The sequence below is a fragment of the Tiliqua scincoides genome, chromosome 4 (assembly GCF_035046505.1).
Source record: "Tiliqua scincoides isolate rTilSci1 chromosome 4, rTilSci1.hap2, whole genome shotgun sequence".
Classification (NCBI taxonomy): domain Eukaryota; kingdom Metazoa; phylum Chordata; class Lepidosauria; order Squamata; family Scincidae; genus Tiliqua; species Tiliqua scincoides.
Window position 1 is genome coordinate 183,173,634 of NC_089824.1, and position 72,089 is coordinate 183,245,722.

The 72,089-nt window shown below is 42.8% G+C and overlaps 1 protein-coding gene across 3 annotated transcripts; it reads left to right on the top strand.

Moving 5' to 3' along the window:
• The first annotated feature begins 22,547 nt into the window (after positions 1–22,547).
• On the top strand, positions 22,548–55,493 carry CTTNBP2NL (CTTNBP2 N-terminal like). 3 transcript variants are annotated; one of them, XM_066624797.1, is made up of 5 exons: positions 22,548–22,629; positions 34,519–34,626; positions 51,109–51,339; positions 53,024–53,131; positions 53,798–55,493. In XM_066624797.1, the coding sequence occupies exons 2-5, from the start codon at positions 34,528–34,530 to the stop codon at positions 55,262–55,264; spliced, it is 1,905 nt and encodes a 634-aa protein (XP_066480894.1). In that variant the 5' UTR covers positions 22,548–22,629; positions 34,519–34,527; the 3' UTR covers positions 55,265–55,493. The 3 variants fall into 3 exon arrangements, with proteins under 3 accessions (XP_066480894.1, XP_066480895.1, XP_066480893.1); XM_066624798.1 differs by lacking the exon at positions 22,548–22,629 and adding an exon at positions 22,806–22,845; XM_066624796.1 differs by lacking the exon at positions 22,548–22,629 and adding an exon at positions 24,095–24,125.
• The last annotated feature ends 16,596 nt before the right edge of the window (positions 55,494–72,089 follow it).

A 72,089-nucleotide genomic window follows, 5' to 3' on the forward strand; every position in this document is an offset into this window, starting at 1 on the left:
TCCATTAGTGCCTCAGCACCAAACTAAGCCGCCCCCTCTCCCTTCTTCCTTTATAGGCGGATAGAAGATGGGGGCCCTAGAGAGGCAGCGCATTGGGAGATGCAACTCCCATCACGCTGATGCTCTAGGGAACCCGTCTCCTATCAAAGAGGAGGGAAGGGGGCAGCCTAGTCCGGCACTGAGGTGCTGATGGAGAGACAGCTTCTTGCTGCCTCCCAGGAGTGCTCCTGGGCATTCCTCCAGGAGTGCTCCTGAGGGTGTCCTGCAGAAGCGGAGGGGAAGTGGCACATGTCCCCTCCTATTTCAGAGGAGATGCATGCTGCTTCCCGGGCCGCAATGGAGCCTTCCGCGCCGCTTGTAAGCGGTGCAAAGATCTCCATTGCAGTAGTCTGGGGCTGCTTCCAGTGGCCCCAAACCACTCCAGTGGAGCGCGGATGGCTCCATCGGGGCCTCGGCTGTCTCCTCCATTCCCCCTTTGAAAAAAGGGGGAATGGAGGAGGTAGCTGCACAGAAATAATTGTAGTGACGATGATGTCACTGCAATTACTTCTGGACCAGGGGCGGGGGGAAGCGGAGAAGAGGGTGTGGGGGGCAGAGAAGAGGGGGGCCAATAATGGGGGATTGCCTCGGGTGCAGGGAGCCCCAGGAACGCCACTGACGCTGATCTACTTTCTGCCTGCTAAAAGTGAGCAGAACATGAATAGCCCACCTTCTTACCTTGCATTAATTGCAGTTTCTTCAAACACAGCAATGCACAATTTCTGGTTTCATTTACAAGAACAACATGAACAAAGGAGCTCCTGCATTTGTACAGTCCCTTTAAATCAAACCAGAAGTCTTGCATTTCCACAATTGAAGAAACCACACAAGAAGTGCAATTAAGTGGCTTTTTCTTTTGTAATTGTATGGAGGAGGCCAGAGCCACTGAGTTGAATTTTATCAGCGGATACAAAGTTTCTTTTGGGTCCCTTCCTTCAAATGTGAATTCGGCGCCTGGGCCCCCCTTTTGACCTCAGGCCCAGATACAAAGTACCTGTACACCCCTCTCAGAGACCCTGGAAGAGGCAGGCGTGAGGTTAACATTGAGAGGTATTCTGGGTCACGCCACCATGAAAAACCTCCAAATTCACCTGAACATTTTCTTTTAGCAAAAGACAGTAGCAATTCTAGTCAAGATTGACTAAAAAAACTGTTATTGTTCATTCTCCACCTCACATTGACATACTCACAGTCTATTTCCCTGCATTTGTTTTTTTCTTTGAAAGGAACCCTTAACTTTCTTCTGAAGCAATGATGACTCTAAATGCTCACTGATTCTTCAAAACAATTTCATACTAACTCAAATGGAACCCAGGGAGGAAGTGTTCAGCATTGTGCCATAATAGAAACTGTTGAATGTGAATTTAAAAAGGGTTCTTTCCAGAAAATCAAAGACAGTTTGCCTACTAATTCCAAAGTAAGCACTTTAATTAGCATCAAAATCAGCTCTTTTGGATATTAGAATAGTCAGACACATCATTTTCTACCCATTGAAATCGGCTGTGAACATTAATTTTAAAAGTTGGAAGCTTCTGTTCTCTCTCCATGTCTTCCCTTGGGATGAACATAAGTCTTTTCTATTTAGAATGCTTTTATCTTTGCACAGTACCTTAGCTAGGACATGTGAAAGAAAACAGGCTATTCCTTCAACACTTCTACAATGGTTCTTCTTTTATCTAAAGTGAAGATGGACAGAAACTCTTGGTACTGTTCCAAAAAATATTTGGATCCCGATCTCATGCTGTGTTCTAGAATGGCTTTTTCCTGGTTCAGAATGGTCGCTATATATATGAATTCATAAAGTGTAGCAAGACTTGGCACTATCTGGGATTGTTCTCATCCTTTCTTTCTTTCTTTCTTTCTTTCTTTCTTTCTTTCTTTCTTTCTTTCTTTCTTTCTTTCTTTCTATTCCACAGCAACCAGTTTTTTAAGGGATTCACTGTTGTCTGTGCAAGTGTAGCAAAGAAGTGGATTTTGCTTAAGTTTCTAAATAGCCCAAATTTACAATATTGGTAGGAGGTCAGCAGAGGTAGCCTCTATGTCTTGCATACATGAAAGGCACTACAGAGCACACAAAAAGACAAATAAAATCCTACCACAAGGATCCACAACAGAGGGGCACTAATCTGGGACACAGTCTTAATGAAAGCCTCCAGTTTGATCACAGAATCAAGATCCAACAGGAAGGGTGGTTTCTGTTCTAGAGATTCCTAGTTGTTTTTTGTTTGTATATTTGCTGTGGCAACCTTGACAGATGGGTTTTTTTCTAATAATTGTGTCTCCATCTTTTATTCCTACCTTGGTTGTGGGGGTGTGTGGAGGTGAGGAGTATACATTCTTTGAAACCAATTTTCTCATTTCTTTTTGTCTCCTTGGTTTCTGACACTTGATGTATAGCACTTGTTCCTTCAAGATAACTCCATGAGCCCTGTGCAGACTTTCATCTATGTATATAACAAAGGTGTATGGGGGGGAATGTGTTGACAAGCTCTGTGCCCATGTCAGTGTGCTCCCAAAGACCCGCTCTTGTATGTACAGTGCTTGTCCATAGAGACAGATGCTGTACTAGGAAGAGATCCTTCCTGTGATCTGGGAAACTGAGCATCTAGCAGACAAATGCAACACGCATGGCAGGAGTGTGGGGCTATAGGAGTGTGTCAGCAATTTCCTCATGCACCCTTGCTGCTCCCCCCCCCATGCATTTGTTATATGCATTGATGTAGGTCTGCACAGGACTCTAAATTCTCACCCTGTTTTCCCTATTTCTCTCTCTCTCATGTCTACCAGTGAGCAGAATGTTACACACAGAACGTTACACGCTTGGAAAAGAAACTAAGGGGGCGCAATCCTAAGTATCAGTTAGGCTGGTGAAAGTCTCTTGTGCTGGCCCAGGAGGGTCACAAATGTGCCATAAAGTACATTTGCACCTCCTTGTGTGTCGACTGGGCTGGCCCAGGGACACGCACTGGCCCATGGAAGCTGCATCCAGCCTCCACCCCGATGTAGAGAGGGAAGGTTGCATCAGCCAAGCTCAGCAGATGCAGGGCTCTGGCGAGGGCGGGGAGGAGGTGGGAGGGAGGCATTCAAGGGTGGTGGGAGGGTGGGCAGAGGGTATTCCAAGGGACGGGCGGGTGGGGAGTGGGAGGTGGGACTGGGACCCTGCCATTAAGCTGGATCCCAACCCCGTTCCCTGAGCAGCACAGAGCTGCTCCAAGCCGCTCCGTTCTCCTTGGACTTGCATCACCTGAGGTGGCACAGGTTCCAGGAGATGCATTGGGGCTGTGGTGGCTTACACAGAGGTAAGGGAAAGAGTTTCCCTTTGCCTCCGGCTGAGCCAATTCTGGCCCCAAGTCTTGCACTGGATACAGTGCAGGCCTCCTGGTCTGCCTGTTCCAGTGCAAGTTAGGATTGCGCTGTAAATAGATCTATAATAAAATACCAAAAAGAATCTCAGAGTATGTGCAAGCATGTAGTAAATGCATCCCTGGACTATTTCACACACACTTCCTAAGAACTAAACATTGGAGGAGAAAAACACCCTGCTTTTTAGAAAGATGTTTTTCACATACTGAAAAATACATGCTAATTTGTTGAACTGAGGGCATATTTAGCAGTTTCATACAGTGGCCAAAGGCTTTACAAAACCAGCAGCAACTGCAGTGTGGAAATTGAGGTAAGAAGGAAATGTCTATCCTTACCTGTAGATGCTACAAAGGGGTGGAAGAGGCAGGGTGTGCTGTAGCTAGCACTATGCAACCACACATGCAATTGATTAGGATGGTCAATTTCTTCAGCAGTGGCTGTGGCACCCTTTGCCTCCTCTGCTGCTTCCCCAAGTCTAAAGGTAAGAACCTTCCCTCTCAACCACTGCACAGCAGCCACTGGCAGTTTTGCCAAGCAAATCCCCACGTTCACTTCATTACCCCAGCCACTGACAGAAAATTGGTACAAGAGATATCAGGGGGACAGTGTATTGTAGAGGACTAACAGCCCAATCCTAAGTTGCCTGGCACCCAAAGAAGCAGCCGTGCCAAAATGGCTACCGCTGCATCCTTAGTGTGCCAGGCAGCCACCAGTATCTCCTTGGGGGAAGGGAACATTTGTCCCCTTCTCCTGGGTAAGGGTGCAGATCCCGCAATGGGGCTACTCAAATCTGCACCAACTATTTTGCCGGCACAGACTTGAGAGTTCCCATGTCAGGCCAGAAGCCCTGACACGGGGTTCAGGATATGGTGCAGCAGAGCTTCTCTGATCCTGCCCCCTCTCGCCCCAGTTCCTCCCCCTCCCTGCCCTCCCCTTCCCTCCCCTGCCCTGGATCGCCTCTCCCCCTCACTCTGACTGACCTCTCTGCCACTTGGAGCTCTTCCCTTTCTCCAGGTGGCGTGCGGCAGGCTTCCACCTGGAGCTAGACTCGGTGCAGACTGTTGCTGAGCCAGCGCCAGTGCTGACCCAGTGCTGAGTGTTGTGGCACATTTGTCACTTAGTGCCAGCATAGGGCAAGCACTAACAGCTCAGGATTGGGCTCTAAGTGGTTACAAGTCCCAGACCTTTACTCTGTCCTTTTTTGACCTGTGGGACATTGCCCCATCTGACTTACTTCCTTCTCCTTCTCTTCCCCTCCCCCAGCCATGAGAGGGACATGTCCTTTGTGCTGTACTGAACGTGCTATGGACAAAGATCCTCACACACATGCAAAGGGCTGGTTTAGGATTCATATGTTTGGAACCTGTGCAGACTGCAAAAAAGATGTACATGTTTTTCCTTTAAATGGTGAATAAAAATTTTCTCTGAAACCTTTTTCTATCTGCTCCTATTTTATTCTCAGCAATAATCATTCTAAGGGGGTTGAAGGGCAGTTATGGAAACTGCCCCTTGTTGTGCCCTGGAGTGCAGGTCCGCAATGTGCCTCCCCATATCATGCCACCCCCTGCCCGTATACCTACCCGTATACCTATCCAGCTCAACAGAGCCTCACACAGTGTGAGGGACAACTCGGAAAGCCTTCTGTGGCTCCCAAGTGATTTTAACCAGTACTTCCAGGAAACCGAAAGTACTGCTTAAGACCATGTCAGAAGCCTCAGAAGGCTTAGCAGGCGGCAGTGCTGCATGGCCACATGCTCGGGGCTTTTGCCCCCTCTCCAGGCCTGCCAATGTTGAAGGGTTGCTCCAGTTGGCCTCATAGATGGGCCAACCCAGGTTGTGGGTCTCAAACTCTGGAAAGGCCTCTCAGAGTGTGTTTGGCTCCATCATGTTCCATTTTTAGATGGGCAGAAAGACCATTGTATTTCAAAGCTTTGCAGACTGAGCTTACGTATCAGGCATTTACTGACACTATAGCTGATTTTAGTTTGGTGGTTTCAGTCTGATTTTACTATGTTCTCTTTTAAGTTTTGGGTTGCAATTCCTTCTCTTTAGTTTATTGATAGTGTTATTCTGATGTTATTTTATTACAGTACTCTTGCTGTTGTAAGCTGCCTTGAATATTCCTATAGAAAGGTAGAATAAAATCTATGTAGTATTATTAATAACAACTATCACCACACACAAAAAGTTTGTTTTGCTATTTCATCACCAATCTAATACGTTTGCGTGCTGTAAGTTAAAACCCAAACACAGCAATTCATATCTCTGTTATCTCTTTTTTGAAACCCTTGAGGCCCCACTTCAGACCATAATTGTCCGGCTTCAAACTCTCAGTCCAGATTGCAAGATAGAGCACAACGTGGTGCACTGTGGTGCACAATGTTTTGTGGTGGAATTCATTCATTTACGAAACGCTTTCAAGAACCTTGTAAATTGCTACAGATCCATTCTGTGCACTGTTTTTCTTCCATCTGTAATAAAATTGACAAGAGAGGAGTACTTCTAGCATAAAGTCAAAAAGCAGCCAGTTGGAACTTCAGCACAGGAAACATCTGCTGATTGATTCTGAGAAATGGTGATTTGATGTCTCGTGGAGATAAAGATGCTTCAGTACTGACCATTGCAAAGCAGCTGGAAGTTTGAGAACATCGCTAATGGTAGTAATAGGATCAGCTCACAAGAAAATGTGGGCTCTCTCGGTCACACACACTTGTCGTCATAACTACATTTTCCTTGAAATTAGCAAGGCTCTTCGCACATTCTTAAGTTATCAAAAAAAATGTTGGTTCCATATGAGAGCATTGCTGTACAGATGGGGAATGATGACTGGTGATCACATAGGTATGGACTACATACTTCTGGAAACATTTCCATAAAAGTCAGCCTGTTGCTCATCCATAAAATAAATCATTACCAACTTGTAGAGCTGTCACACTCTTCCTAGAGCTGGTAACTGGATAAATCTGCATATGCTTTCTCATTTCAGTTTCCTTTTCATTAGCTCCTGTGTTCTTGAAGAGGTCATGCTGACAGCATTAGAGAATGCAGTCCATTTATCTTGCATGCATTGGCTTATCCATGGCAGTTATATACATAGTGTTATTATTTCCAGCGGCACAGATGACATGGGTACAGGATGCAGTACAAGGTTTTGGACACAGGGTGGAGGTAAGCATTCATGTAAAATTTTCTGAAAAAATCTGTACAAGGTCTGCAGTCCACAGCTGTTCAAACAAATGGCGAGATTTAACTCTACACTCAGTGAGGTTTGTACAAATCTCTGCTGCCATTTCCTTCTAAGGAAATTAATTATTTTTAAAAGTCTTTGGAGTTAAAACATCTCCATTCTACTTTGATAGCATCTAAGATCTCAAGTGACACACAATTGTTGCTGGAAATGCACAATAACAAAGCTAGTGTTGACATGAAAATTCACAGGCTTTTCAATGGTTCTGACTTAGCTGGCTCATAAAACAATATATTCTCTCAGGTTGTTGTTCATATGTGCTGGACAGGTAAAGCACACTTCAGAGCAAAGGCTCCATTGACACACTTCTGTGAACACTGATTCTGGTGGCACTAGCTAATCAGGATCCCTTCAAAGTAGCATACTAGTTCATTAGAAAAGAAAAGAAAAAACAATGTTTTTACAAATTATGAAAGGATCTAAGCCAAAAAGTGTTCATCACTTCACCATTTAAGAAGGTCCATAAAAAGATTTCCATTCTAACAGATACAAACAAAGCTATCTTGCTAAATCAGGTCAAAATCCATCTAATCTCTCAGTCTTTTTTCAACAGTGGCCAAACACAGGCTTCTGGGAAGATTACCAGCAGGTCATAAAAATGATGTGCTTCCCTCTTTTATTAGTCCCTGATATTCAGCATTCAGAAGTCTATAGCTTCTATAAAAGAAGATCCTATTTAATGATTATGGTTAATAGCTGCTGATAGATCTACCTTCCATGAATTTGCCTATTACAACATAATACCTGAGCTAGATGTATTTTGAAGTCGATTTTCTGCTGCTGCTAATTAGCTAACGGCCCAATCCTATCCAACTTTCCAGCACCAATGCAGCCACAATGCAGCCCTGAGATAAGCATTCCCTTACACGCCTCTTTTGACAGCCTCTCCATTGCAGGATGCAGTATACGTCCTTTTGGAACGGCTGCATCAGTGCTGGGAAGTTGGACAGGAGTAGGCCCTTAATATTTTATGGGTATTGATAAGGTGAAGTTTGAATGATGTCTCTTGACTGTTTCAATGACTATTGCTGCAACATCCAGGCAACTTAGCAGACCTGTGGCCAGAAATTATATGGTGAGGAAGCCGGGTATAGAATAATTACAGAACAGCCAGAACATAAATATAGGTAACCAGATATGTCTAAAGCTATTTTGCTATATTGCTTCTCAGTGAGCAACTGGGTAGTAACTTGCTTCCATGCTTTCTTTTGACACTTGAGGCTAGAGACGTGTTTTATTTATGTTAATGAAAATTCATGGAGGAGTTCTGGAGGCTCCCAGAGCCCTTGCCCACAGCTACTCATAGGAGTCTCTCATTTTCCTACCAGGAACTATGGCCAACAATGCAAGCATGGGTGCTTATCATGAAAATTCATGAGTCATAGATCATTATCAAAGCTCAGCCTTAGCAACACCTGAGAAACATACCTAGCTGCCAGACAAATATTGAATGGCTACAGTGACTTCTGCAAACTTTACCAACCATTTCTCAGTTTATGGTTTGGCTCGTAACACTTGAAAAACACACGCTGGCTAGAATCAACAAATACCACATGGAAAAGGAGGCAAGGCCCCACAATTCACCATACATGAGAATGCTAGACAGGGCAAAAAAAAATACAGAAGCCAGAAAGCTCTACCACGTTAGCCTTGTTCGGGTGTTACTGTAATAATGGACAGTGTCCTCTGTTATAATCGGAAAGGGACTGTGCTGACAGGCCCCAAGCCATACACCAATGAGCTCTGTAGCTTGACTTTTCCTCAGAACGATGTTTGTTTGAAGAGGCAAACAAGCCAATGAAGAATGCAGATTTTGCTCCAGAATACACAGAAGCTGTCATTTTTTACCTTGTTATCTAAAGAGTGCTAGAGACTAGAAGTATTTAATACCTTTCTGTTTTTTCCTCCTCTTGCACCGCACACTGTGTGAGCCTGCACTTATATTTGAAAAATACCATCAATCTAAGTCACTGTTTCTCAGTCAGTGGTATGGGTACTACCAGTGGTACTTGAGGTGATGACTGGTGATACATGGAGGAATTCTGGACACCCAGCAGCAAGATCAGGAACACAACATAACAAACAGTGGTAGAAGTTTGACTCAGTGGGCAAAACTCCAAAGCATGCTTTACAGCAGTCGAAAAAGCCCTCCTGTCCACTCTGAGCCTCTTAGTGGTGTTTGCATCTGGCCTTCCAACCCAGAAGTAACTGGCAATGATGTCCATTGCCATCTGGATCACCTGTTCCAGGCCTGACTCACCCCCTGTAGGGGTTCAGATCTATGCCACCAAAATAGCTGATGTAGATCGGAGTAGGTGATCCAGATGGCAGTGACATCATTGCCAGTTACTTCCAGTGGTACTTCGAATAGGTGGACCATGTGAAGAGGTACAATGGAGGACAAATGTTGAGAGACACTTATCTAAGCACCACTAGGATAATATTTGTGAAAAAAGCAATGTACCCTTTATGTTACTTTCCCTGTAATTTACAGAGGAATTTCTTAAAACTGTGTTTTGTTAAATCACATCTGGCTTTTTATTTCAAGAGTGCTTCGCAAGTAAGTGTTGAATGATCAGGTTGAGTAAACAGAGTCTCTACTATGCATATATTTAAATGTTCCTTTAAACCCAGTATTGTTTTGGAAAGAAAAATACTGCATTCAGAAGTTCTGCTTTTTTCTTTCAAACAAAGTGCTAGCACTTTCAAAGCTGCATCCCACTTGAAAAGCTTGTAAATAATTATTGTATTCATTGCTGATGTAGCTTAACAAGCTTGCATTCTACAGTAAACCAAAAGGTTATTGTAGTTAAGGGAGCTTTGAAGGATAACAGCTGTTGGGAGAGTCTTTCCATCAGCCAAACTTTGCTTTATCCAACATAACAGACATTTCCCAACTCAGTTTAAAAGAAAGAAACAAGCAACATCAAACAGAATAATAGGTCCAGCGGGATACTTCAAAAGTAACACAACCCAAAAGATTAATCCATTTCATCTGGATTACAAGATGCTACAAAGAGAGAACAGGAGATAGGTGGGTTACAGCACAATAAATAAGATTAGAGACCCAATCCTATCCAGGGTCAACCTGTGTGATGCCTCTGCAGCATCCCATGGGCCAAATGGGGATTAGATTGGCCAGGAGAGGTAAATAAATAAAATTTTACTCATCACCTCTACTACCTGGGCCCCTTTGGGCGTACTCTGATCTACATCAGCTATTTTGGTGGTAAAGATGCCCCACAGAGGGTGAGTCAGACCTGTAACAGGGGATCCAGATCTGGTGGACACTGCTGCCACTGTGATCCATCCCCATCTTGCCCCAGTTCCACCTCTGGGCTGGCCTGATTCCCACCCCAATCCACCCTCACTGTCACCTTACCTGTGGTAATGGCTGGTCTGCAGCCAGCACAGGGTTTACTGGCTGCCATACCATTGGGAGTTAGCTAGACATAATCAGAGCCCCTGCAGCAGTGGTGGGCCATGAGATTACTACCATATAATGTGGATAGGATTAAGCTGTAGTTCAATGAGTCTATGTCATACCTCTTTGTGTAATAGTCAATCTCTGACAGTCTTTAAAAGTCTTCAACTTTCTTTCAAGTTTCACAAACTCTTTCAACTTTCCATCAAACTCCAAGTGAAAAACGGGCCCCAGGTCAAGACTATGCAGATGAAGAGTGAGGCTATTCAAATAAACATTGGCTTATTTAATGGGTTGCAGTCTGGAACACAGTGAGGAGGAGCAGCAAAACCTGAAAGAGGATATGTTCCTATGAAAAGTAAACTTGTAAGAATGACACCAGTGTCTTTAAAATCTATGTAAATTCACCCACTGATGTGACAGAAGCCTTTCAATAGTAGCAAAGAACCATCATAAGGGTTACTATAGAACAAAAGCTGGTGAATCATTATCAGAGTGAGACCTTCATTCCAGCAATGGTTCAGTCGTTCAGGCTATAAACAGATTATAGGCAAACCCTGCATCTGCAGGGGTTCTGTTCAAACCCTGTATCTGCAGTTAAGTAAAACTGCAGATACAGATGTCCATAGCTTCTGCTGGGCTCAGAGGCTCTGGAAGTGAGTGGAGCAGAGCTTGTCTCCAGAGGGGGCACATGGCTGCTAACCCGATCTGCAGATAAGTGAATCTGCGGATATGGGATCCATAGATACGGGGGGGGGGGGGCTGCATGTGGAAATATATCCACATGAAATTATTGAGAATACATCTAACAGCCAAATTCTAACGAAATCCCCTGTGCGATGACGCAGCAGTGCTGGTATGGCTTCCAATGTATCCCATGGGAGAGTTTGACCATGAGAGGCCTCCTTGAGGTAAGCCCCAGTGGCTGCCAGCTTGGACCTGTGCAAGCTCTATGGCTGGCATAAGTCTAGTGCAGGGGTGCCCAAACCCCGGCCCGGGGGCCACTTGTGGCCCTCGGGGGTTCTCAATCTGGCCCACGGGGAGCCCCCAGCCTCCAATGAGCCTCTGGGCCTCCAGAGACTTGCTGGAATCTCTGCTGGCCTGACGAAACTGCTCTCAGCATGAGGACGACTGTTCAACCTCTCACCTGAGCCGTGGGATGAGGGCTCCTTCCACTTCTTGCTGTTTCAGATGCAGCAGTGGCAGCAAAGGAAAGGCTAGCCTTGCTTTGTGCAAGGCCTTTTATAGGCCTTGAGCTACTGCAAGACCTTCATTCATTCATATAAATTCCATCTCTAACAAATTCATTTATGTAAATTTATTTAAATTTTAAATGTAAATTAATTCTTTTTTCCCCCGGCCCCCAACACAGTGTCAGAGAGATGATGTGGCCCTCCTGCCAAAATGTTTGGACAGCCCAGGTCTAGTGGATCAGGTCTGGGAAGGGGGGTTAGAATTTGGCGTGTGCTGCTGCCACTGAAACTGTCCCCCTCACAGGCCTGATCCACCCTCCTCCTTGCCCTGTCACCACCCTGTTGCATCCACCCCCTCTCCATTTCACCCTCCACTCTCCCCATTATATCCCCTGCATGGCCTTACCTCCTCTAACGGGTATTCCGGTCCATTGCAGTGTGGACCTGGTTGCTCACTGTATCTCAGTTGCCAGTCCTCACAAACTGGCCTAGTCACGTTTGCAAAGACCAAAAAGGAGTTTACACCATTAGGATTGGGCCATATGTAACTACTTTAGGATCTGGGCGTCAGTTAGTACAAGCATAGTCTATTTCTTCTCCAACTGTCTTAACTCTTCTCCAAATCTTGTCTGTGTAAAAGCTGACAATGATAACATCAGTGATGAACCTTAACAGTTCTCACTTGGCCCTTGAAAACATCTTGCTACATTTTTTTGGAAATGTTTGGAAGCTAATATTGACTTGCTATATATGTTTACTATTTTGCCCTTACAGTTCCCACAGAGAAACCTACAGAATTTGTATTTTTGTTTTGTGCCTGGCATTTTAAAGTACTGATGCTGCCATCTCCCATCATAGTGTAAAAGTTACTTATTGCTTGGCTATCATAGCTAAAGACTGCAAAAACACAAATTAATCACACTTGTATTTCAATCTCATTTGCAAAGTTTGTATGTAAACAGACCAAACCTCTTACAATTTCTTACTATTGTGATTCTTTTTAATGAACACCATGTGAATTCATTAGTTTAGCCAAATTCTGCCTTTTCTTAATAACCATTACAGTTTCAGTGAATTACGTGAAAACCACTGCCTGTCTAGCTGGCAGCAGTAATGGCTGTATTTCACAGGCTCTTGAGAAAAAGGGAGAACCATGCAAACCACACTCTCGTCAGCTGGGCTACAGATGTCATTGCAGATGCTTTTAAAACTGGCAGACATATTCTTCCATTTTTGGACAGGGAATACTTATTACTCATTGCAGTAGCTCATTGCTTGCAGCCCACTCTTCAGAGTAAGTCCTACTGATTTCAATGGGATTTACTCCCAAGAAAGTAATTGTGCATAGGACTTCTGCATTATGGCCCAATCATACTTAGATGTCATGCACTGACAGCAATGCAACATCCTTTCTATCCTAAGCCAGTCCAAGCAACCCCATGCTGGCACAGCCCTACCAGTAATGCTGGTACAGCTCTTCCCAATAACACTGGCATTATCCATGGAAAACCTGATACAATCTGTCAGCCATGAAGCAGCACCCTGACGCGAGTGTGTCATTGATGTGACACTAGTACGTTGTGGACCCAAGAGTTATATCCCAAGAGCCAATCACCTCATCCAACCAGGTCCAATGCTGGAGGAAGAGCTGCCAGGATGAATCAAGTAGGGGGTGGGGCAGGGGCCAGGCCAATGAGTGGCCACTGCTGATGGGGATGCTCCCCCACCAGCCCCTGGAATGAGCGACACAACAACAGGCACCACCACCAACCATGGGGAGATGCTCAAAAGACACCCCACATAAGCGCACTTGCACACATACACACAACTCAACACAAGGATACCATAGTACCGCCATCCCCTGTAGGAAGTACTGTGGCATCCAAGGGGCAAAAGAAGCAAACTTCTAGGAATCCCCACACTCAGAGTTCACCAGCCCAATCCTAAAGCTGGAAGCCAGAAGTGCAGCAGTGCCAAAGTGGCTACTGCTGCATACAGCGGCATCTCTGAGGCCGCCGGAGGTCTCCTCAGGGGAAGGGGACCCCAAGCCCTGCAGTGGGGCTTCTCAAGTCTGCACAAGTTATTTTTTACTGGTGCAGAGTTGTGAGATTCAATTTTGGACCTTCCTACCCCCCCTTCCACCCAGGTTCCTCCCCCTTCCTGCATCCCCTGTCCCAGAACGTCTCTCCTCTGCCCCGAGGCCCTCAACACTACCTGGAGCTCTTATCTAGCTCTGGGTGGTGTCCAGCCACAGCTGGGCTCAGTGCTCTGGCACTGGGCAGGTACTGGCCATGACTCCACAGAGGGTGTCACAGATGTGCCTTACGGCATGTTTGCAACATTCAGCACTGGCGCTGGAGATCAGTGCCAGGACTGCACATCTTTAGGTTTGGGCCATAGTACAAAGTCCCCTTCCAAGTCCCGTTATCCCCTTATCCCACTCTCTCACACACACATACACACACATCCGAGGAATACCTTTCCTTTTGATGAAAGGCTACAGCATTTGGAACTCTTTAGGTTGGAAAAAGGTTAAAAGGAACTTATAAAAATTATGCATAATGCAGAGAGAGTGGAGAGAGACAAAATTTTTCTCCCTCCCTCACAATTCTTAGAACCAGGGCCCATCCAAGGAAAACTGGTTGGCAGGCTATTTAGGATGGACAAAAGAACATAAGAACATAAGAACAGCCCCACTGGATCAGGCCATAGGCCCATCTAGTCCAGCTTCCTGTATCTTCCTGTAAAAGGAAGGACTTTGTCACACAGAGCATACTTGAGGTTCTGCCAGAGGACAATGTGTTTCTCATTAGCTTGGATAGCTTTAAGAGGACTGGACAAATTCATGTAGGATAGGTCTATCAGTGACTACTAGTCAAGATGGCTATGCACTACCCTCAGGTTCTGCAGCAGCAGGTCTCTGAATACCGGTTGCAGGGGAGCAACAGTGGGAGAGAGACATTTCTAACAGTCCAATTCTATGGGCTCACAGCACTGGCGGAACTAGCATTTCCTGAGCACTACCAACTTCTTGGCAGTCATGAAGACACTTCTGGCAGCATGAAGACATGCATGCTGCCAGATTGCCAGTGGGAAGGGAGCCTTCCTGCTTGAGCTGGGGTGATGGAAAGGACCAGCCGATGGAGGTAGAGTGGCAGGGAAGGTGACCCAGGGTAAGGGGAGGTGGAAAGGGCAGGGAAGGGCAGAACGAGGTGAACATCTTGTTAAAGAACAGCAATGCTGAAGAAATGTTTTATGCGCAACCCTTACCGAACACACTGTATCAGCTGCACTGCTGTAAGGAGAGCACAATCCCCTCAATTCCCCCTTCCCCTCCCCCATGACATATAGCATCAAGCAGACCACCTAGTCCAGCAAGTTCAACCCATAGACCATACCAGCAACCAGGGCTGGCCCTAGGCCTCCTGGCACCTGAGGGAGCAGGCCAAATACTGCCTCCGCAACTGATGATGAACCAACCCATTCTTCCTACTCTCCAATGTCCTATCGCAGCACTCTCTTCCCCTCTGCATTTCCTCTTCTTTTCCCAATCCATGCAGTGGAAGGTGAAGGAGGAGCAGTGGAGGCAAGTCAGTGGTCAGAAATGGGCACCCCCTCCCATTTGCTGCCGGAAGCAGCTGCTTCAGTTGACCTGATGGATGGGCTGGTCCTGCCAGCAACCTCATGCCATGAAAAATGCCACCTAGAGTTGCCTTTGCTCATTTGGGGATAGTAATGGTCAAGGAAGGCTGGGCAAGCAGCATTTAATAACCATGCTTACTATGACCACCACTAGCAGAAATATTATTTAATCCTGGTGAACAGAAACTGGTGCACAGCCTATTGTTCCCCATGCAAAGGAACCAGGAGCACCTGGAAACATGCAGCTCTTCGCCAATCATGACTATAGGTACTTTTACTGTTTTCTTTTTTTATAAGGCAGAAAATCAATATTTTTTTTAATAAGGGAATGATCCCACTGCTTTAAAACAAGCTATACCAAAATATGGATTGGCTTTTTACTATGTCTAGTCAAAGACGCTAGATGTTCCTCACTTCCCTTTACTGCACTGGCTTTGAGCAGTGGCTGCTCTGGCTGTTTCCCCAAGTTAAAATTATTTTAGAGAAGTCTTTGCCTGGGAGCGTTTCGATTTCAGTGTGATCCGCCTGATCCGCCTTCACAGCAACAAGAGCAGCAGTGTAACTACTAGCATGGGAAGGAAGGGGGGAACAGGAAAAAAGCATTTTCTTTCTTTTTCTCTCTAAATATTGGTGTCAGGAGGGTCAGAGAGAAGAAAAACGTTCCTTGTGTATCTGGCAGGCACTTAATTGCTTGCGCACTGCAGAGCATCACCAGGAGGTGCTCTCTCCTCCTCGTTATCTTAGAAATCCCAACAGCCTATAATGGCTAAAGGCATCCTAAAGTTGATTATTATTATTTTTTTTTAAAAGGGAGAGGTTACAGTCAAAACCGTTTGCCCATCTGCCTCCCCCACTTCTCTTCAGCCAGGAAGAATACACTGTTGAGATTCTTGCTTCATATATGGCCTATCTAAGCAGTTTGTTTCCTTGCTCAGCTGTTCCTTCACCCCAAAGCCTCCCATCCCGCCCACCCCCAGCCATTTCTCTTGCCTGCCTCAAATAAATCCTTGCTCTACATTCCCAGCTGCCCACAAATCCTCCTCTCCTTAAGCGCTCTGCTATTGTTCAACTTGGAGTGAATGAAATGTGGCTCTTCTTTTCACTCACACTGTATCGTCCACGCCTGGATAAAGTTGACTTTGTTAATCTTGCTCCCGAGAGAACATTGGAAGAAAACAGATTACATGTCCACATGCTGATCTTATCAATAGAGGCACATAGTGAAAGATGTCAGCCACAGCTGAAGGGGAATGAATTTGTAAACAAATCATTATAGCACCTAACTGTTTTAATAATGCTGATATCCCAATAGTTCACTATGATTTCCATGGCAATGTTTTGATCAGGAAGGAGTATGACAAAAATCTTGCTTGGAACAGCATTTTGCCCTCCATATGTTCCTGTAAAAACCGCTGAGGATCATTCTGTGCTGGCCAGTCATAATAAGGCAAAGAGAACAGCTGTATGCATGATGAGCCCTTTTCATATATTATACTGCAGCTTCTCCATGTGTCAACTGAATGCCCGCTCAGGGCACACATATGTGCAGGGGAGGAGGCTGCTGCTACAGTGTTTTCCTACTAGATTACAGGTTGGGGCATCAGTTTTGAATACTCCCCTGTGCCAGGTTGGCCCATCCAACTGAAATGGTTGCCTCAGGCAGCAGGCTAGTGCATGGCACTCATCTCTATCCACTTACTTTCCCCCACTGCTCCTGCTTCTCCTCTCCAGATTGGAAAAAGGAGAGAGGAACAGGGAGGAAGAGGAAATGTGACGGGGAGGATGAGCAGGCTGACAAATCTTTAGGTAAAGGGTACAGCATTTGGCATGCCACCTCAGGTGTCAGGAGGTGTTACTGCATCCCTAGTTCAGCTTTCGGAAAAATCAGGAACCTTTAACTGCTGCATGTTTCATTCAGATAGTACTGTATCCATCTTAGTTTTAACTTTGACTCTCTAGCAGCATAACCGGCCTGTATCTGCATTTGACGTGCTTATAATTTTTGGTGCTGCTAAATGATTCTAACAAGTACTTGAACTTCTTGCCAAAGCCAACTACAAAAACAATTCAAGGAATGTGTGATTTCTTTGCGACGCATCTCTTATCCAAAACTAAAACCTCCTGGGATTGCTCTTAGCTTAAAAACAAAACCACACGAGAGCAGTCTGCTTGCCTTCTGGGGATTAATTAAGCGGACAGAAAGGAAGGTTGGAACTGGAGTAAGTGGTGTTTTGCCCTGGAAGAAAGCTGACAGATCTTACTAAGCTATTCTTAGATTTGATAAGTGTGTGTGTGCGCGTGTGTGTGCGCGTGTGTGCGCGCGTGTGTTTTACTGTGAGCTTTCGAAACTAAAACAAAGATTTAGAGGAGAAAAAATAGAAATGAACTCTTTAACAGACACACATAGCAATAGCAAAGTCATATTTGCATTCTTAATACAGCATAGGGAAAGAATAGCAAAGATGCAGCTCAGAGTACAGGAGATTTCTGTGGCACAGCTCTTTTATTAATTTTCATTGCTTTTCAGATAGAAAGTGTCATTGCTTCCAAGTCATGCTGTAGCAGTTGAATGCTCCAGTAATAAATGCTGAAACAATGTTCCAATACTAAATAGGACTTTTAATTAAATGCACATGAAACACTTTGAAGGTTAGAGAAGATGGGAAACAAAATTATTAGTCTTAATATTAACCCCTACCTTTTTATAAATCAAGGATCTCCAAACACTGTTAAAATTGTAATTAAAGCTGAGAGCCATCCCTATGGCAAATATTATGCATAGCTTTACATGAGAACCAGCTCTCATCATTTGACTGAAATGAAGCAAGAGAGGCATGAAAATGGGAACGCGTTAGCAACCATAAAACCATGCATCCCACAAAAATAGTAATTTATTTCTATAATCTAGTTCAGGGGTCTCCAAACCCCGGCCCGGGGGCCAGATGCAGCCCATGGCAAGCCTCTATTCAGCCCGCAGCCAGCCTCTGAGAAGTCCAGGACATTTGAGCCCATTCATTTATACATTCATCTAAGTTCCATCTCTAATGTATCTATTTGAATTTTATATTTAATTTTTTTTTTTTACAGCCCTCGACACTGTGCCAGATAGCTTATGTGGCCCTTCGGCCAAAAAGTTTAGAGACCCCTCTAAATAGTTAATACAGGTTGAGACTAATTATTCACGTAGGTTCCGTTCCAAGCACTCACCTGGATTTTAAAAAAACACACTATAGCAAATCAATTTAAAAAAACAAACTTTCTTTGCTCCAGTGATTGATAAACAGCCTTGCTAACCTTTTGACTCTAAGATAAGAGTCATTAAGAAGACAATCCATCAGCACTTCGCTCAGCCCCTCCCTTCACCAATGCAAAATGATCACCTTTCTTTCACCTGCTGGGGGAAGGGAGGGGTCTGCAGAAGAATTGATGGATTGTTAGCCTGCTGCCCTCTCTCTCTTTCATTAAGGAGGCTGTTGTTAAAGGACTGTTCAGTTTTTAAAACTGTTTTTAAAGGGGTGCATTTTCCCCTTCTCCAGGGATCAGCACATTCCTTCTCATTTGCAGGGGCCATTCGTGTTCAGTCAAATCCGTGTATAAAAAATCCATGTATAAATAGGCTGAACCTGTAGTGGTTCCTTCAGAATAAGTAATCAAGCTTCCACATACACCTTATTTCAGCCTCTCCTTTGTTTGACTATGCAGCCTAAGCAATAAAAAAGGAAAATAGATGTCTACTTCCTCTACTGCATGAATTGAATGCAAACATATTACACTTCTGGCTACCTGTTGCATAATGCTGATGGAAACTGTATGCATACCTGTGAAGGAAAGCAATGGGGAGAAGACGATGGGCAAAACAGGTACAGTGATTAGCACTGACTCTTTCACCCTTGCTTCTTCCTTCAGTCTTCTTACTGGCATTTACTGGAATTGGACTAGTAGTCTCTTGAGTAGCCAACACTCAAGGGTGGGAAGCAGAAAGAGGCTGTTGTGGGAAAACTCTTACCCAGAGAGAGCCGCCAAGTTAAGGGTCCCCTTTGAAAGTGAACAGTAGCAGAATTTGAACAATCTGGGAAGCATAGTAACCCACTCCCTCTTGAATGACCTTGGACAAGGCAGATAAAATAATAAAAAATTAAAAGGATGTTATTAAAGGGATAAAGAAACAAAACATGCCCATGGCATCCCTTGGCCATTCTCTAACTGTGCCCTGAGTGCCACCCTGCCAGTGGTACTGAGGGCTTATGGGTCAACCAGGCCAGGTGTGTCGTCTGATGGGCAAGGGCTCTCAAGTCATTTCCTGACCTGTCCAATCACTGACAGGGGTTGGCTATGCAACTCACTTTGCCAGAACCTCGAAAATAAGACCATTAATATTATATTGTCCTTACATAAATATATGATGTGGCTACATTTTTAATATTGTATCCAATTCCAGTCACCACACCTCAAGGAGGATATTATAGAAATGGGAAAGATGCAAAAGAGAAGAACCAAAATATATGAAAACAGACAGCTGGAGTATGTTCTTTATGAGGTGTTTAGGGCTTTATAGCTTAGTAAAGAAAAGCGATTAGGAAGGATGTGATTAAGATTATAAAAAAGAATGGTGTGGAAGGGAGTGGATACAGTTCTTCTCCCTATGACAAAATACTATACTTAACCAGAGGTTGTTCATTGAAACTAACTGAAGAAGATTTAGGGAGAACAAAAGAAGTACCTTCTTCACACAGCAGGTAATCAAACTGCAGTTTATTGCCACAAGATGTAGTTATGGAAGACAGTGGCTTATAGTCAAGATGGTTATGTGTTACCTCCAGATGCAGCAGTAGGATGCCTCTGATTATCAGCTGAAGGGGAACAGTAGTGGAAGAGATGTTTGCCTTTCTCTCCTGCTTGTAGGCTTCTCAGAGGCAGCTGGTAGACCACTGTGGAAAACACCTTGCTGGACTAGACGGGCCTTTGGCCTGATCCAGCAGGGCTTTTCTCATGTTCCTGTGACCAGCCACAACAAATGTAATTCACAGCTTATGCAGAGCAGCCTAGCAGAGGTTTGATAGCCTTCCTGTTGTTTTTGCCCCCCCCCCCCCCACAAACAACTCATTGTGGCTGAAGGAACATCAGCCTTCTATATCAAAACAGCTGCCTATTTAAAATTTAATTTAAAATACGTACTATCTACTTCTCAACCAAAAAAGTTTCCAAATTGGTTCATATAGCAAAATAATTGTTTTAATGAATTGTAACAATTATATAGCATTCACACATAACTGATGTCTATGGACAATTATTTGCCTAAAATATTGTCACTAATCTTTCAGCACCATTTATATGTACATTTCCCTTAATTCAGTGATGAGTGATACTTGCTCATGTGAGATATTAACATAGAGTAAGTTAAACAGTATTTCATAAGGAAATTTGGCCCTTTTTATGGAAGTAATCTTTCTTATGCCCAACTCAAACACATATGTATTCATACCATTCTGTGAAAATCAATCTTCCTATTAATCTTCATTAATCAAAAGGAACATATTGAATGGGGGTAAGCACATGCACCATGGACATCTGCTAATTAGAAGACCAATAGGGAGTCCACGTTCCATTGTTCCCCATGCCTTTTTTTTTTTTTTTGCTTACTTTTACATTGCATTTAACAATCCATAAAGCAAAGCACTGAACTGGAAAATGAAGGAATTTGGTTTAGAAGAGAACACCAGGGAGTTGTGTGACTTCTTTGAAGATTGAAGCTTTCCTCCTCAACCATGTGCAAAATACATGATGCAAAGTACAAAAGAGAAACAACGTAAAGATAGACATTAAGACATACTGACATAGATTAAGACATAAAGAGAATTTGTTGCAGAACTTAAGTGCAGCTCTTGGAAACTGTGACAACTGTACCTTGTGGTGAGAGCCCCCTCTCAGACAGACAGTAGCTGCTACTGAGCATCTGGGCATATGAATAGATAAAAGTGGTTGGTGGTGTACAGAACATAAGAGCCCTGCTGAATCAGGCCAAATGCCCATCTAGTCCAGCATCCTATATCTCACATTGGCCCATGAGATGCCTCCAGGCTGTATTAAACCCATTTCTACCCAACATTGCATATATGCAACAGAGATCAAATATGTACATATATGGTCTCTGCAGAAATGGGTTAATCGTAAGGCTTACTTGGCTGAAGCCTAGGGGCCCTGCAGGGACTAGGGATCTGTTTTTTGTTGTTTTTTTTTAAATGCTGAGGCACTGTTAACAGCTTCCTTATTTCAGTGAAACAAACTGTCTCTTATATTAAAACAATTATCCATAAATTATATATATTTTAATAAACAATAACATTTTATTCACTTCAAAATATTACAGTATTGAATAATTATACCCCCCCCCAAATGTGCTTCCCTGAAGAGTTCTATTTACACAATAAAAATATTTTTAAAATAGTGAACAGAATACATCAGGAAACCCTCAAAATGGATATAAGGCTATGTACTGTGGTATAGTACTTACTTTACCAGGGTCAGGCTGTCAGCTGTAGTGGGGTGAAAGACTGGAAGTGCCAGAGGGGTCTGTAATACCTGAAAGCCTCAGGCTGACCATGGATTAATATGGTCCTGTCTCCAGGAGCACACAAGACAGAGACCTGCATCCTGGTGCCACTCCCTCACATCTGGCATTCTAAGGTAGCCTACTTCTAAAACCAGGGGGTTGCACACACCCATCATGGCTTGTAACCTGTGATGGACTTTTCCTCCATCAATCTGTCCAATTCCCTTTGAAAGGCATCCTGGCCAGATGCCATCACCACATCCACTGGCAAGAAGTTCCACACACTACTTCTAAAACTGGGAGGTTGAACACACCCATCACGGCTTTTAACCCATGATGGACTTTTCTACTCTCAATCAGTCCGATCTCCTTTCCAAGGCATCTGGGCCAGACACCATCGCCACATCCTGTGGCAGGGAGTTCCACACACTACTTCTAAAACCAGGGGGTTGCACACTCCCATCAAGGCTTGTGACCTGTGATGGACTTTTCCTCCAAGGCATCCTGGCCGGACGCCATCACCACATCCTGTTGCAGGGAGTTCCACAGGCTAATGACACGCTGGGTGAAGAAACGTCTTCTGTGAAGGGGTGAGCACAGAGCCCCTGAACATGAACCAGTGTGGGCACAAGCCTAGGCAGGTCTACTCAGAAGTAAGTCCCACTGCGCTCAGTGGGACTTACTGCCAGGAAAGTGTGTGTAGGGCTGCAGCCTGCGTGAGCCCCTTGCTGGAGCCACACCTGGAGCTTAGGCACGCGCCAGGCTCCATCACAAACCAGGGCTACAGACGCCTCACTCCCATCAGGGAGAGGAGTGAGGAGAACCCTTTAACCGGAAGTGACGTCTGCCCCCACACACCCTCTCTCTGCCCACCTCAGCCACCGCGAACAAAAGGGATTTTGAAGCTCGGCCGAAGACCACGCCCCCTCGCCCCCCAACCGCCATCCCCCTCCCTCGGATTGGCCAGCAGGACGCTCGGGGGCCCCGGCTGCCTCTCTCGCCCCGCCCTCTGCTCTCGCCGATTGGCCCGCTGCCTGGTCGACTGAGGGCGGCGGTTGGCGGCTGAGCATGTCAATCGCTAGCTGCCGGAGGAGCTGGATGGAGAGTGGGGCCGAGCGGGGACACGGGCAGTGGCGGTTGCGGGCGTTGGGCTGAGGGGAGCTTGGAGCAGGTCGGTGGGGAGCGGACGTGAGGGCGGGCGCAGCTCGGAGGGGGAAGCGTGGGCGAGCGGTGGGCGCCACCTGAGGGCGTGGGAGGGGCGGTGTCGCGGGGGAGGGGCCGCTCTCCGGGGGGCTTCGGGGGAGTTCCAGGGCGCGTGCCTGGCGGACACCGACCGCGGCGCGTCGTCTCGAGGAAGGGACCGCGGGCGGAGGCTTCGGTGCCGCAGGTATCACTGGGGGGCTCCTGGGCTTGGGCCGGTGCACGCCTGCCCACGTAACGTGTGAATGCGGCGAACGGGTGGTCGCGCCCACCTACACAGTGCTCAGGGAGGGGCGGGGCGGGGCGGGGCGGAGTGTGCGTGCCTGGGAGCTGCGAGACGGAGTCCGGGACTTGGAGGCGTCTGTTTCTGGTGACCACGATAGGTTTGCATCCCTGGTCTTACTGAAGAATACCTTCCCCACCCCTTCCCCACCTTCTCAGGGGTTTCTGCCCTTCCCCACCCCTGAGCAGGGCCGGACCCCTGGTGGGGACGACTCTGGAAACCCCCATGTTTAAACTTACATATTGAGAAAAAGTGCAGGTGATTGGGGTCTTCTTGACTTCTGGCCTTTGATCGCAGCAATGTATTTGGGGGTGATGATGGCATAGGACAGATCAAGTTTTGTGGTTAAACAGTCATTTTAGATTCTAAAGTGTTTCTCAAACTGTGGGTCGCAAGCCAGTTTCAAGTGGGTCGTGTCACACCTTGCTCAGCCGCTGCCGAAAATACAGTGTACAGACCTGTTGGGCAGGGTTGTCTCCCGATGGGAGAAAGGCATGGTGCTCTGCCCTGAATAGGTGGAAAGATGGGACACTAAAAAGGGGCAGAGCTGTGTGGTTGGAGAAGGATCTAAGTTTGCATTCTGCTTTCATTTGCAAGCTGGAGTGTTTGAATTCTGAGCTATGCAAAATAGCAGCACAGGTCTGCTGTGTGATGGGAACTTTGGCTGATCGCAGCTTAGGTTTGAAGCCTAAATTGATGTTGTCACTTCTGGCCATGACATCGCATCCAGGTTCATGACATCACTTTCGATGGGTCCTGACAGGTTGTGCTAAAAGTGGGTCCTGACAAGTTGTGCTAAAAAGTTTGAGAACCACTGCTTTAGAAGATGTATGGTCTAGCATTGTGTGGATAAGTGGAAGTTATGGCTGGTGGAGATCAATTTGGGTATGAAACAGTCATCAGGAAAAAAAACATGGACCCTAATTGTGTTCTTCAGTGGTGAAAAAATACTGCCTTGGTAAAGTGGTTCACCCAAATGTAAATCTTCATTATAAACATATGCAAGCCTTGCACTGGTCTTTTCAGGCAGATTAAAGCAGCAGAACTTGCCACAACTTGTAAACTGGAAGTTGCAAAGTATAAAGAAGTATGAAGCTTAAAAAAGGAGAACCTGCACCACATTGAGGGAGAGGAATTGATGGTAGATCTTTAAACGAAAGCTCTTACTGTTGTGGATGTTGATGGTGAGAATAAACTTGTCTCTCACATGGTTTCTTTGAAATTCTTTCTCAGAGAAGGTCTGATGTCCTATAACAAGTTGCCTGATATATACTATCGATACTATATTGTGATGCCTTGATGACTATTGTTACTCTTGGGGAAAATCCTGAAGTTTTGGGATGGATTAGAAAGACAAAGTGCTTTTGGGAGAGTCTTCTATGCAGCCTCCCAACTTCGTACACAGCTATAGCCATGGTTTTCTCTGCATGACATATGCCTACATTGTGTATAAGCTTGTGCCCGATTATGACATTTCAGCAGTAGCACATTGCTGAAAATTACCAAAAACATCATTTAGTGTTATATGTAGTATAAAATATGTACTACTGTGATGATGTGATAAATGTGTGCCTGATGGAGTGCATGATTAAGGAGTTTTTTTTAAAGAATATTACACGTGTCTATGGCAGAAATGAAAATAAAAGATGTTTTAGAGATTAGTATAAGAGTCTTGTAAAGGGGTGGTTCTTGTCTTGTCATGTGTACTCACTCACTATGAGTACAATTGTTAGTGTTAAATCTTTATTCAAAGTCATTTCACTGCTACATAAGAATTTCTGTTTGCTGAAGGCATGTTCAGTGGCCATAGTAAAACTAAGAACCCAAGTCAGCAGTTGCTGTGTGTGTACTCTGTAGTTATTAGAGGCACTCTGTGTTGGAAATATTATAAACAGAGTGGAGCTCTAAAAGTAAATGCAACATAGAAATGTCACATTCTTCTAATAGTACTGCAATATTTTCTAGTTGTGTAAATGAGAGTGACAGGAAACTGGGATAAGATTTTGATTTGGATACTTCAAATGTATCTATTAACATTCGAATGTATTGGCAAATGGAAATAATATGCTTCCTTTTGGCTACTGGATTAATCTATGATAGTATTAATATGGTAAATCTCTCAACTCATTCTGCTTCTAGCAGGCGCTTTGTAAGTTTAAAAACACCCCAAATTTTGGCTATTGTACTTGCCTTTAGTGCAGGCAATTAATTCCTGAAGTTTGTTCACACAGCACAGTATAGAACAGTGTTTCTCAAAATGTGGGTTGGAACCCACTAGGTGGGTCACAAGCCAATTTCAGGTAGGTCCCCATTCATTTCAATGAGTATTTTAGTTTTAATTTACTAGTCTTGATGCTACCATGGTGTATGTGACTGCATTTGGGAAAATATTACAGATCTGTATTTGTGACAGGCTACTATGTATATGCTTTTAACAATGATAGCGAAAGGGACTTACTCCTGGGCAAGTGTGGATAGGATTGCAGCTGTTGCGATGTTGGGGAGATTTTTTTTAAACAGATTTGCAACTACTTGGGAGAGTTAGGAGGGTTCTTATTTAAAATTTTAAACTTTTTGTAAATGTTTAATTTACTTAATTGATTTGATTTTGTTGTATGGGGGAGTTAAAATTTTTCCTGCTTGATGATGTCACTTCCGGTCATTACATCACTTCCATGTTAATGACAGCACTTCCAGTGGGTCCCCAGTGCTAAAAAGTTTGAGAACCACTGGCTATAACATACAAGTGTTTTCAAAGGAGGAAAGGGGGTGAAACAAAATTAAGAGAAGCTAGATATTTATGTGGTGATTTTTAAAATTTGAGGAGGCAGCATTGATTTGGGATATAACTTGTGAAAGTCCATAATACAAAAGATAATCTAGGATCTGCCAGTATCCTAGCAATACTTTTGACATCATCCCTGAGCTTTTTAGTTTTTTTCCCCTCCAAGTGCACTCTGCCTTGCCTTATGGCTCTTCCAGCTTTCATCGTTGTTGCTGTCTCCAGCTAGATTACCTCAGACTGGCTGAGATGGGGATTTCCAAGAGGAACAGTGTCTGCCTTTTCTGGAAACATGGTTGTGTTAGTCTCAAAATCTTGCTCCAGTCCTCCTGACTGAGAAATCCAAGGTGTAAAGAAAGTGGAGAAAAATGAAACCTTGTTCTTTTGGTAAGTGGAAGTTGATGGGAAGAAGATATGTTTTTTTCTCAATTTAAACGCATTCCAGAACAGATAGAAGTTCTGTGATAGAGAAGTTTCAAGGTTTGGTTTGAGGCAATGAAGTAGGAGATCTCCCCTCAACAGTCAAAGAAGATTTATCCTTCACAATCTCTGAGGAAGTATGGTTACTTATGTATCTATTCCAGATTATGTGGATTTTGGAAGGAGGAGGAATTGCTTTGTCAGCTGCCTGTGATTTTTCTTCCTGCTGTTCACACTACTATCTTTAGTAATAACTTGGGTAGTATGACATTTGCTAATACGAATGCAGTCTTAAGAATGTGCATTTTAATGTTAATTGAATCCTGGAAACTGGATGGAGGTGACCTTGCAATTTCTTATTTTAAATTCATGGCTGCCTTCTGAAGTATTGAGGAGAGCCATGCTGCTTTAGGTCTAAGTAGCCTGCTCCTGATTTAGTTGTGAATTTTATTCAGAATAGCCTTTGTATTTTGTTACAGCTGGACAATAGATGGGAACAGCTGGGCAAATAGTCTGCTACTGGTAAAAGCCCCATCTTACTCATTTGCTGCTTCAGTGTAAACTTAGTGTATTTGGGGTTGGATAGTGAAATTCCTTGAAAGGCTAGTTTGTATTCCAGAATTTGTATTCAATATCTCTGTACATTCAGAGGGAAGGTGGGATATAAATATCTGGACTGATACCCAGTTAGTGCCCACAGAACATGGAATGAACTGGGGAAAAAACCTGTGAGCTTTGTATTGGGGCAACAGTGGATGAGTGGTAAAATGAAGCTAGGTTTTTCAAGGTAAGAGGACTGAAGAATTTAAACCAGCAGTATTCAGGTATGCTGCAGTAATGTGTGCAGTTTTCTATAAATATGGGGACACAAGCATATGGTGTACTAGAACATCTGTATTTTTTCTATAGATGCTTTGAGATTTTCAAAGCAGCAAGGTGAATAGAAATTTAATAAGGAGTGTTTCTACCCATTAGTTCATATAGAAAAAAATCTGTATTTTTTTAGCTGTCATAGTCACAGACCCCCTGTTAGGAAGAAAGGTGAGAACCCAGCAGCAAATGGAGAGCATTTTTAAAGTCTTTGTATGAGCAGGTATGACTTGTTCATTTGTTAAAATAATAAGTATACAGTACATCATTTTCACACATAAAAAACCATAAGCTGAACTTCTTTTCCTAGGTCATTAGTCCCTGAAACTTTTTTAAAGAAATATGTTTAGACACTATGAACCAATTTTCATTTGCCAAATCTACGCAGTTCTTCTACAGATATTGTGCTGTAACAGTCAGTGCTGGCTTAGATTTACCATTGCTAGCTAGAACAGTGCTGGATTCACAATGGAGCAAAGAAGCACAGTGATAGGGATTTGGTGACAACAAACAAAAGCAGGAATGCATTTGAACATGGCTAGGATCAAGTGGCTTTTCCAGTGTTTGAATTCTGTTTAAAAAAAAGTTATTAGCAAAAGCTCAGGAAGAACACTGAAACTTTTTTTTTAAATCAAGGCTGCATTGTGGTTGCATAGGAGGTGGAAAGTTTACTATGATTGGTTTGAAAAACTGTGTTTATGTGAATTGTCGCACTTTACATACATAGCTAGGATCTTTTTTTTTTTTTTTGGATGGTGCTTCTTGTCTGGATTCATTGAGAATATGTATTTTTTAGAAGATTGTCTAATTGGATTAAGTGTCTATATATTTCTGGGCCAAAATAGCTATTTGTTTCAAAATTCACATTATGATGATGAATGTTTTTACCCTTCTTTTCAATAAAAATTCTCAGTTTATATAAGCAGATACATGAGAAAATAGCCTCCTGTCCCGAAACAGCTCGCAATCTTAAAAATGAGACTTGAGGGGATACCCCTGGAAGGATGCTATTCTAGGATGAAAAGGGACAGTTGCTCTCTGTCAGCTAAATATATGAGATGCAAGTATTCACAGCTTTCCACGTTGAGATGGTTATGCTCACTTTGCATATGCTCACTTTGTATTCAGTGTTTACCAGCCAAAATATGATTATTTGCTAGAAAGAACCATCTTCTAAGATAATCTAAGACACATCTATGGATTCTGCATCTTTTTCTTCAATGTGTGACTTCAGCATGTAAGGTCTGAGGTTCAAGCTTTGCAGTGAATAGTCCAAAATGCTAGCAATCTTATCCTGATATTTTAGTTATGTTTATTTGTCCATATGTTTTATTAGACTTTCTGCATCTGGGTAAATTTAGGGTTGAATGCTGCTTTAAGAGCCTATTTACAAATTAGCCAGTTTAAAACCTTGCAACTGCCTAGCAAATGTAGACTTAAGCAGTCTTCTTACAGCTCAATCCTACCTAGCACAGTTGTAGCAGCTCCAGAAGGCTACTACTGGATCCAAACATGCTGGAGGTCTCATCTGGGGAAGAGGATATTTATCCCTTTACCCCAAGAAAAGCGCCAGCTTGCTCAGTGGGGCTTCTAGAGTCAGCACCAGCTGTTGCACCAGTCTGCAAATCACTGGTGCAGACTCAAGAAGCCCTGTGCTGGGCTTCCAAGCCTGACATGGGGCAGAGGAGGCCGTTCCATACCCCATACCGAAGCCCATACCCAAGTCCCATACCCAAGCCTATCCCACCCCCTGCACAGTTGGCACTTTCCTCATCTCCCCTGGCAGCCAAGGCTCCTGCTGCAGCACCAACAGGGTGGTGCTGGCCTCCCCATCAGCGCTGTTTACTTCCAAAGTGGTGCAGTCACAGCACTGGCAGTAGGGCACTGTAGGATTGGGCTATTAATTTAAGGATAATTTAATGAGAGAAACATATCAAAAAATACCCTTAAAAGCGTACAGGCTGGCCTCCATATCCACAGATCTGGTACCTATGGATTCAATTATCTGCAGAATCGCCAATCCCCCCTCCCCCTGCATGTGACTATTAAAGTAGTTTATAACCTTACCAGGGTGAAAATGATCTTCCCTATACAGGTTGCTATCAATATTCAAGCTTATTGCAATGTTAAGGCAGGCTGCTATAGCCTGAATGGTTGAAGAAAAAAAAAAATAGATCACCAGGAAGCAGGAAGTTAAGTGCTTCCTGTTAGTGTTGATCTAGTTTTTCAAGTATTCAGGCTGCGGGCAGGCTGCTGGCAGCCTGTCTTAACACTGCTATAAACTTGAATGCTGTTACCGACCTGTATAAGGAAGATCATTTTTGTCCAGGTAAGGTTATAAACTATATTAAAGAGAGCACAGGGTGGAAATGCACAGTGGCCATGGAGACGGGGTTCCCATGTATCTGTGGGGCCCCTGGAATGGATCCTCCATGGATATGGGGTCCCACCTGTATGTTGAAATATGACTCATGTAAAAATGTTGAATCTGCATATGTTTGTGTTCTTGCATTTCGTGAAATGTATTGCTTTCTTGTGAGCATAGCTGCATAATGTGGTCTAGTACTTAAGACTTTTTTTGTGATGTTGAGAAAACTTCTGAAAATTCTAGTGTTCCAAAACATTGAATTGAAATGCAGTTTTTTTAGATATAAGAGCCTTATTTAATAATAGCTATGTGTGGTGTTGGAGTATGGAAGGACAGGAAGTATCGCCAATAATTGCAGGAAATGCTGGTCTCTGTTCATTGTTTGTTCTGAGGAGCTAGCATCAGATACCTTGAGCAAGCTCTTAACTCGGTTTAGAATGTTCTCTAAACTGCTTTTACATATTGCTTTAGTGTGTTGACCTTTCAGAGGTGCTGCAGTCAGCACTTTTTTCTGATTTAACTTCTTTGTGAACAGGGTATCTTTCACAAAGGTCTTTCTCATGTGTGAGTCTGTCCTAGTGGTGTTCATTTTCTCCTGACTTAACACAGAGAAAGTTACTGAGTTGTTAATAATTTTGTTTACAAATGTGATGCAAGTTATATTCCTAATTTTGAGAATCCATCATTGTTAACTCTTCCTGAGCACCATTGCATCCTGTCAATGCTAGCTACAGCAAAATGTATTTCAATTGACTTTTTTTGTTGAATTTTCAAAATCTGATATCGGTGTTTGCAATCTCTTTGGTCTAAAAGTTCTATGCTCAGAATGTTGTGAAGTATGAATTTTGGTGTCCCACTAAGCCAATGGAAAATTCTAAAATCAACAAGAAAGCTTTACAGGTTCTCCCTTATTTTCTGCACTGTTTCAGTAATACCGGATGCAAAAGGTTTAAATTGATACTTGACTGTTTGTTGCCTATACTGTAGTTACAAAGAACTGTCTACCTTCTCAATTTTTTTACGTTTATGATTAATATACTATGCAAAATATACATTTCTTTAGCATCTCTTGCAGAAAAAATATGCCTAATTACCACAAACCTGGGTGATTAAACATTTTGGTAATTTCTTCTGGAAAAATCTATTTATTCCAACACCATTTTTGTTATCTGTCCTTTTGATTAAAGTTTCATGGTGGTTAAAAACAAGATATAAAGGCACAAACAAATTAAAATGACTCAAAGCAGCCAAGTAACCAAAACTTCAGCCAAAGATGCAAACCGTTCTCAGGCTACTTTCACCCTCTGCCCCAGGTTAAACAAGTGTATTGACTGTCCTCTAAAGGCTAGGGCAGTGTTTCTCAACGTTTGTCTCCTGCTATACCACTTAACATGGTCCACCTATTGGAAGTACCACCAGTTACTTCCAGATTGGGAGGCCAGATGCAACAAACACCAGTAAGAGGTAAGACTGGAAGGCTTTTTCGACCACAGGAAAAACGAACACTGGAGCTCTACCTACTGAGCTGAGCCACCTGCCACTGCTTATTGCATTGCTGCTCTCGCTGGCAGGGGTCTGGGGCTCTCATGAGTACCACAGGACACTACCTCAAGTACCACTGGTGGTATAAGTACCATTGGTTGAGAAACACTGGGCTAGAGTACATTGTGCACCTATTGAGGGAGTTTAATTGCTATTACAGAGAATACTCTGTCCTGTTTGTACACTAATTGAGCCTCAATGATGACATGCAGGCAAAGCCTTTTCCAAAGATCTCAACAGATGGATTGATACATATGGTGGAAGGTGGTTCTTAAAGTTTTGAGAGCCCAAAGCATACAGAGCTTTAAAGGTAATGATAAGCATCTTGAATTGGGCTTAGAAATAGATGGGAAACTAGTGTGTGATTCTTGCAAGATGGGAGTTGATATGCTCTTTTGTGTAGCCCACAAGCAATCTTGTCTGCAGCATTCAAACTTCTGAATACTTTTCAAGAACCTCATTTTTTTTTTTTTGAAGAGCATTTTCACTACTGTCTGCTTCAAAGCAGAAGGCACTTGAGAGGTGTGTTCACAGCCTCCTTCACATACTGAGCTCCCCCCCCCCCAGCTTGATGGGCAGTGATTATTGAATGTTGACTTTCTATTCCACAGAGACCAAGTAAGTGAACCCCTTTTGTACCTGCTACCCAGCGCTACTGTTTTTCTTACAAGGATCAATAGGCTTCTGTGTTTGTCATAACTCAACCTCTTCAGTTCTGACACTGGTGCTATATGGCAGTACAAGATATGCGCATCACTCCTTTTACAGAGGCAGTTGCTACCTTATTGTACTGCTCACGATGGTTTTTAAACCATGCTTGAAGTGAAGTTGGAGGCTTTTCCTGTTTTTTAAAGAATTGACATGACATGACACTGGCAACCATATCAGTGCATCTTTGTTTATAAAATGTTGTTGTGTTTGGCAATTGCCTCTCACCAGTAATTTGGCTTTCTAAATGCTTGTAGAACAAGAACTTCCAGGGATGTTTGCATAGTGGATGAAAATGAGCCTCATAGTGTCTGCATTAGTCTACAGCTTGCTCAGTTTAAATTGTCTATTCATGTTTTAGTACTGATCAGAGTTTTTTTTGTCCTCCTGGTACCCAGTATCTCCTGAATATCAGTTTTGTGGGTGTATTAGAGAACAGTTTCTTTTTCAGTACAGTAATTGGTTTGATGTTTATACTGAATTCTGTGTCTTGAAATCTCATGATTGCAGTGAGCAGTCATATCACTTGTATTATGTTATACTAAAACAGTTTCAGAAGTTCTAGATTAAATACAAAGCTTCTTCAATTGTTGTTGTTTTTAAATAAGAAATTGTAGATTTCAGCTTACCAATATCATGGTGTTGTACAAGGAGAATACAGGGCTAGTCTACATTAAAAGTTGACTGTGACACATTATTTATAAATAACTGAGCTGCAGTTGCTTTAGTTTTTATTACATGATTCAATGTTTGCCAATTTGGAGTTGGCCAAATCTGCCTTCCAGGCAGAACATGCCTAAAGTGTTGGAGAAGGTGAAGCATTGGGTTTATATTGGATGTATTAATACACCAGCAATTACAGCATTCTAGCTGTATGTAGGGGAACAGGTTTAGGGAAACCAAGGGTACCAGAGGACTAAAGAGAACAAGAAGGGGAATAGTGAGGGACAAATGTAGTTAGGGTAGAGCATTGTTTCTCAACTCGTGGTATTCTTATCATCAGTGGTAATCGCAGGACCCCCAGAACCCTGCCACCTGGCAGCAAGACAAGCACCAGTAGGAGGCTTGGCAGGCAGGGCTCCATTGTGCACAATTTTGTGCTCGAAAAAGCACTCTTGTCTGCCCTGAGCTTCTCATTGCTGTTTGTTTTGTTGCATCTGGCCTCTCAATCTGGAAGTAACTGGCAGTGACATCATCGCCAGTTACTTCTGGTGGTACTTCTAATAGTTGGACCATACAAAGTGGTACAGCAGGGGATGAAAAATACTGGGGTAGAGTATCTGTAGGGATACTATTTCTTTTAAAGCTCATATCCTCTTCATAAAACTTTTTAAAACTCATTAAACTTTAGATGTAAAACCTTTAGACGTTCTTCTTAGTCTACAGCTGTTATACAAGTAAATTGTTTGGTTTTAAACCTGTGACTTGAGCATGGTTTGCTATAAGATTTTTACTTATAGCAAACCATAAGTTTGCTTGACAGCACTGCAGGGCCAGTTGGAGTTGCCAGGAGGTTATAGTAACTAACAACCCAAAAGTATGTATCAAGAAAAGCTTTCAGAAAGGGGAAAAATATGCATCGTATGTGACTTTTTCTTCAGCATACTTCCTCCTCTGTTGAATTGTACTAATTTAGCTCTGTCTGGTCTTGTTGGAAATTATGAAAGCAGCCTCTTATGTTTTCCAAACAGTTTCAACTTCCCCTAGACAGGGAACACATTTATCTGTAGTACTGAACATACATGTTGTGATGACAGTTGTAATAGCTACTTAACACTGGATTATTTCAAAGCAGCCACAATACTTAGCCGTAGTTGTGCTTTCTGTGTGGAGAAGAATTTCTAATGTGACTGGCAAGGTCTCTTCTCTAACTATTCCTTTAATACCTTTGAAGATCTTAGAACGTACTTTTTACTCTGAACTTCAACTTGTGAATACTTCATTTAGTGAAGTGAGAACCAAAGGAACCATATATGCCAGCCTGAGCTCCTTTGAGGAAGAACAGTATAAAAATGTGGAAAAATAGATAAAACATTTAGGTATGTGTTATGAGTTAGGTCAGCAACTAGAAAGCTACAGTTCAACATTGAATGTGTCATTTTCCTAGTTTTGTGGAATTATGCAAAAATCTTACAGAGTGGTGGTGGCTGTAGAGCATTTTGAATGCTGTAGGCTCTGTGAATTCAAGGTTTAAACTCTCAGTAATCTTTATATGTAATGGACTAAGATGAGCTGAATTCAAATATGTTAGTATGGTATTACAATTTCAGTGACTGGCTTTGGATTGGACACCATCTTGTGTTTCATACTGATTAGATATGATGGTTGCTTATGATTTCAGCATGACTGAAAGTTCTGAAACGTCGTCACAGAAATTCATTACCTTCTTTAATGTAAGCAATATAGCATGAGTAGTTTTGGCACATTTACACTAGATGAGTGTTGTTGCATGTAGCTATTGTCTTTCAAACATTCATCTTGAAATTTCAGCTTGCAGAAGTTTGTTCTGAATGGGACAGTATTAACTTTATGGTCCAGATGTCTAATCCACTGTACTGTAAATTTTTAAAATGTATACTCTTAACCATGGTAATAATGTGACTTATGCTCAGTGACTGTCATAGTATTGTGGGACTACTTATGTTACACCCTGGCCATCTGGGCATGCATATGTTTGTGAGCCCGTGGGAAAAGGTAAACGATTGCTCATTTGCAAGTGGATATGGTGGCAAAAAAGGCAGACCATGTGTTTCTTGCTTGTAGCAAAACTTCTAATTTGCCAACTTGGAAACTTCACACTGGCAGGCTGTATATAGTTATTACAAATCAATCTTGACAGAGGCTAACTAGATCCTTTTTTAGACTGACATTCTGTTTTTGTTTGCAGGTGTTCAAGATGAATCTGGAAAAACTCAGCAGGCCTGAACTACTGACACTATTTAGTATTCTTGAAGGGGAACTAGAAGCCCGAGATGTTGTCATAGAAGCCTTAAAGGTAAGCTTTTAAGTACAGAAGGGAGCTGCAACATTATTGCTGCAGATGCTGTCTCCATTTTCTGTCTGAAGATATACTTGAGTAGTAGTGATTGATTTACTATTTAACAATTTGGGTTTTCTCAGCAATCTTAGACTGCAAATGGCATATTGTAGTCCATATCTTATTGTGAAAATTTGATTGCTGATATACAAATTGATGGTTATAACACTTTGATTATTACTAATGAAAGTATATCTTTAAATTGGAGCTGTCCTTTCATTATAGAAAACTGGTGGCACTTGTACTTGTTCTCATTCATGTTCTAGCATGTTCCTCCTTCCATCCTTCTTCCAGCATGTAAAGGGAGGAATCTGGTGAAACAGCCCCTATAAGAGTTTCAGCAGGCAGGGGAACAATATAGATTCTTTCTCTAGTTCTTAATTATAACCTCATTGGTTTCTATCTCAGTCATTCTCTAAGGTCATTTCTGCAATGTTATTGTTTCTATCTTATGTAAAGTTAGTGGGCCTGGCTTGGTTTTCATTAAGTAGTATGCTCTTAAAAATATTTAGTATGTGCATATTGTGATGCTGTAATTAACATTCATGCCTTTTTACATTTTCAGTGTTGTGATATAACCAGAATTCATCTTGGCAGGTGTGTTTGTTAGCTTATTCACAAAGTAGAAACTTAAAATAATAAAACTTTATTTTTTTTTTAAAGTTTTTAACGATGAATAATAAGACACTGACTTTCTCAACCAAAATAGTAGTTGCGGTGTACTTTTTATTTAAGCCCAGTAAACCTAAGCTGGTAAATTTCTCCTTCTGATCTAGACCAGAATAATTGCATTTTAGCACTTTGAACAAGGCAAACCAGTCGTGTTTTGCATGTGCCTAAATGGCACCAAGTTAAATTCTAGTATTCTGTCAGTTCTAAAGATAAACTAGGCATCTACTATGCATTTTATCAAAAACTAATCACTTACCAGTAGTAGATGTATTTGCTGGTCATGTATTTAAGATGTTGTTGTGTATGCTCCTTTTCTCTGTTCTTATTGGATTAGTCAAGAGGTGGGAAATATGAGCTAACTCAGTATGTGTGAATGGAAGATACTGTCTCCCCTAGTGCAGTGCTTCTCAAACTGGGGCATTGCGATGCTCCAACCTGAGGGCCCTGGACTCTGCCCCATTGAGGGGCAGGGGCGGGGGGAAGGCAGCTATGTGATCCCCAGGATCACATCACTAAGGGGGGCGCAGGTCTGGCAAGTACTTACCAGTCCCTGCAGCAGCCTCGCGGGGATGCAGGGAGCCCTGTGCGACCCTCCACAGGGCTCCTCAAGCTTTAGAAATTGAAAGTGGAGTGATCGCATTCCACCTTCGTTTTCTGAAGGTTGGGGAACCCTGCGGAGGGTCGCACATGGCTCCCCGCACCCCCAGGAGGCTGCTGCAGGGACTGGTAAGTACATGCCAGCCCCTGCACCCCCTCCCTTAGCGACATGATCCTGGGGATTGTGTCATTGCCTTCACCCCACCCCCACTGTCTTCCCTGCTTCCCCGCACTCTCTTAGAGTGGTTCTCAAGCTCCCTGGGAGTTTGAGAACCGCTACCCTGAACTTTAGAGCCTAGCTATTCTATTCATACTGTCTAGGTGAGTTGTGGGAAACATAGGTAGTAGATAAAATAAATTAGATAAAATTGAATTAATAGTGAAAGCCCAGTGGAATTATAATTGACACCTAAATTGTGCTTCACCCATCACTTGTCTTTCAGACTGAAGGTACCAGTTAAGTAGAACTGCATTAGCTTTCAACCTTTTAAACTTAAGTTCTATAGTGCTTAGTGTCATGCAAGGAATTTGAAAGAGTTCAGTCTTCAGTTAAGGGCTGTGTAAAGTATTGCATATTAAAAAAAAACCCAGCACCTAGTATAGCTCAGACCTGCATACTTTAGAAGCTACCCTTTTTCTTTCTCTTGAGAAATCTTCCTGCATGTTAATTCTCTTGCACTGAATGAATTTGTTCAAAGACAACCTCTGAGATTTGCTTGCTAACTTTTGCAACATCAGAATGCTTCTTTTGAAGCATTGTTTTAAGTGCTCTTGTACCTTTACAGCATCTTTTCAGAAGAAAAACTAAAATGACAGAAGAACGTGTGAGAATGGAGTGTTTCTGTGAGGTCTTGTGACTAGTAGGCTTTGTTAGATATTGATCTTTATAATGTTCTGTGTGCAGCTTAACTCTGTTTGCTCTCCTAGAATTATGGATAGCTTCTAGAAGTACAAATCATAAAGCTTATGAATCTTGTCGCAACCTGTGAAATAAAAATTTGGTTACTTTTCATGATAGTAGGTTTACTATTTATAGGTGTACATGACTGATATTTCAAGAGTAACTGTTCTCTTTCCAGTTGTCTTCCTTTTTGTGTCTGCTATTAGCAGCACCATAGAAAGATAAGGTGAAGGAAATTACTGCAAATCTGCTCTACCAAGAAATATCTTGGTTTCAATTTAATGTCGTATAATTGTTCACACAATGTTAGAGTCAACACCAGTGAAAGCAATCAGTACATGTTTTGTACATTGATTGGTGGTTGAGAGGAATGGCTGCCTGTGCAAGCCAACTGTGCTGTGGGATTAGCAGCGACAGTGGAAATTGTCAAGTTTTTTTGTCAGCTGATTGCCAGCTGGATCCAGCTGGCAGATATTCTGGGATCTTCTGGGGCTAAGTGACTGGGTCTTTCTGTCTATTGGCCATGAGGCATCCGAATGCAGATAAACCAACTGAGGATTCTGGTGGGAAGAGGGTAGGAACATGTCCTTTATTTCTCTACCTTATGATAAATCTAGGCTTTGGATGAGCAGTTGGGATGCTTCTCAATACCATAAACATCTGTATACTGTATTGCAGACTAGGGGCACGATCTTGGGAACTCAAAAAGTTTATTATTGTTAGCTATAGAAAAGGAAAGGTGTGGACCTCTTTACACAGCCGGCCATGGGAAGCTCATGTGCCCATAGTCTTCAGAATTCATGCCAAGTTGCTTCTTCTAATCACAGACAAGTCCACCAGTTCACCTAAATAGTGCTTATTTTACATTATTAATGAAGTTGAATAAACAGGGAAAATACTGATTTGTTATCTTTATTGTCTCACAGCAACAGTTGTATGCATTAAAGATGAACCTCTAGTATTCAGACTTTAACAATCAAAAATCATTTTAAAAATTCATTTTGCTGTTATTAACATACTAAAAAAAGAATAAAAGGAACTGAATTATGATTACTGCTAATTCAGCGACCCATGCCTCAGGCCTAAATCTTCCAGAACAATATACAAGAACAGCCCTGCTGGATCAAGTCATAGGCCCATCTAGTCTAGTTTCCTATATCTTACAGTGATCCACCAAATGGCTCAGGGAACACACAAGACAACAAGAGACCTGCACCCTTGTGCCATCCCTTGCACCTGGCATTCTGGTTTAAAACGGAATAGAATTGTGTTACTTGTTCTAAAGTAAATATAAAACAAAAAATGGGAGCAGTGAAATTGGCGTTAATGAAGAGATGAACTCTACAGTTCTAAAATATTTTGAAAGACCTAGTTTTAGAGCCTCTGAGAAATTTTATCAGGGAGTACAAAGGTTCTTTTGGGCTCCTTCCCTTCTCCTTTGAATCATGTCATATGATAATTGGATCATAATTTCTGTGAATTTATGCAAAATGTGAATGTTAGTCTTCACAGAATATCTGCAAATAGTTCCTGGGATCCCGGGAAATTTCTGCCTCCCTTCCTTTTGTCTCCTGGGCCTCTTTTTGACACCAAGCCCAGGTACAATGTACCCTCTCATTTCATGGGCCCTGCCTAGTTAAATAAAAAGATATTCAGCGGGCACTGACAGTGCATTGAATTTGGTGCAGCATGAACCTCCCTGGAGAAGGCTTTCCGAAGGCAGGGTACCCCAACTGAAAATGCTTATGCCCATTTACCACCCCCTCGTCTCTGGATGCAGGGAACCACACGCTTTTGATACCTGTCCTGCACAGGTTCTTACAGAATTTTTCTATTGCTGGTATTGGGCAATATGCAGTATGGAATTCTGTGTTCTAAGATATGGGAAAATAAGTTACTTTGCAACTGCTATTTCAAACAATCAAGTTACATTTTCAAAATCTATGGTGTGAGTGTGAGAATTACTGGTCATTTGTTGCAAGTAAAATAAGAACCGGTATTGACTTGTCATCCTCTTTTTATAATGTTACAAGAATTTGTGGTTTTAAAAATAAACAAACATCTGCAGAAAAGAACCTTAGTATACTGGTGTGATCAATTTTTAGAACTCTCAAACAACTGTGGAGACTGTTGGCACAGTACATACCTCGGCACAATAATAGCATGCTTTTAAGACACGGACATTCAGGTAGTTTATAAAGGGTTCTTGTTTCATTTCAAATGGCAATTTAATTCTTGCTTTTCACTTTATGAAAAACTTAATGCACATTTAGTTAAAATGGTTTTTGCTGCAGAAGTCTTCTTTGCTTTACTGCAGACAGCTTGCACAAGCTGTTGAATCTATTTCCTCAAATAAAGGAAACATTGCAGTGGGTGCATCATAATAAAGAAAGGGTTTGGATGGAAACATACCAGCTGTTATAGAGCTAAGCATTTGGAGTAATTGGCACATGTTGCTTTTCCTAAAAACAACATCTTAGATAAACCCTGTGCAGCAGAAGTGAAACGGAAAGATACAGTGGATTCAGGGTTCCTAAACCTTTTGTGGAGCAGAACTCTGTCGTCAGAAGTACCATACATGACTGTAAAGAGCATTCCACTCGCACACAAATCCTGTTCACTTGCAGCATACTTTTTCTAGTCATTGAGAACATTTAACAAGAGAAGTCTAGATATTACTCTTGCACTAAGTGGGTGGGTTTATGTGCACATGTACACATGTAAGCATGCACATGAAATGTCTTGTTTGTACTTCTGTCTTAACCTTAGTAAGGTTATCTTGGTTTGTCTAGGTGGGATATTTATGTTAGAATTTGAAGTAAGTGGACATAAGTGGGCAGGAGGTCTGGTCTAGAGGGTTGAGCCTCCATTTGCCTGAAGATAACATCCGAAGGTTGCCAGTTCGAGGCCACCGGCACCGTGCGACCTTGAAGCAGCTGACAAGCTGAGCTGAGCTATTTCCATCTGCTCTGAATGTGGGAGGATGGAGGCCAGAATGTGGGACCAGATCAAGAAAGAAACATCTGAATGTTGTGGTTTCTTGAAAGATAGAAACCTTCTCTCAAATTGTAAAAATCCCTACGGGGATTTAAATTGTCTGCCTATGTAAACCGCCTTTAATAAAGTTTAGGGAGAAATATGAAGACCAAGAAAGGTGGTATAGAAATACCTGTATTATTATTAATAATAATAATAATAATTTTGGAGGAGTCAGAATCTGGATGAGAGAACTTTGCCAGATTTATTTATTTATTTATAAAAATAAAAAACGGACAGAACAGACTGAATTCATTTGGTTTGCTGCCTGATTAGCCAAATAAACTTGACTTTGTGTTTCTTTTAACATACTGGTAGCTGTTTCCTTTTAAGGCACTGTTTTAGAGAACATCATTCAGATCTGGAGATGCTGAGGACTAGAGATAAGAGGTTCAGTCTTTTAGGTTTCTAGCTGATTACTTTTTCTTGCATTCATCTTTCTCCTTATGCCCTTGTTGTGACTTCAGCCTGTTTTATTTTCAAACATCTGTCTCTAGGGAATGAACTAGAAATAAGGAAATCAAGACAGTGCGGAAAGCTATTTAAAGAAGATACCATTTTTTAATGCTCTAGAAAAGGCAGTTCAGTACAAATGAACACTGCTTCAGAATTGCGGGGCTAATAGTACAGTGTAGCAAGCAACTTAAATAGTTTGTGTGTATGATTACATGGAAAGATAAACACTGGATGGCAAAATTCTTCTCTGCTTCACAAAAAGACTAACTGAAACTAAGCTGTTTAGTTTTCAACAAGTCTAGGGGATGGGATGAGTTGTAAGTGGGGAAGAAGCGTTCTGTAAAGCTCTTGGTAAAAGAGCATCGAAGAAATATTTTTAAAAGCCTGTGGGAAGTATTTTTCCCAAGGCAGCCTACAAATCCTTTCAGGAAACTACAGTTCCTTTGTGGCGGAGTGTAGATGTTTCTGAGAATGAAACATCACTTAGTTCCATACTAACCAAATGCCTGATGCTCTTGATATCTCTCCATATCCCTGTTTTGCCCCTTGCTCTGATGTCCCATGCCTCTGCCCTGTCTCCCTTACTGGGCATAAAAGAGCCTCAGTGCTAGTGCCTAAAGCAGTCTTTTTTTAAGAAGTTGTTCTCCTACAGCAGTGGTTCCCAACCTTTGGGAGCCTGCAGACCGCTGAGGCAAAAATTGGAATTGTCATGGACCACATGCAACCCCCGATGCCTTACACACACAAAAATATATAATTAGTCCATGGGGGAGCACTCAGCAAGATTCTGGAAGTGCCAGCGATGGGCTGTCCCTTCTTCACCCTCTCTAATGGTCCATGGGGGGCACTTGAGAAGACACTGGGAGTACTGGCTGCAGCTACAGGCAGTTCCTTCTCTGCCCTCTGGTGGTTTGTGGGGAACCATCTCCTGAGCAAGCACTCCCCCATGGACTACCAGATGGAGAATGGACTTGCCTCAGCCAACACATCTGTGCTGGCTGCAGGCAGTCCTTACTCCACTCTCTTTGGTGATCTGTGGGGGAGCACTTGCTCAGCAAAATGCTGGAAGTGATAGAAGGAGATCATCTGTTCCCCCCCCCCAAGACCTTATAGACCACTTCTCAGCATCTTAAGGACCATCTGTGATCCATGGACCACAGGCTTAGAACTGCTGTCCTCGAGCAAAGGAATTGCTTCATGTTGTCTTTCTGGAGGAAGAATTATTCTCTGTAACAAGCAAGGAAACTTTAAGCCATTTCTGCCCAATGTTGCATATACGCGACAGGGATCAAATGTATACACTTGTGGGCTGGGCAGAAATGGGTTAATTAAGACTAAGCAGCGCTTTCCCATCACTTCAATTCTGTTAATTGGTTAGGAGTCTTAAAAGTATTTGCTTGGTTTATTGTTTCCTGGTAGTTGAATTTTATTTTTTCATAGCATTATTCCCACTCACTAGTGCTCCCTCTTCAGTTGAATTTTTGACATCTCTTTAGTTGTGTATCTGTTTAGCAGCAGTGCACAGCCACCCCATAATAAGTGTACAGTGCTCCCCCCCAATAGTGTGGTGTGGCTCTGAGTTGGATGAGCCCAGTGGCTGACTATCACAGCCGCTGCTATGATCATGCTTCTCAGAACTGCGTGATCTTCTTTAGTGCCATTGTCTCTGTTTTGCAAAGTACTAAGTCTCTTTCTGTTTATTTCCTATTATGTAAGAGAAGAAAGAGGGAAACATATAGGGACAGCCCAGATATCTTGTCTTATATGACAAGATATTCAGCCCATGAAATTCAGCTTTTCTTATGCTTTCCACAAGGGATAAGTAATCCAAAGGCCCAAACCTATCCAACTTTCCACAGCCAAAGCAACACTGAAGTTAAGGGAAAAACATTAACTTACCTTGACAAGGCCTCCAGTGACTGTTCCCCAACACAGGATGTAGTGCATGCCCCATTGGTATGGCTGCATCAGCACTGGAAAGTTGGATAGGATTGGGCCTTAGAGAAGCAAGAGAATTCAGTCATTCATTCAAATATCCAATCCTATCCATTTGTCAAAGTTCCTAGTCAAAATTCTACTCTTGATAGCTCATTGGGTTCTCAAGTTGAACATATTCAAGTAAACTCTCCCATGACTACCAGATGGAGAATGGACTTGCCTCATCCAACATGTCTGTGCCGGCTGCAGGCAGTCCTTACTCAGCCCTCTATTTATTTTTAGAAATAACTGCAGAAAACATGCATGGAGCATACTTTAACTGGCATTTTTTTTTTCATGTCAGGCTTGCTGAGGGTTGTGTTTAGTGTTATCTGCCATAAGACTTAGAATGGGGCAGGCAACAAATCAAAATAGTTAAAAGGAAGTTGCTTGTCATTCCAACTTAAAGGGAAAACTCTATTCTTTCCACAGAAGAATTAAATCACTCTTGCTTCTGAAGAATGTTGCTATATGGTTAGTGACTCCTAGAAACAAAGGGAAAGGAAATTTTGTTTAGTATTTCAGTCAGTCTAAATCAAACACTATATAGAACATGCTGGGTTAGTAGATTATTAAAGCAAAATAAGATGAACCCTCGTTACCTGTGAGGGTTCCATTCCTGGAACCCTCGTAGATACCAAATTCCGCGTGAAATCAAATTACACATTTCAGGGTCACCTGAGCTCTGAACATGTCTGGAGTCTGACTGAGGCCTGTGGAGGCCATGTGCAGCCTCCATGGGTCTCATAATGGCCTCTGGAGGTCCTAGACGCGAAGTTCCCTTCTCACATCTCTGGAGGCCTTTCTGAGACCCTCAAATGCCTTGTAGGTCACTTCTCTGGAGTCGACTGGAGTTGTGCTCCTGTCACGTCTGGAGACTTTTCTGAGGCCCACAGAGACTGCACGCAGCCTTAGAACGGCCTCCAGAGGTCCTAAAAAGATACTTCTGGTTTTCTGGTGTAAACTGGAAGTGCCTTTAAAGTACCTCCGGAGGCCATTCTGAGGGTCATGGAGGCTGCACGCTATCTCCATGGGCCGCAGAAGATCCTCTGGAGGTGACCGGAGCATACTTCTGATCGTCTCCTAAGAGCTTAGTCGGGGCCAAGTCTGGCTCCGCGCAGGTCCAGGGGACCTGCATTGAGCTAGATCCGCGAATGAAAATTCCACAAATAAACAGGCTCCATCTGTATGTGCCATTTTAATGAAAATCATAGTCTAATCCTCAATTATCTCAGATGCTCACACCTTAAGGCTTGATCTTTTTTTCCTGGTCTCATCAAACTGCTAAAAATTGTTACAATAAGAGACTGTTCTCCTGGACAAATCGCACTGGTTTGCAGTGCTTTGGGAGCAAACGAAGATGGTGGTTATTTCCCTGTCTTGTAGTTTCCTGCTAATTTTTATTAACTAAGGTCAGCCAATGAATTAAACCACTTCTTATTCTCAGAGTTTCTCTTCCCTTTAACTATAAAATGGAATACACAGGTACAGACACAAACTCAAATTGATGGTGTTTACTTAATGCCATAGCAACAATGAAGCACCTTAGGATGTCAGCCTTTTAAATTCAATAGTTCTTTTCAGCTGCTTATGTCTTCTCCCCCCCCCCCCATCTTTTTCCCTTTTTAGTTGCTCATAGTTTTGATCTGGAGCAGCTGCTTTTTCTAGGGTTTGGTGATGTTTTTGCATGTGTTTGCACTCTTGCTGTGTGTCCCACCTTTTTGAAGTTGTTGCCATATTTCCATATTATCATTCCTTTCTGCTTTGGCTCCTGGTGCATTAAAATATCTCTAGCCTCAGGAGGAACGGACTAGGGAGTCAGCTTGCCATTCCATACCTACCAGTGAAAGGCATGTCAAGTAGAAGAGTACCTGGTTCTGGGGAAGTAGTTATGTTTTAAAATAAAATTTCAAGTTGCTTTGGACAAACTCTTTGGCATATAGAGATACTAGATATGGTATCTAGTAAATATTATTCCAAAAGAAATGCCATAAACAAGGAATTGACTTTTTGGTTTATACTACTTGTTGTCAGACTGGTAATTTGATATGTTTTGCTTCACTGACTTGGGTGATTGTCAATAGATAGTAAGAGGAGCATCTGTCAATAGATAGTAAGAGGAGCATCCTCTTAATGCAACAAGCATGTCTGAGGGATTCCCATGTTGTCATTCCTGATAGTTACTTTTTGCGATTCAATTATTTCAGAGTTGACCATGTACTTGTGTGAACTTTTGAATTAATTCATCCAGGATTTGTTTTTAACAGCCTATGTTATGTACTTGTGTAGTGCATGTTTTGAAGCATTGAGACAAACTGCAGGTAGAGTGCGTACCTAGCTGTAGCCAAACATTAAATATATAGTACTCAGAGTGTACTATTTTATTCAGGTTTGCAAAGAAGACCTCAAATATTACAAGCTAGCTGCCTTCACTTTCCTGTGCAAGTCATATAGAACATGCAAACACCTTAAAAAGAGAATGGAGAGATTCTCTTTCTGTCAAAGTTTTCCTACCTAATCTCCTAGTATCAGTTCTAGTAGCTTGCTGCTGGTGACTCAAGAGAGTGGCTGTTTACAAAGTTGTAGTTGTGGGTTGTGGAAACTGTTTTGAAGGTTTAAATGACAATACATTGGGTATCATTCACAGGTTGTACTTGCACAGTGTACGTGGCCATATACCACCTTTCTTGCCCCCTCCCCTGCAAAAAACCACTGTTGGTCATGGAATGCAGCATGGAGGGAGGCTGCAGAGGGAGTGGTAGAAGAATACTCATGGGCTACGGGATGGCCTAGTGGGGAAGGTAGGTTGTGCTCATGCATACTCTGTAAGCATAAGCTATAGATCAGTTATTTTCAACCACTGTGCCATGGCACATTGGTGTGCCACAAGTGATCCACTTGTGGTGTGCCACAGGAATTTGGGAGAAGGTCATTATTAATAGGGTCAATGGGGAATGTAAGCCCCCCCCCCCGGCATCTTGGTGTGCCTTGTCAATTGTCAAAAACTTGATGGTGTACCTTGACAATTTTAGTGTCTGTCACTGTGCCATGAGATAAAAAAAGGTTGAAAATCCCTGCTATAGATGTTATGCATTTGTTCAATTTGCTTGAGAAGAAGAGATCCTTAGATTGTAAATACTTTAGACAGGGCCAAGAGGTCTCCATTTGTTCAGAATCCCATTCAAAACATTGCTTTTATACCATCACCTCTGAACAATTTCTAGCAAATGGAGACTTGCTCTATGCTACTTCCCAGCTACCTCTTCTTTTAGTAAGGGAAAGAGCTCCTGGGACAATATAGTATAGATCAGCAATTTTCAATCTTTTTCATCTCAGGGCACACTGACAAGGTGCTAAAATAGTCAAGGCACGCCATCAGTTTTTTGACAATTAACAAGGCACACCCATTGATAGCAGGGGGCTCACATTTCCCAGTGACCCTACTAACAAATGACCCTCCCCCAAACTCTTGTGGCACATCTGTAGACCATCCATGGCACACCAGTGTGCCATGGCACAGTGGTTGAAAATGGCTGGTATAGATTGTGCAGGGGACCTTTCTTCCTTCTATAGTACAAACGGTGGGCTTGTTTTTCCTATAGTTTTGACAGCTGTATGTTGTTTAACAGGAACTGCAGAGTTAGTGCTTTATAGAGCTACTGTTTAAAATTAAAGTCTTTATTGATTCTGAAAGGGCTACTGTACTTAATTCAGTATGGCTTAAACATGTGTTTATGTTCATAAGGATCCCCAGATGTGTAGGCACATGCAGGCACAGCAGTCAGTTAACGCAACTACATTGTTAGCTTGCGGTAGACAAGATTGCTCTGTCAAGGAAAACCGCTTCTTTTTAAAAAATGGCATAAATTCCTTCCCTTTGAGTTCCAAGGTGCTTTGTGAATTATAAACTTTGCAAAGCATGAAAAGTTGCTGCTCACAGGAGCTGCTCTTGCTATCAGATGGCACAGTAATACAGTTTCAACCTTGCCCACATTCTTTTTCTTTAGCCGGTATTGCCAAGCGCAATACACTGTTTTGAACTTCATGCAATCTCTTCAGGATTGCAGGTTGCCATTCCTCTGTGAGGAAGTGCCTTGTTCCCTTAAGAAATTATCTCCCAAAATTATTGCCATATCAAATGTGTACAAACAGCTATTTGGGAAACTTTCTGCACAAGTTTTTGTGCCAACTATCTTGCATTGGTAGGATGAAAACCCGGATCATGTTGCCAAAAAGACTGATCAGATTTCTAGATATTCTACCCTTCTCACTGGAATTTCATTGCACTCTGGAGTGGACACAGTGGAAAGATACTTTAAAAGCTTAGTTGATAGTGCGATAAACAAAGCAACCCTTGTTCTTCCTCCCTGTTTGAACATTTTTAAAAACGTATATAACTGTGATTGCTTTGGTATACTTGTTTTCAAGTCTTTTGTGTATGTTTCAGTGTGTTTACCCATTCTTTTCCTATTTACTTTTGGGTGTTTATGGTAACTGTTCTGAGCTCCAGGAAAAATGGTCGTTCTCAGACATGTATTGCTGACTTTCTCCCGCAACTATAGTACTATAGGCCCAGATCCTCTGTTGTGTAAAATTCTGTGTTTGAATCTTCTTACTGTTGAATAATTTCTGTTCTTGATTAAACCTCCACAAATCTACTTGCCAAGGGTCTTAGGGCCAAATTCCCAAATTCACTGTCATGCTAGTTGACATTTGAACATCTCTCTGTTTTCCACATCCAAAACTAGCACTTTAGCAACCACACCACTGGTCCAAAAAGATGTGTACACACACACTTGTCTGAATGGACAGTCACTAAATTATGAACTGGATTTTCCTGGTCAACAAATCTCAAAATAGCTGACTTTATCAAATCTCTGCATTGATGGTTAGGAATAAAATGGGCTTACCATTATAGAATGTGTTCTGTTGCATGGATGACTGTCTTAGACGTATATTTCTCTATATACCTCTCTCAAAACTCTGCAGACTGCAGCTGGTTAAAGTATCTGGGCTTTATGCACTTAACAGGAGGCTTGAACAGAGTTCAGGTGTGGGGCTAATCTTTCATAAATCCCAGAAATGCACCTTGAGGTTCCTTGAACAACCGTGCTTAACAAATAGCTTTGCTCTTCTCATAATCGGTAGTCAATACCTAATTGGGACATAGGCTCAAGCTGATTTGACGTGACATTGTAAGCTCTGTTGGGAGGAAGCAAGACCAATTGGGACTGTGCAGTTCTTAAGCTAGTGAAGAACAGACTTTGAAGAGACAAATGATAGCATGAGAATTATTTTGCTGCTTTTGCGAAAATTAATCTGTGGGATTCTATTTAGGATTAATGGTCTTGCATGCTTCAGTCCTCACAAAGATGAATATGCGATAGATCAGCAGTCGAAATACCCAGCCTGGCATTAAATTTTGATTGAACAATAGTTAAGTGAAATTACACTGCTTTTTCATTTACTGTTCGGGTGGACTGAGCTTAGGCAAGCGCCATAACCCTTCTTCAGTTTCCTGGGGTATTTTTCCTTCCTTGTTACAGAAACCATTCATTAAATGCCTTGTTGTTCTGTGCTGAGTAATTCTGAATGAGAATCAGTGTTCTCATCCCAGAGTGAGTAAGTGGCAATGTCTCTGGTTCAGAACATGTGATTCACTTGGTAAATTGGGACTCGTTTTGTGTGAGGAGAGCTTTTATGGATATTGAATGAGGAAAGAGATTCTGAAATAGATTTCCAGAACAGCCAGAGAGCAAAGATTTTCCATTAACTTCAAGACTGAGGGCCACTTCACATGACTTTTTAAAAGTGCATTGCAGACTCACAATATGTGCCCACTAGAACTGGAATGCTGAACATAGAACCACATGTACACAGAAATATCCATATATGTATTTGTGTACCCTGATTTTATATGTATAGTTTTTTCTTATAAAAATTGTATGAGGATGATTTTATGTTTTTAACAAGCATCTCCTAAATGTGTGTCCAAGTTCAAAGCTGATTCAGTGCAATTGAATTGCTGAATTATTGTTGAATCAGACCAGAGTAAGAGACAGATTAATTTTGTTATATTTGGAAGAGGGACAAGAATTGCATGTTAACCTTCCAAATGCACCTTGAATTTAATAATGGTAATTGTGTTGGTGGTGGTTGTTGCCATCAGTGCGCATAAGAGAGGTCTTGTTCCTAGGAATTTGCATTTTAAAATTCTCAAGAGGCAAGAGTGTCTGATTTTCATTATGCACACTTAGGCCTTGTTATAGTAGAGTGCAACAATGGCAACTGGGCATTTGTGCCAAAGGTTTCACAGAAAAGGTGGATTTTCAAGATAGATGAAGGACATCTATATATAATTTGGCACTATTTGATCAGTTAATTTTTTGAGCTTTAAAAAAAAAAAGTGGTGATACCTTAACCCTAATATTTAAAGAAAGCTATCTTGATTGAAATATAATAGCTGAAAATAACTGGACACTTTGAGGTGTGTTGTGAATTGGTTCAGTTTCACAGGCCTTCCCTGAACCATTTCTCTCTTTCCACCTTCCAGCTATGCTGCACAAAGGAAATTGAGAAGCCTAGTGGTCAGGAGATTCTTCGTACTTCATGCACACAGTTCCTGGGTTTTCTCCCTGGTTCCTTGCTTGCATGGAGCTGGAAACTCTGACCCAGCTGTTTATGCCCTGTTTACTCCCTCTTTCCTCCCAGGCAAGTCATAGTATGACTTAAGGAAAATGGAGTGGAAATATGCACACATGCAGTCACCTCTTACAAAATATAAAAATCATGTTTTCTTGCACCAAAATGCATAAATCTAAAACAGAAAAGAGTTGAACATAACATAAGCCTTTACTCTGAAACAAAAGGAACTGAGAAAATAGCCTCTCTGAGAAGCATGGATCAGATTTAAAATTCCAACCTGTAATATGCTTAAGCTTTGATTGGTGGAATAGAGTTGCAGTTTGAAGAAACAGAAGGAAGTGAAAATACTTACGGAGAGTTGCACAGTACTTTTAAAGCAAAGTCCAGGAGTTCTTTGGACAGATTCTGCAATCTGCTTTATTGCATTGTAATTTTTTTAATAGGTCCATCTGTACATATTTGTAATCTGCAGGCCAATGCTGGCAACAGTGGAAAAGGAAGCAGCTGTAAAACTAGCAATAGCCTAACCTTGATGTATTAATCACTTGTCATTAGCAAGCACAAGGAGCCATGGGTGTATGTGTGTGTATGTACTTTTTTCTTTAGTTGAAAGAGTTCCTTTGTGTTGATCTTGGAGTTGTTTTTTGGCTGTGATGAAAATGCCACAGACCTCTGTATTTTGAAGTTGGATTTCCTCTTCCTGCAAATGGTTTCCTGCTGGGAAAAGCAAGGAAGTAAATAGATCACTGCAACTATCGATGGTGGACCTTGGGGTGAGAGGAAAAGGTAGTTTGGTCGGCAGTCGGCTTTGTGGTTGTAGTAATACATTAATTTCAACACCACGTAAAAACGTATTGTGTTCAGCTGGCATGTATCTCTGCATGGTGTGGTTGATCTGATGTATGACTTAGCCACACTGAAGATTACGTTGCAAGATTACGTTGTAAAAAAAAAAATGCCCAACACCTGTTTTATATCACCTCACCTGAATTTGTTCTGTTTTATACTTCATGGCTAATAGTTCATATTGTGTTTCATATTATTTGATTAATTAGCTTAAATTATCAGGACTAGCAGGTAGTAAAAATGGGAATGGAAATATAGAAGTATACTCAGTTGAAATTGACTAAGCTGGGAAATGCTAATCTCTTCTTCTCTTTTCCTAGGTAGATTTACCGTACAATATTTCACCTTACTTTCCTTTGGCTTCCTTCCTCTGTCCCCTTTATCAGTCTATTGTTGCAGCTGTCACTGCCTCTTCTTTTAGCCCTTGTTTATTTCATACTTTCCTAGGCTACCTGCTTGATCACTTGCTTGTTCCCTTGAGTTTCCCCCCTAATGTTCAACTCAGTTAACCTTACAGGCTCCAAGAATGGGTGGGTCCTTGAATAATTGGCACATTTCTTAGAGTTCGGGGAGTCCACCCTCCCCCCCCCATTGTTTGGCAGGACCCAGAGCAGGGGTTCTCAACGTTTTTAGACCCAGGACCCATGTTTTAGAATGATGATCTGTCGGGACCCACTGGAAGTGATGTCATGGCCAGAAGTGACATCATCAATTTAGGTTTCAAGCCACAATCAGCCAAAGGTCCCATTACACAGCTTGCTCATGCTGCTATTTTGCAAGGCTTAGAATTAAAGCATTCCAGTTTGGAAGTCAATGCAGAAGGCAGATTTGAATCTTTCTCCAATCAAACAGCCCTCCCTTCTTTCCAGAGTGCAGTCTTCCCACCTATTCAGGGCAAAGCACCAGGCCTCTCTCTCACCAGGAGCCCGCCCTGCCCAATAGCCCTGTACCCTGTATTTTCACCCCTGTATTTTCAATGCCAGCTGAGTTATGTGCTTTGCAATTCAATCCACTTGAATTTGGCTTGCTATCCATCTAGTGGATCCCAACCCACAGTTCAAGAAACGCTGCCCTAGAGGATTCTCTGTCTTTCACTAAGCCCTTCATTGTCACTCAGCTATGTGTTTAAGCAGCAGTTGTGCTGGTTTTTGCTCATCTGTATGACCCAATAATTCCTGACTGCCGTCATGGTTTCTTCATGAGATTATCTGGTTTTGTTTTTTTTCTTGCATTTTATTTTTCCAACTCTTTGGTACTTCAAACATAAACATGTATTAGAGACTAACATGAAATGCTTCATCATATTTCAGGCCCAGCGCAGAGATGCTTTCATTGAAGAACGTTATGGAAAATACAACTTAAGTGATCCATTGATGGCTCTTCAGAGGGATTTTGAGGCATTGAAAGAAGAGAATCATGGTGATAAGCAGCCTGTTTGTGCCAATCCCTTATCAATCCTGAAGGTAGTGATGAAACATTGCAAGAATATGCAAGAAAAAATGTTGTCACAACTAGCTGCAGCTGAGAGCAGGCACAGAAAGGTGGGTTTTGCATGTTAATATACTTCATGCAGAAGAATAGATTGGTATTGCAAGGTAGATTTATCTTCTCTAATAACACTTTTTCTCCCGTGAAAACAATCATTGCCCAAAACACTTGGTCACCAAAGCACTGTTTTGGTAAATTTAAAATGATATAATGTTGCTTTCTATCCAACTTTTTTCAGTTAGTAAGCACATCTGTGTGTGTGTTTTCTTTCATTGGAGATGCTGCTGAGAATATAGAGATGACTCAACTCCTCTGAACTGATAAGCCTAGTTGTTGTCTAGTTTCTCATTTTCCTGATAAACTGAAAATTGCACAAAAGTGGAACTTTAGTCCGGATACAGACAGAACAATGGCCAGGGCTTTTTTAGGCATTTATGCAGTGCTGCTTGGAACTGTGCAAATGTATCTACCTTTGAAGAGTGAGAAGAATGAAAAATATGCATGTGCTTGCTCAGAATATTAAAAATGTATGTCTGTTCCCAGAACATGGTTGTTTTTAAACTGAAGTTCCCATTTGATCCCAGGCAGCTGCTCCCCCTTAGAAATGTCCTCTTCTAACAATCGCAAATGTTTGTTTTAATAATTCAGTTTTTCTTGGTTGGGGGGGGGGGACACAAGATGGCTAACAAATCAAATATAAAACACAAACTACTGTACAATATAAAATATAAAATCAGTTGTTTTCACTGATAAAGTTACTTCAAAAGCTTTGTGAAACAAAGTCCTAGAAGTACAGAGATCCCAGTTGTTCTGAAAGGAAATAAGTATTTCCTCATGACCTTAACACACTGGAATTGCTGCTGTTGAGTCACTCTTCATTAATTTTCCCAAGCTTGTGATTTGAAAAAATACTAACCATTCTTTTTCTTCAAAATAGTCTTCCAGGATTGTGCAAGGTGAGCTGCAAAGCACTGGCTTAATGAAATAACAATTTATTACTGTAATTCAACATAATCTGAAAACTCCTTTTGTTTGGGTCCTTATTGAGGCATTTCTTAGGTGCTAATTTTGTACTCAAATGGAAGTGAAATATATAAACTGAAGCACTTCCATGTGAACCTTTTCGTTGGATTAGGCTAGAAACAGTTCCCAGTGCTCTGATATTGAAAGAGTTCTTAACTTGAGGTAGAATTGGTTAAAGTGCTTCAGAATCCCGTGTTTTTACTACTACAGAACAAAACTGTTGTGTCTTTGCAAGAAAGTTCTGTCTACTCATTTTTCATTTGCAAGATATGCTTGAAAAATTGCTGAGGATGTAAACTGTCAGCATCCTGACGAGTCTCATTCTTAAAAGCATCTGCTTCTGCTCATTAGGCTTACAGTCCTGTTGAGCTCCCTTCTGGTTTTAGCCACAAGATCATTGAAGCAGGGAAAAATGTTTCTAGAGTTGTGCAACAAACTGTAAACAGGAGTGCCCCTTTCTATTTTTTCTATTTTCCTGCCTTTGTTTTTTAAAGCCAATGAGATTCAATTTAAGACTACAGAAGGTAAAGAGTGATGATGAATCTTTTATTGTTACACAGAGTCCTTACATTCAGTAAAAATGTTCTGAGTATCTGTATTTGAATGTTCTACTTAACAGTTTCACCATCGGCACAAAAGTCTGACCTACACATCTGGATATGCTTATAATTTCAACTTTCTTCAAAGGTGATTGATGTGTCTTCTCATTGAAAGGTAATCTTGGATCTTGAAGAAGAGAAGCAGCGGCACGCCCAAGACACTGCTGAAGGAGATGATGTCACCTACATGCTAGAAAAAGAGCGAGAGCGGCTCACGCAGCAGGTTTGCCTTCTTGCTAGTTAGCCCTCGGAGGAGAATGATTGATGGCTGTTGAACATAGAGAACGTATGTTGTGTGGGTAAGAAAGCAAGTGGCCCATGCCTGTTGAGAGTTTATTCTGTTCCCTACAAGCTCCCTTGTTCCCTACAGGCAGCAAACTAGACTTAGTGGCACTCTTATTCACAATCACAGAAATATTGGTTTGTGAAGAAAAAAATATAATGGCCTGAAAATATAAATACCACTTATGAAATATTAGCAGGTACAAATCATAGCATTGTAGTGTGGCCAGTAATGGTGGGGGGGAGATGGTGGAGGAATGGTTTCTCATTTGCCTTCCTCCCCCCCCCCCCTTAAAGATCACTTTGGAAGAAGCTGTGGCCAATTGCCTCATGGATTTTAAAGAAAGTTAGTAATTCACCCACAATCTGGAGTTACATACATTACCTGCTAAGTTTAAGTAGCCTCTGTTCTTGTATTCATCTTAGGCCCATTGGCCCTGAGAATGGAGGCTGTTCATAAGTCTTAGTTTTCTCTTCACTGATCTTTTAGATCTACTCTTAGTAAAGGGCATGAATAACTTTATGAGTTTTGGGCTTTGTACTTGTATGATTTTTTAAAAATAACAATTTGATTGCCTTTGTTGAATTCCTTCATCTTCTTTTTTAGCTGGAATTTGAAAAGTCCCAAGTGAAGAAATTTGAGAGAGAGCAGAAAAAGCTGTCAAGCCAGTTGGAAGAGGAACGAGCACATCACAAGCAACTGTCTTCCATGCTTGTGTTGGAGTGCAAGAAAGCCACAGCCAAAGCTGCAGAAGAGGGACAAAAAGTTGGAGAAATAAGTTTGAAGCTGGAGAAGGAAAGGAGCAAAGTGAGCCAAATGGAGGAGGAGCTGGCAGCCAAGAAGCGGAGGGGCTTGCAGATGGAGGCACAAGTAGAGAAACAGCTGTCAGAGTTTGACATTGAAAGAGAACAGTTGAGAGCTAAGCTGAATCGGGAAGAGAATCGCACCAAGGCGTTGAAGGAAGAAGTAGAGCATCTGAAGAAAACCTTAAAGGAGTTGGAGACTATTTACAAAAGTGGCTGCAGTGAAGCTCAGAGCACACTACCAACTACTCCAATGGTGTCCACAGCAACAGTCACAGAGGCCACTTCAGTTAGATCAGTAGCCTGCCAGGCAGGAAGTCCCATGATGGAAAGCAACAGTCAGGGAGGTACAGGCAGGTTGGCACATGTGTTAATGCCCAACTCTGCCACTACCCCTTACCCTTATGCCAAGGCAAATGGGCATTGTGATGCTGATTTACAAGCAAGTGGAGAACCAGCCCAGCCCAGCATAGAAAATGCGCAGAGAGGCACATCTGTGTCATCAGCTGCCGAGAATGCAATAGAAAATAGCAGCTCCCCAATAAGAATTGAGCCTCTTGCCCCTTCAGTCCAACCATTCCCTTCCAGTGGAATATCTTTATCTCCAAGCAACACAGCTTCCTCATCTCTGACCTCCTCCCCATGCTCCTCACCAGTCATGACTAAACGTTTGGTTGGAGCTTCAGCAAGTAGCCCCAGCTACCAGTCTTCTTACCAAGTGGGAATCAATCAGCGTTTCCATGCTGCTCGTCACAAATTCCAGTCACAAGCTGATCAAGATCATCAGTCCAGTGGCCTCCAAAGTCCTCCATCCAGGGATCTTTCACCCACCCTTGTTGATAATTCTGCAGCTAAGCAGCTCGCCCGCAATACAGTCACTCAGGTTCTTTCTAGGTTCACCAGTCAGCAAGGTCCTATTAAGCCAGTCTCTCCTAACAGTTCACCCTTTGGCACAGACTATCGAAATTTGGCCAGTGCCATGAGCCCCAAAAGCGAGTCTAACCCAGGCAAGGTCTCTAGCCCACTGAGTCCACTATCTCCTGGAATTAAATCACCTACCATACCCAGAGCAGAAAGAGGGAATCCTCCACCAATTCCGCCAAAGAAACCTGGACTAGCTCCTTCTCCAGCCACACCTACCCCACCAGTTAAGACCCCCTCTCAGGCATCTTCTCTCAGTTCTCCTGGGGACTTAGCAAGTAGCTGCTCAAGCAATGCTGTGGTAGCCAATGGGAAAGAAATTGAGATCTTGTTGCCAACCAATAGCTAGTCTCCAGGAAATGTCACATTCCAAGTGTTTGCCATTCCTTGAGCTAAAACACTGTCTTATATGCTCCCTGTTATTTATTTGGACTGTAGCAGAATCTGTTTGTATAACTGTTCGTATAACACATTTAGTGTCCTTTTTCCCTTTGTTTTATAGTATGTAGAAAAAAAAATACTTATGTACAAATCTTTACACACTAGAGCCTCAAGAAGTGTCTCATAGCAATGGGCACATCAAAACAGAGAGAGAGAGAGAGAGAGAGAGAGAAGTGGTTGATTCCTATGCTGGGAGCTGACCAGCAGACTATGACAATGAAACACTTGTTTTTAAATTATGCAGACCAATACTCCATGCAAACTTCCATTCCAGACAGACTTTTTCTAAAAAGTGCCTGGGCTCAAGCCTGCAATTCTCTGCAAAACCAGAAGGGATCATCCAGCTGCTGAAAGCACAGTTTCTCTCTGAATCATGAATGTTGAAATCAACACTGTTTTTTAAGTCCTTCAGTACTTTTGTTAACAGTATACTACAGATAGGAAATGTTCCAAAGGTGACCACTAGGCTGGTCTGTTGTTTCCCTGTTACCAAGTCAATGTGATTATGTTGTCAGGTGCACTTTGGCCCTGTTGCTGACCTTTATGCAACCCACTCTTCCATTATATGATTACAAAAAAAAGACAACTTTGGGAGCTTTAAACAATCAGGGTGCCAGTTTTCTTCCAGCCAAGTATCCATTCCTTACATATTTCTCTCTCCATTGAGAGTGAAAAGGCAGGATGATAATCTTGAAGCATTAAGGGGTATTAACAATTCTTCACGCATTCTACTGTTGTGTGTAGAACTTCTGATAGAAGGATCTTTACTGTTTGATAAAGATCTTAATATTACTTGAAATGAGAAATTGCTAAGTCATTTCTATACAGGTTCTTACATTCGGAAGTTAGGATCTTTACTAGATGATCCAAAGCAATAACTTAAAGGTCATTAACTATATAATAAATACTGTACGCTGACAAAAGTCTTGCTGACTAAGTTGGGTTCGCTTATAGAATGCAACTGCCCTTCTACTTCAGCTGTGGAAACCAAATCATTAGTTTTTTTCTATATAAAGACTATATATGTAGAGAGGCATACATGTTATGCACACAACAGATTTATCTTGGTGCAAATATATTATTGAGATTCTTCATAGCTCATAAAGAAGATGAGGAAATAAGATTAAGCTGCTTTTTAAGCTTTATCTGCTTTACTGTGGGGAACCTGTTTTTCTAGGAAAGCTGGTCAGTAACCTGGGGCCAATAAAGGGTTTGAAGCAGTCACCTTTCCAGTGAAATTCCCCTTACTGTGTATGTATGTGTGTGACACTTAGGGCAAAGGTTTATTCTCTGACAACCCCTATTTATGAATCCTACTAAAGTCTGAAATTGTGCTGGACTGCTTTGATACTGTGGAAGCGTGTTCAAAGTTAAAGGATGTCCAGCCAAGTAAAAGCATTCGACTATCTCCTCTAAACCTATCTGCACAGAGAGCAGATGTTTAACTTCTTCTAGTCCATATGATGTCCTATTTATAGCTCTTCTTACAAGAAATAGCAGATGATATTCTGAAGTCACAGGCACTTGTTGCTTCACCATATTGTGATATTAGACCAAAGCTCTTGAATTTGTGATATTAAAAGAAAATGTATGGGGTTTTCTTCAAGACACCACTATATATGGTTTATCCAGTAGTCTCTCCCTTTTTGAACTTATTTGTATGGAACTGCTAGAGTTGCTAAAATACTTCAGTGGCTGATTGTTCTTATATGATGCTATTCTCAAATCACACTGACATCGGAGATGCTACTGTCCCTCTTAATTGTTGGTCAATGTTCTGTTGTTCCCATTTTACTGAAGTAGCCCCTGTGCTAACAATACCCTGTCATTGCTTATAAACACATAGGAAATTACTCTTATAAGCACACAGACAGTTGAGTTGTCCAGTACAGATTTTTCAACTGAGGGTTGCAGCTGCAAAGTTGGCCAAATGGTTTCTTGTCGATACTGTTTCCAATCTTAAACAGAGGGTAATGTAGCAACCCTCAAAAGTATTTCCTTGTGTTTACACTAACTTGTATCCTTTCTTTATGATGACTCTATAGAGATTTATATACAATAATGAATTTTATTAGGAAATGCACTGAGTACTGTATTCTACAGTGGATTGTGGGAAGGGAGAATGCAAGAGGAGATAATGTATTTTTGCTAATAGCCTATCTTCTTGAGATTAAACTAAGCACAACAATTAAGGTGGTTCCAGCTAATCCAGTAAGACTTCTAGGGTTAGTATTAAAGTTTTCTGTAGACTCGTGTGTATGAAAGCAAAATGTTTTAATCTTCTCTGAATCATGTATTGCTAGAGAGGTTTGTCACTGGCTAACAGGATTTTAATGAAGTTCGAACTACATAACCTAGTATTAATTGTTTGTTAACATCTGTATATTTGTAAAGTCAAATGTATGAAGCAGAAGTCTTTCTATCATTTTTATAGCTGGCAGCATTAAACACGTTAAAACGTTCATACAATTATCAATAAAGGGTTTTATTTTTATGATGCGGATATTGTACAAGATAATTTTTTAAAGTAAGTTGAGCTGGTTGTAAGCTTAAAATTTTATTAGATATTCACTTAGCATATAAACAGTATATAGCAGCGATCCCAAACATTTTTTGCTAAGCATTGTCCTTACTACTGCATGGAGTAGTACATGTTGTTCTGGACATCTGGATGATGCAGTGACATATCATGCAACCATCATTATGTCTAGGTTTGAGACTGTGGAACGACCAAAAAAAGTGAGTAAGCAACTCAAGGTGGGCAGGTTGACCCTTCAGACTTTTAAAATGGTACTCACAGAGCTCTGCTTGCCAAGCGAAGCCTTGTGCTGCCATTTTTTTGTCACTCCACAGTCTTATTCCCAACACTTAGCAGCTCCAGGGGCAGTAAGATTCCCACGATGCCCAGGAGGAGCACACTGGAGCTGATCCTTCTGGGTTAAAGCCCCCTGGAGCTGTTTGGTAACCATTTGTATATAGGTATTTACTTAGCATCAGAGTATTTTCATAAACGCACTGCTTTAGACCATATAAGAAAACAGGCAAATTCTTCCAATGGGTGGTGAACTGAGGATTTAATAAATACTCTTAAAGGCAATATAGGAAAGCTACTAATCTTTAGCAGTAGTGTTCTGAATATCTACCACCATCTGTTACCCTGTTTATATATCATAACAATTCCACCATTATTCTGTTGGTGGGGGAAAAACTATTTATTTTAGTTAATTTTGTTGAAAAGTAGTACTACAGAATTATAAAATGGAGGAGGTTGGTTGGTTGACGGAAGTGGAACGTTAAGTAACTTTCTAATGAGAAATGATAGCAGTGTTTTATAATTCTTTATTGTTGTAGGGCAATTTACCTAGTCTTACATAAGAACATAATGAACATAAAAAACATAAGGCCACAGCTGGAGTATTGTGTCCAGCTCTGGTCACCACATCTCAAAAAGGACATAGTGGAAATGGAAAAGGTGCAAAAGAGAGCGACTCAGATGATTACTGGGCTGGGGCACCTTCCTTAGGAGGAAAGGCTATGGCATTTGGGCCTCTTCAACCTAGAAAAGAGGTGCCTGAGGGGGGATATGATTGAGACATACAAAATTATGCATGGGGTGGACAGAGAGATGCTCTACACTCTCATGTAACACCATAACCAGGGGACATCCACTAAAATTGAGTGTTGGGAGAGTTAGGACAGACAAAAGAAAATATTTCTTTACTCAGCATGTGGTTGGTCTGTGGAACTCTTTGCCACAGGATGTGTAACAGGATTGGACAAATTTCTGGAGGAAAAATTCATTACAGGTTACAAGCCATGATGTGTATGCGCAACCACCTGATTTTAGAAATGGGCTATGTTAGATGCAAGGGAAGGCACCAGGATGTAGGTCTCTTTCTGTCTTGTGTGCTCCCTGGGGCATTTGGTGGGCCACTGTGAGATACAGGAAGCTGGACTAGATGGGCCTATGGCCTGATCCATTGGGGCTGTACTTATGTTCTTGGGAATTAAACACCAAGTTCAGGTGTCACTGTGCTGAGTTTTTCACAAATACTGCTTGTGAGTTAAGATGTGTAATGAAATTTCCCTCTTAGTTTTTTCTTCTGACTGGTTCTATTCTGAGTTGCTGTTGCATCCTGTCTCTACTTGTGAAGTGGCTGTTCCTGTTCTGTGTAGTGAGAGACCAGATCAGTTGAGTGCTGCTGTTCCACCTGTTCAGCCACTTTCCAATAGAGATCCTTCATTTCCACAGTGCATTTTGATTGAATGTATTAATCTTACATCGTGCAAAAGTGAACCAGCTCCTTTCTGGGTTAATTTTGTTTTCCAGGCTGAGACATACTCATTCTTTAGGGAGTGTTCATTAGGTGTGTCTTTAAACAGGTGCAGTTAATCTGACTGATGAAATCAGAAACAGTACTCCTCTTTAGTACTCCTCTGAGCAGGTGCTGGGACCTGGGAGGAGGTGGAGAAAGTTGTGCACTCCAGTTGCAGCTGGATCACACTTTTGTAGCAATTTTTTTCCCCTCTTGTGGGAGTGGAGGCAGACTTTGTCTTATGCAAAGTCCTCACCCTAGACTGGAATGTTGCAAGACATTCTTTGCAACATCAGAAGCCTGTTAAGGTTCCACCCACTACTTTATAATGTGTTGCTCTCAAATCCATAAAGGTATTAAACCCGACTGTGATAATCTGCTTACCCAGCCCACTTCTAGGGCTGCCATTCCTGGGATGCAATGCAGTCCTGCTTCCTGCTATGAAATTGCTAGAAGAGGATGTGAGAGTTGACAAAGTTCCTGTGCATCCCTCTTCTGTTTGCTTCCTGGTTAGGAAGGGTTGCAGTTTCTCTCTTGCAGTGTATGTATAAGAAGTACTTTTTGCCACTGGTGAAAAATGATGTAAGGTGCTGAGAGCAAGTTGCCTTCAAAGCTGCCTTACCCATAGTGAAACATAGTTGGCGGCTCCATCCTGCAAGGTTCAACTATGTGGCTGGCCTTGACTCAGGATACAGGCTCTGGATTTTTTAAACTAAATTTTACTGGCCAATGTGCAAGTTAAAATAGACTTTTGACTAGGAAATCTTGGCTTCTGTGTCTGGACTTAAATACAAGGAGTCTATGCCCCTGCTCTAACTCACATGAAAGGGTATCTAGCCATTTCAGATTTGTCCCAGTTGTGCTTCCTGATATTTGTTTGCCTGCATGCAGTAGACTGGTAGCAGCAAGCTAAATATGAGGACAGTGTGAGATGGGACTCTTTATTCCCTTCTTGTTGCATTTACCCGCTTCATGGTCCAGTCCAAGGCTGGTTTGTGCAAAGTAAATTACTCCACTTGCGACAGTCTCTATTGCTACTAATCATAATTTTTCTGTTCCAAGAGCAGGTAAAAATAACTCTCTTGTGCCACCTTGTGTTGGAAGTATACCTGCTTCTATGTCTTAAATATGGTAGTTTTTTAAAAAAAAAAAAGTTTTTGAAACAGGAAAACTGTCAAGCATTTAATTTTTCATGGAGCAGATCTTGAATGCTCACTATCAAACTTGGCAATTTGCATTTTCTTACTTCAGTTGATTTTTCACATCTGTCCTTTTTCCTGAAGAAGCCACTAATGTTAGAACATCACTGGTAGTGATAGAGAACAGAGTTGCCTCCATGCAAGAACTATGTCTACACAAAACTCTAGCATTCTGGAAAGGTAAAACTATAAATCCCAGTGGGACTGTCTTCTGAGTAGACTTGCATAGAATTGCAGCCCAAGTCTGGTGAAGCTCATACCATTTACTGGGTTTTTTCAGAATTTTCATGTGGCCCAATCCTATCTGTCATTAGCGCTGGTGGAATGTATGTTCTACTAACACACTTGCTAAAGCACTTTGCAGCATCATTCGTGCACCAGCAGTAAGTCTAGAAGCCTTCACACTGGCAATTGTTGCCTTCCCATGCACACTGGACCAAGCAAGTTACACGCAGGGGCAGGGAGACGGGTGGAACAGGGAGGACATGGGACGGAGTCCAGAAGAGGGTATGATTGGCAGTGCAGCCGCACACCGTATCCTTTCCCTCTTCCTGGGCCTGATCCGCCTGTGTGGATCAACTTGAATATGTGCCAGTGATACTGCTGGCAGGTACAAGTAGATTCATTGCAGCTGCTAGGGCTTACCCTGGGGCAAGGGGACAAAGTCTCCTTGCCTCAAAGGGGCCCCCAGCAGCCATAATTCCCCTTCAAGATGCCCCACTGCATTAGTGTATGGGAATTTAGTTAGGATTGGGCTGTCAGTAATAGCTCCTTATTTGGGGCCAGCCATAGTTCCAAATGCTAGAAGCATAAACTCTTGAATGACATAAAGCTCTTCATTTGGCATAGCTATGCAAAGCAACAACATTGTGAAAGCAAGAGTACTGTACAGCACTCTGACTGTGCAGTGTTCTTCCGACTAAGAATAGTGATGGGCAAACTCTTCTTGACTTGGTTCAGAACTGGGTCAGCCTTTAAAAAAATCAAAAAAAAAAAATCAGGTACTTTTTGCAAGTTCTTAATCTGTTTGAAATTTCTTGCACATGTGCGCTTCCTTTCTTGAAGTTGTATTCCAAATATATTGCACTGCCCTGTGGGAACTGTAGTGTGTAGCAAGGGTGGGGAAAGGTGGCATGTTAATGAGGCACATTTTTTAACCTAGTGTCTCAACATGAATTGCTTTAAAGGTTACATTTGCATGCTGTATGCCTGTGGGACCTACCTGACATTTTTTAAGCTTGGTTACTCAGAGCAGCCATTCTCTTTAAATTACATTCCCATTCCAAAAAAGTTCAATCTCAAGTTAACTTCAGTAATCAACTACCATTGCCTCAAAAAGAAGGGTTTAAAATATCCGTTTCTGAGCATGCCCCAGTAATGGCTAGCCTAGTTTGTCCGATGAATACAGAGTGCACACATGTAAAATTGGTGCTCAGACTTAAAACCATTCAATGCACATTTTAAGTTAGAGGAAGGTTTTCAGGGCCCTTTCTTGGAGTATATCCAAGCATTATGAGCTGGGAAAATTCACATTCTGAGCACATTAATTTTGCATTGCAGAACTAACCAAGAGCCTCACATCTGAATGGGATCTATTCAGAATGCAAATTGTCTGACCTCACTGGAAGGGGTACTGCTTCTCTAGGAACAAAGAAACAGTGAATTCTAGAGAAGTCCAGCAAAGAAATAATAATAAAAACAAGGCTTCATCGCCTTTTCAGCTCCACTACCAATGAGCCAGCAAAACCCTTGTAAGACAAAAGGTGGATGATACAACCCTAACTGGCCATTCTATTGCCCTGTGCATTCCCTTCTATGTGTCTGTCCTCTTTTCTCTCTTCTCCCCTACTCATTTTTGAAATTTAGATTGCAAGTCATTCAGACTGAGAGCTTACTTGTTCATAACTAGTTCATGGCACTGTATAATGGTGTTATATAAACAAAAACTATTGATCCATTTAGAACAGTGTTTTTCAAGCTGTGGGACAGGACTCACCAGTAGGTCATGAGTGGCTTTTTGGTGGGTCGCGAAAAGTTTTTTAATCATTTTAAAAATAAACTTTGCAAAGCAGCTTGCCCAGTTCTTACAGAATAAAATTGTTAGCTGGAATGCTAACCAGTGGTATGAGATAATCTCCATACTTCTATTTTAAAATGTCACATTTTCTTTTTCTCTAGTAATTGGTATGCTGTAGATCAGTGGTTCTCAAACATTTAGCACAGGGACCCACTTTTTAGAATGAGAATCTGTCAGGACCCACCGGAAATGATGTCATGACCGGAAGTGACATCATCAAGCAAGAAAATTTTTGACAATCCTAGGCTGCAATCCTACCCAAACTTGCCCAGGAGTCAGTCCCATTGACTATCATTGTTAAAAGAATATACACAGCTTGTTAAAAGTACAGGTCTGCAACATTTCCTCAAATGCAGTCACATCCCATGGTAGCATCAAGTCTAAATATATTAAAAATAAAATATTGAAATGAAGGGGGACCCACCTTCACCCACCTAGTGGGTCCCGACCCACACTTTGAGAAACACTGCTATAGATCATGTGTGAACCCATTTTCAGCCTTTTGTCTGGCCTGGAAGTCCCTAATTGCACACCTTGGTTACTAGATACCCTAGAATGAGTGTAAAGGTTTAGGGAAAACGGTTCTTGAACTCCATTTCTAAGGAGGGTCTACACAAACATACTATATGTAAGGTTTCTAGCAGCCTTGGGACCACAGGACCCTAATTACACAGGCCTACAAAATTGAGGGTCAAAAGTTTTTCCCAAACTTTATGGTGGTTTGATATGAATTTGGGGTGCCGATTCCAAAAATGGTATCCGTTTTACCCTATCACGTCTAGTTTGGGAGATATAGTATAGCCTCGTTAGTGAATGGTTCAAGCAGCTTCCTCATGAGGAAGCTGCTTGAACCATTCACTAAAGAGGCTATACTATGTCTCCAAAACTAAATGTGATGGGGCAAAACGGATGCCATTTTTGGAATTGGCACCCCAAATATACTCCGGAATTGGTGTAACGTTTAAGGAAGCAAAATGTTTGTTGGCCTGTGTTACAAATAAATATTTATGTGGATCATGATAGAGTGTTTTAAAAAGTGGGTCCCGCTGCTAACAAGTTTGAGAAGCACTGATTTAGAAAACACAACTAATAAAGGATTGATGAAGGTGAAACAAGTGCCAAATGATGATTAGTAATTGTAGTATTAAGTCCTAGAACAGGTAAATATATAAGCCATATATAACAGGTAAATATATAGGTAAATATATGAGCCAGACTCTTTGAGCACATGCAGACCAGGAGCGCCATTAAGTTAGGGCTTCTTTATTTTTTAATACACACCCTAATACCACCATGAACACTCCAGACCTGTACACCTGGGTTGTGAGTCACATATGGCCCCTGAGCTGTTGGAGAAAGTAACAGTTTAAAATTAAAAAGTGAATACCTTCCCTTGTGTAATTATTCCAGGCCTATAATGAGAGATTGAAATGTTCCTCTGAGTCACATACTTTTAACTGCGAGAGAAGGTGGCGGAACCCATAGCATGCAATATGTGGGATGTCAATGGATTGAGGTCCCTGGCAGCCATGGCAAAAAGAGCAATCTGTCCAGGTGCTAAAGGATACAGAGATGGGATTAGAATGCTTTGTTGTGCAGGGGGAAGACACTAGAAATCAAAAAGATAAAATCTTAAAACACGTAGACAAACAAGCCTTGCTGAGGGAGAACCAGCATGGCTTCTGTAAGGGTAATCATGCCTCATGAGTTATTTGAAAAGGTCAACAGGCATGTGGATGCAGGGCAACCCATGGACATTATATATCTGGATTTTCAGGAGGCTTTTGATACGGTCCCTCACCAAAGGCTGCTGAGGAAACCCCAATCAGGGAATTAGAGGGCAGGTCCTCTCTTGGATTAGGAACTGGTTGAGATCCAGGAAGCAGAGAGTGGGTGTCAGTGGCCAATTTTCACAAGAGAGAGGATAAAAGCAGTGTGTCCCAAGGTTCTGTGCTTTTCAACCTGTTCACAAATGACCTGGAGATGGGGTTGAGCAGTGAAGCAGCCAAATTTGCAGATGACCCCAAACATTTCCAAGTGGTGAAGACCAGAAGAGATTGTGAAGAGCTCCAGAAGGATTTCTCCAACTGGGAGAATGGACAGCAAAATGGCAGATGTGTTTCAATGTAAGCAAATGTAAAGTCATGCACATTAGGGCAAAGAATCAAAACTTCACATACAGACTAATGGGATCAGATTTGTCTGTGACAGATCAAGAGAGAGATCTTGGGGTGCTGGTAGACAGCTCGATGAAAGTGTCAACCCAATGTGTGGCGGTGGTGGAAAAAGGCTAATTCCATGCTTGGGATCATTAGAAAAAGTATTGAGAATAAGGCAGCTACTGTTATGATGCTGTTGTACAAATTAATGGTAAGGCCACACCTGGAGTATTGCATCCAGTTTTGGTCACCACATCTCAAAAAGGATATAGTGGAAATGTATTATTGTATTGGCAACCTTCAGTCTCGAAAGACTATGGTATCGCGCTCTGAAAGGTGGTTCTGGCACAGCGTCTAGTGTGGCTGAAAAGGCCAATCCGGGAGTGACAATCCCTTCCACACCGGGAGCAAGTGCAGTCTGTCCCTGGTCTGTCTCCCTGGCTATGGGCCTTCCTTCTTTGCCTCTTAGCCTCAGACTGTTGGCAAAGCGTCTCTTCAAACTGGGAAAGGCCATGCTGCACAGCCTGCCTCCAAGCGGGCTGCTCAGAGGCCAGGGTTTCCCACTTGTTGAGGTCCATCCCTAAGGCCTTCAGATCCCTCTTGCAGATGTCCTTGTATCGCAGCTGTGGTCTACCTGTAGGGCGCTTTCCTTGCACGAGTTCTCCATAGAGGAGATCCTTTGGGATCCGGCCATCATCCATTCTCACGACATGACCAAGCCAACGCAGGCGTCTCTGTTTCAGCAGTGAATACGTGCTAGGGATTCCAGCACGTTCCAGGACTGTGTTGTTTGAAACTTTGTCCTGCCAGGTGATGCCGAGGATGCGTCGGAGGCAGCGCATGTGGAACGCGCTCAGTTTCCTCTCCTGTTGTGAGCGAAGAGTCCATGACTCGCTGCAGTACAGAAGTGTACTCAGGACGCAAGCTCTGTAGACCTGGATCTTGGTATGTTCCGTCAGCTTCTTGTTGGACCAGACTCTCTTTGTGAGTCTGGAAAACGTGGTAGCTGCTTTACCGATGCGCTTGTTTAGCTCGGTATCGAGAGAATGAGTGTCGGAGATCGTTGAGCCAAGGTACACAAAGTCATGGACAACCTCCAGTTCATGCTCAGAGATTGTAATGCAGGGAGGTGAGTCCACATCCTGAACCATGACCTGTGTTTTCTTCAGGCTGATTGTCAGTCCAAAATCTTGGCAGGCCTTGCTAAAACGATCCATGAGCTGCTGGAGATCTTTGGCAGAGTGGGTAGTGACAGCTGCATCATCGGCAAAGAGGAAGTCACGCAGACATTTCAGCTGGACTTTGGATTTTGCTCTCAGTCTGGAGAGGTTGAAGAGCTTTCCGTCTGATCTGGTCCGGAGATAGATGCCTTCTGTTGCAGTTCCAAAGGCCTGCTTCAGCAGGACAGCGAAGAAAATCCCAAACAAGGTTGGTGCAAGAACACAGCCCTGCTTCACTCCGCTTCGGATGTCAAAAGGGTCTGATGTGGAGCCATCAAAGACAACAGTGCCCTTCATGTCCTTGTGGAAAGATCTGATGATGCTGAGGAGCCTGGGTGGACATCCAATCTTGGGGAGAATCTTGAAGAGGCCGTCTCTGCTGACCAGGTCGAAAGCCTTTGTGAGATCTATGAAGGCTATAAAGAGTGGCTGTCGTTGTTCCCTGCATTTCTCCTGCAGTTGTCTAAGGGAGAATACCATATCAGTGGTGGACCTGTTGGCTCGGAATCCACACTGCGATTCTGGATAGACGCTCTCTGCAAGTACCTGGAGCCTCTTTAGTACAACTCGGGCAAACAGCTTTCCTACAACGCTAAGGAGAGAGATGCCACGGTAGTTGTTGCAGTCACCCCTGTCACCTTTGTTCTTGTACAGCGTGATGATGTTTGCATCCCTCATGTCTTGAGGTACTCCACCTTCTCTCCAGCAGAGACAGAGGATTTCATGCAGCTCAGTGACGATGATCTCTTTGCAGCATTTTAGGACTTCAGCAGGGATGCTGTCTTTTCCAGGTGCCTTGCCAAAGGCAAGGGAGTCCAGGGCCACGTGAAGTTCTTCTAGGGTTGGTTCACTGTCAAGCTCTTCCAGCACAGGCAGGCACTCAATGTTGTTCAGTGCTTCTTCGGTGACTACATTTTCTCTGGAATATAGCTCAGAGTAGTGCTGCACCCAGCGTTCCATCTGCTGCGCCCGATCCTGGATGACCTCGCCTGTGGCAGACTTCAGAGGGGCAATTTTCTTCTGTGTTGGACCTAGGGCCTGCTTGATACCATCATACATCCCCTTGATGTTGCCCGTGTCAGCTGCTATCTGTATCTCGGAACAGAGCTGGAGCCAGTAGCACATCTCCTGGCAGTCTGTTGGACTTTGCTGCGAGCAGTTCGGAGGACCTGCAGGTTGCGCTCACTGGGACAGGCCTTGTATGCTGCTTGAGCTCTCCTCTTTTCCTCAATGACTGGTGTCAACTCCTCAGAGTGGGCTTCAAACCAGTCTGCCGCCTTGTTGGTCTTCTTGCCGAATATGGACAAGGCGGTGTTGTAAACGGTATTCTTGAAATGTTCCCATCTGTTGGATGCGTTTGCGTCGGCCGGGCCTGGAAGAGATTCCTCAAGCGCTTGTGCAAATTCCTCCACTTTTCTCTGATCCCGGGTCTTGCTGGTATCAATGCGAGGTCTTCCTTCCTTTTTCATGTGATACAGTCGCTTTGTTTGCAGTTTCACTCTGCTGCACACCAGGGAGTTGTCAGTACATAAGAACATAAGAACATAAGAACAGCCCCACTGGATCAGGCCATAGGCCCATCTAGTCCAGCTTCCTGTATCTCACAGCGGCCCACCAAATGCCCCAGGGAGCACACCAGATAACAAGAGACCTCATCCTGGTGCTCTCCCCTACATCTGGCATTCTGACTTAACCCATTCCTAAAATCAGGAGGTTGCGCATACACATCATGGCTTGTACCCCATAATGGATTTTTCCTCCAGAAACTCGTCCAATCCCCTTTTAAAGGCGTCTAGGCTAGACGCCAGCACCACATCCTGTGGCAAGGAGTTCCACAGACCGACCACGCGCTGAGTAAAGAAATATTTTCTTTTGTCTGTCCTAACCCGCCCAACACTCAATTTTAGTGGATGTCCCCTGGTTCTGGTATTATGTGAGAGTGTAAAGAGCATCTCCCTATCCACTCTGTCCATCCCCTGCATAATTTTGTATGTCTCAATCATGTCCCCCCTCAAGCGTCTCTTTTCTAGGCTGAAGAGGCCCAAACGCCGTAGCCTTTCCTCATAAGGAAGGTGCCCCAGCCCCGTAATCATCTTAGTCGCTCTCTTTTGCACCTTTTCCATTTCCACTATGTCTTTTTTGAGATGCGGCGACCAGAACTGGACACAATACTCCAGGTGTGGCCTTACCATAGATTTGTACAACGGCATTATAATACTAACCGTTTTGTTCTCAATACCCTTCCTAATGATCCCAAGCATAGAATTGGCCTTCTTCACTGCTGCCGCACATTGGGTCGACACTTTCATCGACCTGTCCACCACCACCCCAAGATCTCTCTCCTGATCTGTCACAGACAGCTCAGAACCCATCAGCCTATATGTGAAGTTTTGATTTTTTGCCCCAATGTGCATGACTTTACACTTACTGACATTGAAGCGCATCTGCCATTTTGCTGCCCATTCTGCCAGTCTGGAGAGATCCTTCTGGAGCTCCTCACAATCACTTCTGGTCTTTACCACTCGGAAAAGTTTGGTGTCATCTGCAAACTTAGCCACTTCACTGCTCAACCCTGTCTCCAGGTCATTTATGAAGAGGTTGAAAAGCACCGGTCCCAGGACAGATCCTTGGGGCACACCGCTTTTCACCTCTCTCCATTGTGAAAATTGCCCATTGACACCCACTCTCTGCTTCCTGGCCTCCAACCAGTTCTCAATCCAGGAGAGGACCTGTCCTCTAATTCCCTGACTGTGGAGTTTTTTCAGTAACCTTTGGTGAGGGACCGTGTCAAACGCCTTCTGAAAGTCCAGATATATAATGTCCACGGGTTCTCCCGCATCCACATGCCTGTTGACCTTTTCAAAGAATTCTATAAGGTTTGTGAGGCAAGACTTACCCTTACAGAAGCCATGCTGACTCTCCCTCAGCAAGGCCTGTTCGTCTATGTGTTTTGAGATCCTATCTTTGATGAGGCATTCCACCATCTTACCCGGTATAGATGTTAGGCTGACCGGCCTATAGTTTCCCGGGTCCCCCCTCTTTCCCTTTTTAAAAATAGGCGTGACATTTGCTATCCTCCAATCTTCTGGCACCGTGGCCGTTTTGAGGGACAAGTTGCATACCTTAGTCAAGAGATCTGCAACTTCATTCTTCAATTCCTTAATAACCCTTGGGTGGATGCCATCAGGGCCCGGTGACTTATTGATCTTTAATTTATCAATGAGGTCTGAAACATCTTCTCTTTTAACCTCTATCTGACTTAACTCCTCGGTTAGAAGGGGCCGTTCGGGCAGCGGTATCTGCCCGAGGTCTTCTGCCGTGAAGACAGATGCAAAGAACTCATTGAATTTCTCTGCCATCTCTAAGTCTCCTTTTATCTCCCCTTTCCCTCCCTCACCATCCAGAGGGCCAACCGCTTCTCTGGCGGGTTTCCTGCTTCTAACATATTTGAAGAAGCTTTTATTATTCCCCTTAATGTTGCTGGCCATGCGTTCCTCATAGTCTCGCTTGGCCTCCCCTATCACCTTCTTACATTTCTTTTGCCACAGTTTATGTTCCTTTTTATTCTCTTCATTAGGGCAAGACTTCCATTTACGGAAGGAAGCTTCCTTGCCCCTCACAGCCTCTCTAACTTGGCTGGTTAGCCATGCGGGCACTCTCCTGGATTTAGTGGAACCCTTCTTTCTTTGCGGTATACACCTCTGCTGGGCCTCTATTACTGTTGTTTTAAGCAGCCTCCATGCACTCTGGAGAGACTGGACTCTTTTTACCCTCCCTTTCAGCCTCCTTCTAACCAGCCTCCTCATTTGAGGGAAGTCCGCCCGTCGGAAGTCAAGGGTTTTTGTTAGAGATTTGCCTGGTATTCCTCCCCCAACGTGCACGTCAAAACGGATCACAGCATGATCACTGTTCCCCAATGGCTCAGTAACGTTTACATCTCTAACCAGGTCCTGCGTACCGCACAAAATTAAATCCAGAGTCACCTGTCCTCTGGTGGGCTCCGTGACTAGCTGATCTAAGCCACAGTCATTTAGCACGTCAAGAAATCCGGTTTCCTTATCGTGACCAGAACACAAATTGACCCAGTCAATATGAGGATAATTGAAGTCCCCCATGATTACAACCCTGTCCTTCCTTGTCACTTCCCTGATCTGTTTCCTCATTTCAAGGTCCCCATCAGATTTCTGGTCTGGAGGGCGATAGCACACCCCCAGTATTACATCGCTGCTCAAGCCTGGTAATTTAACCCACAGAGATTCTACGGTGGAGTCGGACCCACCTTCAATCTCTACTTTGCTGGATTCTATCCCTTCCTTAACATAAAGGGCCACCCCACCTCCAACACGCAACAGTGTCGCAGGCAGCACCATGATAACTGCGTGTGATCTTGATGCTGGGAAGGCTGGAGCGTCTGGTGACGATCAGGTCGAGCTGGTGCCAGTGCTTTGATCTTGGATGTCTCCAAGAGACTCTATGTTGGGGCTTTGTGTTGAAGAACGTGTTGCTGACACAGAGACCGTGATGACAGCAAAACTCTAGCAGGCGTTGGCCATTTTCGTTCATCCTCCCAGTGCCAAACTGACCTAAGCAAGTGGGCCATGAACTGTTATCAGCACCAACTCTAGCATTGAAATCGCCGAGGATGAACAATGGCTCTTTTACAGGGATTTTCTTGACAGTGGTGGCCAGGTCATCATAGAATTTGTCTTTGGCTTCTGCTGGAGACGACAGAGTCGGTGCATAAGCACTGATGAGAGTGATAGGTCCTGCTGATGACTGGAGCTGCAGGGACAAAATTCTTTCACTTCCCACAGTAGGTGGGATGATGGATTTCAGCAGGGTATTTCTGACCGCAAAGCCAACGCCATGTTCCCTGGTTTCGTTTGGTGGTTTTCCCTGCCAGAAAAATGAGAAATTTCTCTCCTTGACAGATCCGGAATCTGGCAGCCTAGTCTCTTGAAGGGCGACGATGTCCATCTGCAGTCTGCTCAGCTCCATGTCGATGACAGCTGTTTTGCGTGCGTCGTCTATTTCTTGCAGGTCATCAGAGAAGCCAGGTGTCATTGTCCTAACGTTCCAGGTGCCCAGCTTTAGGGCAGTAGTTTTCTGTTTTCTGTTGCATGGTGCAGAGTTGTCGATCCGCTTGTCGGTTTTCACCCTAAACCCCACGCACCCCATGAGGTTAACGGACCGTGGCGAGGCAACACCTTACTGGCTAGGGACTGCCCAGCTTAAGGCGGGCGGTAGCTGCCCAATGAGATGCAATGATCTCTCCCACCGTCGGAAGCAGCCCCTGGCGTCATGCTCTACGCCAATCGAGCAAAGACTTATAACCGGTAAACTGCTGCTTCCCGTGTTGTGCCGACGCCGTATGGCGAAGTTGGAGTGTCCTCTCCAGTGCGCGAAGCCTGGGTAAAGAAGGTATGGAGGATAGGCTGTTACCCATGCAGCAAATCCCCCCTCTCCACGTCGCTGGCATGGTCCAATGGAAAGGCAGAAGCCAATACGGTTGGTTCCAGCGGCGTCGCAGGAGTTGCCAGAATGTGACTGTGTTCAGCCATGAACTGCCTAAGGGACTCCGGCTCCTGATTTTGCCTCGAGGTTGACTCCTGAAGCCTTTTCCAGAACTGGATGTAGCCACAAGGCAGTGGAGGTTTGAGGTCAGAGTTTCCTTCTCTTAGATGAGCTGCCTTCCTAGGCTGACGAGTCCCATCTACCCGTTGGCTGTTTAGTCGCCTCTTACGACAAGTACAGCCAAACTG

What these genes read in the sequence shown, in the direction of transcription:
- CTTNBP2NL (XM_066624796.1), top strand. An exon ending in TTGTCATAGAAGCCTTAAAG is followed by an intron (nt 34,627 to 51,108) that starts GTAAGCTTTTAA and finishes ATCATATTTCAG; the next exon opens with GCCCAGCGCAGAGATGCTTT. An exon ending in CTGAGAGCAGGCACAGAAAG is followed by an intron (nt 51,340 to 53,023) that starts GTGGGTTTTGCA and finishes TCTCATTGAAAG; the next exon opens with GTAATCTTGGATCTTGAAGA.